The sequence below is a fragment of the Oenanthe melanoleuca genome, chromosome 15, assembly GCF_029582105.1.
Source record: "Oenanthe melanoleuca isolate GR-GAL-2019-014 chromosome 15, OMel1.0, whole genome shotgun sequence".
NCBI lineage: Eukaryota > Metazoa > Chordata > Aves > Passeriformes > Muscicapidae > Oenanthe > Oenanthe melanoleuca.
In genome coordinates this window covers 9,509,948-9,580,006 of record NC_079349.1, presented here as the reverse complement: position 1 = coordinate 9,580,006, position 70,059 = coordinate 9,509,948, and the positions used below count along the sequence as shown (strand labels likewise).

General features: G+C 52.6%; 1 protein-coding gene across 3 annotated transcripts; it reads right to left on the bottom strand.

Annotated features, from left to right (window-relative positions):
* Positions 1-17,220: 17,220 nt before the first annotated feature.
* On the bottom strand, positions 17,221-67,828 carry RBM19 (RNA binding motif protein 19). 3 transcript variants are annotated; one of them, XM_056504451.1, is made up of 25 exons: positions 67,703-67,828; positions 67,049-67,231; positions 66,491-66,622; positions 66,273-66,311; positions 65,576-65,783; positions 64,355-64,614; positions 63,820-63,894; positions 63,497-63,575; positions 62,776-62,847; positions 61,688-61,888; positions 61,014-61,144; positions 60,539-60,660; positions 59,784-59,880; positions 59,237-59,347; positions 58,603-58,803; positions 57,961-58,078; positions 57,602-57,741; positions 56,579-56,639; positions 55,327-55,406; positions 54,937-54,992; positions 53,520-53,636; positions 35,907-36,012; positions 30,349-30,469; positions 24,089-24,202; positions 17,221-17,569 (listed from the first exon to the last, which is right to left on the bottom strand). In XM_056504451.1, exons 1-24 carry the CDS (start codon positions 67,736-67,738, stop codon positions 24,111-24,113), a joined length of 2,838 nt encoding a protein of 945 aa, XP_056360426.1. In that variant the 5' UTR covers positions 67,739-67,828; the 3' UTR covers positions 17,221-17,569; positions 24,089-24,110. The 3 variants fall into 3 exon arrangements, with proteins under 3 accessions (XP_056360426.1, XP_056360427.1, XP_056360425.1); XM_056504452.1 differs by having other exon boundaries at positions 24,085-24,202; positions 67,703-67,805; XM_056504450.1 differs by having other exon boundaries at positions 24,094-24,202; positions 67,703-67,805.
* Between the last annotated feature and the right edge of the window lie 2,231 nt (positions 67,829-70,059).

The window sequence follows — 70,059 nt, the reverse complement described above, 5'->3', positions numbered from 1 at the left end:
TTTTGTCCGCGTGGGTTTGGGATGCAGCGGTTGAGGGAGGATTTCTGGAGGCAGGATTGTCCCAGCTCTCCTCTTCCCTCATGGATTCTCCCCGAAATAAAGCATCTATGGGCTCTTCAACACTTTGCTGTTGTCCACCCCACAAATCACACCCTGGTTTTGACTGTTCCCACCCACTCCCCAGCTCAGGACCCCCATCCCAGAACAAAGGCCGTCCCTCCCTCCCCGTGCAGCCCCGTGAGGTCGCCGGCAGCGCTGGGAACCGACACCTTTCTGTTCCGCTTTAAATTAATCAAACCCGGAGTCCCTATATTAATACTGTGGTGGGAATTAAAATCATGCAACGCATTAAAGATGTAATTTAAAATTAATAACTCATAATTATTTATCATGGCGTATCAGCTGGGCTATGAATTTTCTCTTCTCACCCAGCATTCATTTCCTTCCCTTCCCTCCTTCCCGCGCCTCTAATAGCTGCCGGACCATTATGGATATCTGTGAGGGATTTTTGGGGAGATGCTGAGCTTAAGATATAACAATCCCAATTTTTTATTTATTTTTTTCTTCCCCCCTCCCTGGTATTCCTTGGGCTGATGGGAGAAGCTTCGCTGTGGTGAAGAGGAGGAGGATGCTGAGCCTGAGGGTGCTGCCTCCCAAATGAGGGTCCAGGTTTGGGCACGTGCTGATGACTTTGGAGGAGCCAGCTGTGCTTGGCTGTGGCATCCATGAAAAGCCTTGGAATGGCCTTGGAATGGTCGGTGAGCAGTTTCCATCTCCAGGAGCTTCCCCATCGCTTCTCCAGGGGGAAGTGTGGCCGTGAAGAGCAAGATGGATCCATCCCTGTGGCCATCCTCCACCCTGCTCCTGCTCCCTCAGCACCCAAGAGGGACAACTCAGCCATTTTCTGGGGAAAACGTGGGAACAGCAGCGGTGAAATCAAGGTGGGAGGAGGAGAGTGAAGCCCAGCATCCCTGCAGGTCCTGCACTCCCCTGCCTCCCTCAGCGAGCTGAGCCTGAACCAAATCCCAAAGTGCGGCTGCTGAAAACTCACAGGAGGAAAAAAAAAAAAAAAAAAAAAAGAAAAATCGGCAGGAGCAGCTCTGTCTCTTTAAAAATAAATAAATAGATAAAGACTAAAAAAATGCAATAAGTATATGCAAATGTGTTGAGCCGAACATCGCTGTCTGTGAAACAGATGAGGGAGAAAGTGCTTGAAGCTAGAGAGGAATGAGGCAGCCAGCGCTGACCTCGGGGTTAATAATTTTTACTTCTCCATCTCATTCCGTCCATAAAAAAAAATACGAGGGGGGAAGGAGGGAGGGAGGGAGGGAGGAGGCGGCGAGGGAGGGAGGGAAGGGCTGGGAGCCGGAGGCTGAGGGGAGCCAGCGGCACCCGGAGCTCGTCCCGCCCCGTGGGAGCCGCGGGGGCTGCGGAGGGGCTGGGGCCGCTCCTTTGGAGCTCCCCACCAGGCACTGAAAGCATCGGAGATCCAGGCTCCAGCTCTGCTGCTGGTGAGGATGGTCACTGGGAACGAAACAGCGCAGTAAATACCCCAAATGTGACCTTCCCCCGTGCCTGGTGTGGGGCAGCTCTTGTGAGGATCCTGCGGGGTGATGGTGGAGGGGAAATGCTGCTGCTTCACCCAACACGGCGTCTCCACAGGCTGGCAACACCTCTGCTTTTCCTCACATCCTTTGGATGGAAAAAACCCATCCAAAGCCACAATTCCAGCAGCAGCAGCTGCATCCCACAGCACTGCTGGACTCCCCCCGCTGCACCCAAGGGTGGCTCCAAACTGGGTGCCCCAAAGAGGAGAAAACTTCAATGTATTCATGCGTGTGAATATTTCCCATCCCCTCTGGTATTCCGTCAGACACTTTGGCTGTTCTCTAAACCAAGCCCTACGTTTTTAGGATGCCTGGAAAGATGCAGCCCCAGCCAGTGCCTGGCACTGTGTTCCCACTTTGCTGATCTGCAGCTGACTCAGAGGATTAACCTGATCAACATTTCTGGTTCCTTTCCAACCCAGGCTACAAAAATCCTAAAATCTCTCCCTGGGTGATGGAACTTCCCAGGTGTGCCCACTGATTCCCACATTCCCAGGTGTTTGGAAGCACACACTCGTTTTTCCTGCTTTTCCCCTGTATGACCCTACTCCTCAAACACTGAATTAAAGGAAAAGCCATACCATACTCCAAATAACCCCAATGCATCCCTGCCTGCAACCCTACCTGCATTCCTCCCTGCATCCCTGCCTGCATCTCTCCCTGCATCCTTTCCTGCATCTCTGCCTGCATTCCTCTCTACATCCCTGTTTTCATCTTTCCACGCATCCTTCCCTGCATTCCTCCTTGTACAAGCCTGCATCCTTCCCTTGTGCAAGCCTGCATCCTTCCCTTCATCTCTGCCTGCATCCTTCCCTGCATCCTTTCCTGCATCCTTCCTTTTATCTCTGCCTGCATCCTTCCCTGCATCCCTCCTTGTGCAAGCCTGCATCCTTCCCTGCATCCCTGCCTGAATCCCTTCCTGCATCCTACCCTGCATCCCTTCTTTTGCAATCCTGCATCACTTCCTGCATCCCTGCCTGCATCCTTTCCTGCATCCTTCCTTTCATCTCTACTTGCATCCTTCCCTGCATCCCTCCCTGCATCCCTGCCTGCATCCTTCCCTGTATCCTTCCCTGCATCATTTCCTACATCCTTCCCTGCATCCCTGCCTGAATCCCTTCCTGCATCCTACCCTGCATCCCTTCTTTTGCAATCCTGCATCACTTCCTGCATCCCTCCCTGCATCCTTTCCTGCATCCTTCCTTTCATCTCTACCTGCATCCTTTCCTGCATCCTTCCCTGCATGCCTGCCTGCATCCCTGCCTGCATCCTTCCCTGCATCCCTTCTTTTGCAATCCTGCATCCCTCCCTGCATCCTTCCCTGCATCTCTCCCTGCCTCTGCCCCATCTCTCCCAAGCCATCCTGAGCATCCCCTCCCCAGGAGCGCCTCCCCCGCCGTTTCTCACCCTCCCAAACCTCCCCCCGAGCCAGCCCAGCACCCCCGGAGCGCCCCCCGGCCCCGTCCCCGTCCTGCTGGCCGAGCCCGTGACCCTGTGACCGTCACCGCGGCGTCGCTGCCGAGGCCACGCCGGGGAAGCGCCTCCTCCCCCCCCACGCTCGGGCGCTAAATGGAAGCGGCAGATCGATCCCGAGTGTGCCAAACTGACACGGAGCCTCATTAGGGGTTAGTTTTCATCCTCCTGCTCCCTGGCAGCCTTCACATTATCCCATAAAATTTATTTACTATTTCATGAATACATAAGCAGCAGGCAAACGCCGGCTTTTTATATATTTACACTGTATATATTTCACGGGAGAGTTATGTGTGTCTCTGAGGCAGAGTGGAGGGAGCGAGAGGGGAGCAGGAGCAGAAGGAGAAAGCAGCTGTGAGGGAAGAAGCAGGAAAGCAGAGCGGTGGGGGAGGATGGGGATGGAGCACGCCCAGCCAGGGCGGGAGAGGCGGCCCGAGGGCTGGGGATGGATGGGGGCTGGGGATGGAGGGGGGCTGGGGATGGAGGGGGGCTGGGGATGGAGGGGGGCTGGGGTGCAGGGGCTGGGCTGGGGGACGCGGGGACCGTGAGCTCGAGCTGCTGGGAACACCCCAGCACCATCCCGATGTGCCCCAAATCCCACTGAGGGCAGCAGCAGAGTGGGATTTTCCCTGTCCCTGCTGGGCAGCATCACCCCACAGCGATTCCCACCCCAGCCCTGGGCTCTGAGGGGTTCCACTGCCTGGGATCCCGTGGAATCCTGCAGCTGCCACTGTGGAAATGACCCCAAGCCCTGGCACTCCCACCTCTCCCTGAACACAGCCTGCACTCAGGATCACTTCATTCTGAGTGTGTTAAAGTCCTGCAGCTGTGGAGTCTCTCACAGTTTGGGAGAAGGAAGGAACAACAGCAAGGGGACTTCATTCACAAAGCTTTGGCCTGGCAGTGTCATCTGTTTCCTTCAAATCCAGCAGAGATGTTTCTATTAACCCCATAAATTACAAGGGGCTTGTTTGCAATCCCATTTTTTTCCCCTTCATTCAGCCTGGTTTGAGGAGGAAGATCCCTCACCCTCCTCACCAGGTTTGGATGCCGCACTTGCTGGTTGCCATCACCAGAGAAAATTAGTTCAGAGAGGGGAAACCGACATTTTTTTGGGGTCTGAAGTTGGCCTGAACTTCTGAGCAATAAACTTGGAGCAGCCAAGCTGGCAAAGCAGAACCCCAGCCTGGCTCCCATCGCTCACAGCAGCACACCAGCTCCATCCCAGCAGGGTGGGATGTAGAGAAAAGCCAGGAAAACACCGGGAGCAACAAGCAGTAGGAGGGGTCCACACAACCCCTTCCCTCGGGCTGAAAATCCTCTTGGATTCCCTGTTCTGCACGAGAATTCTTCTCTCTGCAGGAGGAGAGGGGACCAGGCCCCACTCTGCTCCTCCAGCTCCATTTGGTGATTATCAAAGGATCTGCTCCCTCCAGGCACCAGCCTGGATCCCAAAGCACAGCCTGGATCCCAAAGCACGGCCTGGCCTCCATCCCAAAGCACGGCCTCCATCCCAAAGCACAGCCTCTATCCCAAAGCACAGCCTCCATCCCAAAGCACAGCCTCCATCCCAAAGCACGGCCTCCATCCCAAAGCACAGCCTGGATCCCAAAGCACAGCCTGGATCCCAAAGCACGGCCTCCATCCCAAAGCACGGCCTCCATCCCAAAGCACAGCCTCCATCCCAAAGCACAGCCTCCATCCCAAAGCACGGCCTCCATCCCAAAGCACAGCCTGGATCCCAAAGCACAGCCTGGATCCCAAAGCACGGCCTCCATCCCAAAGCACGGCCTCCATCCCAAAGCACAGCCTCCATCCCAAAGCACGGCCTCCATCCCACACCAAAGCACCAGCCTCCATCCCAAAGCACGGCCTCCATCCCAAAGCACGGCCTCCATCCCAATGCACGGCCTCCATCCCAAAGCACGGCCTCCATCCCAAAGCACCAGCCTCCATCCCAAAGCACGGCCTCCATCCCAAAGCACGGCCTCCATCCCAAAGCACCAGCCTCCATCCCAAAGCACGGCATCCATCCCAAAGCACGGCCTCCATCCCAAAGCACGGCCTCCATCCCAAAGCACAGCCTCCATCCCAAAGCATGGCCTCCATCCCAAAGCACAGCCTGGATCCCAAAGCACGGCCTCTATCCCAAAGCACGGCCTCCATCCCAAAGCACAGCCTCTATCCCAAAGCACGGCCTCCATCGCAAAGCATAGCCTCCATCCCAAATCACAGCCTCTATCCCAAAGCACGGCCTCCATCCCAAAGCACGGCCTCCATCCCAAAGCACGGCCTCCATCCCAAAGCACAGCCTCCATCCCAAAGCACGGCCTCCATCCCAAAGCACAGCCTCCATCCCAAAGCACAGCCTCCATCCCAAAGCACGGCCTCCATCCCAAAGCACGGCCTCCATCCCAAAGCACGGCCTCCATCCCAAAGCACAGCTTCCATCCCAAAGCATGGCCTCCATCCCAAAGCACGGCCTCTATCCCAAATCACGGCCTCTATCCCAAAGCACACACATTTGCAGGCCCGTGCATTCCTGACCCCCTGGCATTCCGGGGCTCCGCTGCCGCTCTCTCCAGGGGCACAGAAGGACGGGACAGGCCCGGCCCCTGGGGAACCCGGCCGGAGCAGAGCAGAGCTCCCCATTTCCCGGGCGGACGCACAGGAAGGAGGAGAGGGGAGCCCTTCGTGATGTGCTCATTTTAATGTTCGGCCACTTGTAGGCTGATGCCATTAGAGGCAATAAATGGGTGAGAGGCACTCGAGTGAGGAGATGGGAACAGGGACAAAACAAGGGCTGGAGACAGCAGGAAGCACAGAGGAGAATGGAGGGGCTGGAGCAGGGCTGCCTTCCCCAGCCCCGCCCGCCTGGCAGCGATTCCTGACAAAGCCCCTCCAAACGCTGCGTGGGAGGCAGCCCGTGCCCACCCTGTGCCACTGTGACACCTTGTGCCACTGTGACACCCTGTGTTAGTGTGCCACCCTGTGACACTGTGCCACCCCTGTGTTAGTGTGACACCCTGTGCCACTGTGCCACCCTGTGCCACTGTGACACTCTGTGCCACTGTGCCACCCTGTGTTAGTGTGACACCCTGTGCCACTGTGCCACTTCTGTGTTAGTGTGACACCCTGTGCCACTGTGCCACCCTGTGTTAGTGTGCCACCCTGTGCCACTGTGCCCACCCTGTGCCACTGTGCCACCCCTGTGTTAGTGTGACACCCTGTGCCACTGTGCCACATCTGTGTTAGTGTGCCACCCTGTGACACTGTGCCACATCTGTGTTAGTGTGCCACTGTGCCACCTCTGTGCCACTGTGCCACCTCTGTGTTACTGTGCCCACCATGTGCCACTGTGCACCCTGTGCCACTGTGCCATAACTGTGGCACAGGGTGGGCACAGTGGCACAGAGTGGCACAGTATCACAGTGACACAGAGTGCCACAGTGGCACACGGTGTGACAGTATCACAGTGGCACAGAGTTGCACAGTGGCACAGGGATGGCACAGTGGCACAGGGTGTCACAGTATCACAGTGGCACAGAGTGGCACAGTGGCACAGGGGTGGCACAGTATCACAGTGACACAGTGGCACAGAGTGACACAGTGGCACAGGGATGGCACAGTGGCACAGGATGTCACAGTATCACAGTGGCACAGGGTGGCACAGTGGCGCAGTGGCACAGGGTGGCACAGATCCTGCGGATCCTGCTTCCCCCGGAGCATCCGCGGTGCCGGTGCTCGCTGTCCCCGGGCGGTGACGGGCGGGCGGAGCTGGCCCCGCTCCATCCCCATTCCCACCCCGGGATGGATGCCGCCATCAAGGGGAGCTGCCGCGGCTGCTGCCCGCTCTCCGTGAGCAGGGACGGGTGTAAATTTGGCAGAACAGCTTCACTAAGCTCTGCTTGTTTATTCTCGGGGCGCTGCCGCATCCCCAGCGCCGTGCGCGGGTGGGGGATGCTGAGGGACCTTCCTCACGGCCCAGCAGCAAAGCGGGGCTATCCATCACTCCTCGCCTCCAGCGGGGTTTTTGGGATGTCTCCTCTCACCCCGAGCAGGCTGAATCCCCACCCCGTGCCCCCTTCCCGGTCCCCATCCCCCCTGGCGGCACCCCGAGAATGGATCCGGGCCTTGGTGCCACCTCCTCCAAACCTCCCCAAACCCCCTCCCCTCGCGCACGGCCTCAGCAGGGCCCGGCACGGCTCCATCCCCCGATTTCCCGCGGAGAAATGAAGGGATTTCTGCTCTGCAGCTGCGAGACAATCGCAGAAATGCGTTTGCTTCGCCAGACCCCACGTTCTTCTCCCTTCCCACTGTGCATCACCTTCCACCCCCACCGGGATGCTGGGGGGCTCTTCCAGCACCACCAGCCCGACCCTGGGCTCCCGGTGTCCCCCTGTCCCTCCTCCCCGTGTCCCCCTGTCCCTCCTCCCGCTGTCTGTCCCGCTGTCCCTCCTCCCTGGCAGCCTGCAGAGCTGCCGATGCCATTTGCCTCTGCCCCGGAGGCGTTTTGGGGGTGGAAGACGCCTGCATTAGCACGAGGGGAAGCGGCAAATGTCTAGAGATAAAGAAAAAAAAGTTATATAAAAAAGAAGATAAAAATCAGGCGGGTTCAGGAGGTGGGTCCTACAGTGGTGGGGGTGTGGGAAGGGTTAAGCACAGGCTTGCTTTGGGAAATGCACACCTGGAATGGAGACACCGGGAGCAGAAGAGCTTCAGTGAGTGAGGGGAGCTGGGATGTGCCACCCCCTCCCTCACTCTGCCACCAGCCACAGCCAGGCTGTGACAAAGGGGAGGATGGCTCTTCCTCCTCTGGACATGTCCTGGGCACAGGGAGGTCAAGGCTGTGGTGCTTCACACAGAGGTGCTGCCAGCCCTGGCCCCAGCAGCAGCTCCTGGCTCTGTGCTTTGCTCAAAGCCTTCCCAGAAGCTGAGCTGGGGCCTCTCATCTCTGCCAGGGATGTTTGCAGATTTGGGGCTCAGAAATCAGGGCATGGTTTGGGTTGGAAGGGACTTTCAAGCTCATCCCATTCCATCCTGCCATGGGACACCTTCCACTGTCCCAGGGTGCTCCCAACCCCAATGTCCAGCCTGGCCTTGGACATTCCAGGGATCCAGGGGCAGCCACAGCTGCTCTGGGCGCCTGTGCCAGGGCCTGCCCACCCTCACAGTGAGGAATTCCTTCCCAATATCCAACCTAACCCCATCTTCTGTCAGTTTAAGGCCATTCCCCCTTGTCCTGTCACTCCAGACCTTTATCACCAGCTCCTCTACAGGTTTCTCCAGCAAACCAGTGTTTGCACCATCCCTCAACCAACCATGACCCTTCCCAAGGACCAGCCATGACCCTTCCCAAGGATCAGCTTTTCCCAAGGCCACCACACCCAGAATCCCCCCTTCCCATTGCCAGGAGGTTTGTGATAAAAACAAAGGCACTGGCCATCCCAGCTCCCTGTACAAGTATTTTCCCAGTGGGAAAACCCTCTCCACACCCAGCCAGGTGCTGCAGACCTCAGCTGAGGTGCAAACAGCTTTTCCCCACACTTCAGGCAGGGAAAAGGGAGCAGCCAGTGCCAGGGAGGTGACAAGGGCTGCCTCCCCCTGTCCTTGTCCCCAGCCCTGGATTCCTTTCCCACAGAGGGTTGCACCAGTCCTGGGTGGGTGTTTCAAACACCACACTGAAAAGCTGAAAGGAAATAAAGAGATGTTCCCAGCAGTGGCTGCTGTGCTACTCCTGCTGGAACATTAATATTTGCCAAAAATAATTTGTCTTTAATCAGACACAGCCATCTATTGAGTTTTATGTCCATTCTGGATCAGTCTTTATTACCTTGGGCCACTTCAGCTCCTTAATGAGCTGCCAGGGATCAGCAGCCAGGAGGATGCAGGAGCTGGTGCAGGTGGCACCAGAAGTGTCCCCAAGGCCTGTGAGAGCAGGGTGAGCCCCAAAATCAGAGTGCTGCTAGGGAACAACCACAACAAGCAGTTCTGCATTTCTGTGAAGCGGCACAAAGCTTGGAGGTGGATCAGGTGGAGGTCCTGTTTCATTCCTTTCTGATCTGGAACAAAACCCATTGCTTTTTCATCCTGAAGTGACAAGTTCTGTCCCTGCTGAGCTGCAGGACACCTTCCCAGGCGATGACAAGCCCGTTCCTGCCCAGGCTCAGCACTTGCAGCTGGTGCCAATTAAGGAGGTGTCACTGCCAGTGCCACAGTGGGGCTCTGAGCTGGCTCTGCACGGCCCCTCTGCCCACACCTCACCCCCCTGCAGGGCTCTCTCCCCAGACTGGGGGTGCCCAAATCCCAAAGCATGGAAAATCCAGCCCCCAAACCCCCTCTGGCTCCACTGCCCAAAAGAGAGGCCCCAGAGCTGAGCTGCTCCCTGAAGGAAGAGCTCACACCACTCCAAATACAACATCTGTCAAAAAAAGTCAAAGAATTAATGTCAATAAATCCCAGTGCAGCACCCCAGACCTGGCTGGAGACACCACAGATGTTCCCCAGGGATTTTATGGTCGTGGAGATTCCCACCAAAACCACCCAGAGGTGTCCAGGAGCCCCCAAGCCCAGCCCTGTGCATCCCTCACCCCAAAACACGTGCACATCCAGAACCTGCATCACCCAAAGCTTCTCCTCCCACCCAGCTCATCCTGCAGGCACTCAGAGAGTGCATTTGAAGTAAAATACCAGCAGCAGTAAAATACCATTCTACAGCAAAGCTCAGAGCCTGCAGACAGGGCTGGATGGACTTGGAGCAACCTGCTCTGGGCTAAGGTGTCACAGGAGGTGGGATGGGATGGGATGAGCTTCCAGGACCCTCCCAACACAAACCATTCAATGATTTTAAGATCCAGGCTACCCTTGGTTGAATCCCTTCCCCAAAGCTACTGTTGAATGTGCAAGGTGGTCACAAAACTCACAAAATATTCACGACCCAGGCTCCTGCCCAAAGCAGTCAGGGAAGGTTTGTTGAATACATTCACATAATTAATACATATGAGAACATTGCAATTCCCCTCTTTGCTGGTCCACAAACAGAAAGAAGCTAAATTCATTAGATTAATATTTGTTGAGACTTATTAGTTTAGCTCTAATTTCACGATCAGATGGCATTTTTGGGGAGTTGAAAAGCAAGCTCTAAAGATTCATTGGATCTAAATCATGGTATTAAAGAGCAAGGAATTTTAAAATTTTCCAGGAAAAGAGCCTGTGCCCAGTTGCTGGTTTGCTTCTAACACTGTTCTCCCATCAGCTGGGGGATCAGGCACTCGTGTTCCTCACTCAGTCTCAGCCAGGGCCTGGGCTGGCTGATACTAAAGCAAAGAAACAGCTTCTCAAAGCTTCCCAAAATGGGCTCTGATGGTGCCACCACCCATGAGATCCCAGGGGAAGGTCCAGATGCCTTTGAGTCACCTGGGTGGTGGCAGCTGGGCTGGCTGGGGTGCATCCCCATGACCCCAAGGGAGGCTGCCCTGCTCTCATTGGCCATGGCAGGAGCACCCACCACTGCTGATCCTGATGGGTGATATCCTCCCAGCCCCCGGAGCCCGGGGATATATTTCATCCCAGGGAAGGCTTTGTACAGCAAAAGAGGGTTTCACTGCGTGCTCAAGGGAGCTGGGAAGAGCAAGAAATGCTCAGGGGATTGTTGTCCAGAAAATTCGTGTCCCCAAGCCGCTCTGGATGCTGGAGAATTTCCCAGGCTGGGGAAAGCCGGGACGCATCCCCGGAGCCAGCCTGGGGAAGGACACTCCCTGGAGGTGACACCAAGCTGCATGCCCTGCGCCTGAAGGAAACTTTCAGGGACGCAGAATTCATTCTGAAGTGTCATTATCTCAATCAGAGCAGAGAAACGCCAAGGCTCTCAGCTGGCAGAGTTTTGGTGGCTTTGCCCCAGCTGGGGAGAAACCCAAGCTCAGGCGGCACTGCCCAGATGATGCCAGGTCCGTTCGCAGGGCTCAGAGGCTCCTCCCGAGCCGTGTTTGTCGTGACCAGCAGCTGCCTCTGGTCCCTGGGGGGGTCAGCAGCCCGGCAGGGCAGGATCCATCCCGGGGTGACCCCGGCCGGGTGAGGATCCATCCCGGGGCGTGCGGGTCAGGATCCATCCCGGGGTGTGCGGGCAGGATCCATCCCGGGGTGACCCCGGCAGGGTCAGGATCCATCCCGGGGTGTGCGGGCAGGATCCATCCCGGGGTGACCCCGGTTCGATCAGGATCCATCCCGGGGTGACCCTTACCCGGTCAGGATCCATCCCGGGGTGACCCCGGTTCGATCAGGATCCATCCCGGGGTGACCCCGGTTCGATCTGGATCCATCCCGGGGTGACCCTTACCCGGTCAGGATCCATCCCGGGGTGACCCCGGTTCGATCAGGATCCATCCCGGGGTGACCCCGGTCCCCACGCTGGCAGCTGCTGGGGGGTGACCCCCGCGGGTCCCCGCGCTGACAAAAGGCCTATCTTCTCTCCGCCTAAATGATTTAAATTCTAATCAAACATCATTTATAGCACATCTCGGAGCCGTCTCCCGGGAGCTGGTCCCACGTGAGCCGTTGCCAGGGCAACCGGGGGGTCTCATTTCAGAAATGTCAGATTGCATTATTGTCTTCACACTTCTCTGATAACCCGGTGTCTCTCCCTCTCCTGCCGCCACCCCCCTCCCCGGCAGCCAACCCCCACCGCCGTCCCTGCCCCGCTCCCCGGAGGAAATCACCGGCTCGGCTTCATCCCTGCCCTGCCAGCACCACCTGGCCAGGCAGGAGGATGGAAGGGAGCAGGAGGGCTGGCTTTGTGCTGGGATGGAGGGGATGCTCCTGTTCCTCAGGATGGAAGGGAACAGGAGGGCTGGCTTTGTGCTGGGATGGAGGGGATGCTCCCATTCCTCGGGATGGAAGGGAGCAGGAGGGCTGGCTCTGTGCTGGGATGGAGGGGATGCTCCCATTCCCTGGGATGGAAGGGAACAGGAGGGCTGGCTCTGTGCTGGGATGGAGGGGATGCTCCCATTCCTCAGGATGGAAGGGAACAGGAGGGCTGGCTCTGTGCTGGGATGGAGGGGATGCTCCCATTCCTCAGGATGGATGGGAACAGGAGGGCTGGCTCTGTGCTGGGATGGAGGGGATGCTCCCATTCCTCAGGATGGAAGGGAACAGGAGGGCTGGCTCTGTGCTGGGATGGAGAGGATGCTCCCATTCCCTGGGATGGAAGGGAACAGGAGGGCTGGCTCTGTGCTGGGATGGAGGGGATGCTCCTGTTCCTCAGGATGGAAGGGAACAGGAGGGCTGGCTCTGTGCTGGGATGGAGGGGATGCTCCCGTTCCTTGGGATGGAAGGGAACAGGAGGGCTGGCTTTGTGCTGGGATGGAGGGGATGCTCCCATTCCCTGGGATGGAAGGGAACAGGAGGGCTGGCTTTGTGCTGGGATGGAGGGGATGCTCCCATTCCCTGGGATGGAAGGGAACAGGAGGGCTGGCTCTGTGCTGGGATGGAGGGGATGCTCCCATTCCTCAGGATGGAAGGGAACAGGAGGGCTGGCTTTGTGCTGGGATGGAGGGGATGCTCCCATTCCCTGGGATGGAAGGGAACAGGAGGGCTGGCTCTGTGCTGGGATGGAGGGGATGCTCCCATTCCTCAGGATGGAAGGGAACAGGAGGGCTGGCTCTGTGCTGGGATGGAGGGGATGCTCCTGTTCCTCAGGATGGAAGGGAACAGGAGGGCTGGCTTTGTGCTGGGATGGAGGGGATGCTCCCATTCCCTGGGATGGAAGGGAACAGGAGGGCTGGCTTTGTGCTGGGATGGAGGGGATGCTCCCATTCCTCAGGATGGAAGGGAACAGGAGGGCTGGCTTTGTGCTGGGATGGAGGGGATGCTCCCATTCCTCAGGATGGAAGGGAACAGGAGGGCTGGCTCTGTGCTGGGATGGAGGGGATGCTCCTGTTCCTCAGGATGGAAGGGAACAGGAGGGCTGGCTCTGTGCTGGGATGGAGGGGATGCTCCCATTCCCTAGGATGGATGGGAACAGGAGGGCTGGCTTTGTGCTGGGATGGAGGGGATGGTCCCATTCCCTGGGATGGAAGGGAGCAGGAGGGCTGGCTCTGTGCTGGGATGGAGGGGATGGTCCCATTCCCTGGGATGGAAGGGAGCAGGAGGGCTGGCTTTGTGCTGGGATGGAGGGGATGCTCCCATCACCCCCTCTCTGTTCCCTGCCATGCATGAGGAATGCACTGCTTGCTGCCTCCCAAAAAATGAAGGGGAGAAGGGTGGGCAGAGCTCAGAGCAATATTTTGGTCTGCTCCTCTCTCCTGCAGCTTTCAGAGGGCATCTCCCAGCACATCCAGGGCAGGACCCAGCTGTGAGGGGACACTGCAGCTCCTCCTGCCAGGGTTTCCCCTCTGCCCCTGGCAAGAAGAGCACAAGGACCTGGCAGGTGAGGGATTGACACCTTCTGGAGCATGGCTGCTCCTCTGCTCCATGGTTTTCCCTTCTCCTTTCTAGGGGAAGGTGTCTCTGCTCATGGCAGGGGGTGGAACCCCCTGGTCTTCAAGGTCCCTTCCAACCCAAACAGAAACTCCAGCTTCTCCTCATTCCCATCTCCTGGAGCCACCCCCACTGACTGCAGCCATCTGAGCTGCTCTGGCCCCTCCGTGACTCCAAGGACCCCCAGAGATCCTGTTCCCAGGTCCCAAAGGCCAGCCTGGAGCAGTGACACCACAGATGAACCTTCAGAGAGGTCTCACCCAGCCCTGAGATGTCAAAACCCAGCAGAGCTGGGTCTGGCACAGCCGTGCTCCTCAAACACTGCTGGGAATATTATCCTGGGGGAAAACAGTCCTGGCAAGGGTTTGGCCAGGAACCAAGGACCCCAGGGGAAAACAGAGGTGCTTTCATGATTATTCTGCCACAACTCAGGGCAGCTGGGTGCATGAACTGTGCCTGGTGTTGTTTCAGGCAGTTCCTGCATTCCCTGCTCCTCTCCCACACCATCCCAACAGCTCCAATTCCCCCATTTTTAACCCTGTGCTCTGCTGGAAGGTGACAGGGCAGTGCTGGTGTCATCCCCCCAGTCCCCAGGCGCTGTCACAAGGCCACATGAGCTGTCCCACATCCCTCCATCCCTCCATCCATCCATCTGCCTGATAAACCCCTAATGAACCTCCCAACTCTGCCTCTTCCCAAAGAACAAACCAGCCCTGGCCCAGGCGGTTAATATTTAACTGAATAAGGGCCATAAATATGGAAAATGGGACTTTTAATTAAATAAGCAGCTTTTAAAAGGGCCCTTGGGCCGAAGAGGCTTTTGTTTAAATATGATTGATTTGACACGTCCTTCCCTCCCGCTCTCTCCCTCTCCTGCTCGGTGCAGGGGTGGGAAGCAGCCTGCAGCACAGTCCTGCTGCAGGGCCCTCTGCCTGCCTGTGCCCCAAAACCTGCCTGTGCCCCAAAATCCTGCCCACAGCCTCGGGCACCAGCTCTGGGAGTGTGGGAGCTGTTGGGTGGGCACCCAAGCAAGGGCAGCTCAGTGCAGCTGATAGGAGCTGTGAATGGGAGCAGAAGGTTTTCCCTGGCTGCTGGAACAGGGATCCTGGGAGCACCTTGCACCCCCCTGGCCCCCCATCACATAACCCTGTGATTTTCCCCATCAGGATGTGGTGGGTCCCCAACAGAGGGGATGGAAGGGAAACTGAGGCAGGCAGTAGATGGGCAGCACAGCCAGGGGAAGGGATTTTCCTGGTGCTTTGGGGCTGTGCTCACCCCCCACATTTCCTCCTCCACACACACACAGACTCTGGGAGCAAACACAGAGTAAAACCAGGTCTCAAGAACTTTTTAATTTTTTTTCCCCTGACATTTGGGCATTGCCTGCTGGAGCAAGCAGCACTAATTGCTTCCTCCTCAGCCAGGCAGGACTGGAGCAGGGGGTTCATGGAGTGCTGGGGCACTGGGGTGTTCCAGCCTGGGGGGATCCTGGGGAGTTGGGGGTTCATGGGGTGCTAGGGCACTGGGGTGTTCCAGCCTGGGGGGATCCTGGGGAGTTGTTGGGGTTCATGGGGTGCTAGGGCACTGGGGTGTTCCCAGCCTGGGGGACCCTGGGGAGCTGTTGGGGTGTGGGTGGCCCTGCCCAGAGCAGCAGGGTCACCCCGGGGCAGGCTGGGCTGATGGACCCCCCGTGCTCCCCCAGCTGCCCAGGGCAGTGTCAGGGCTGGCTCTGCAAGGAACAGGAGCCTGAGGGGCAGCAGTCCTTGGGAAAAGATGGGAAAGGAGCAGGGGATAGAGCAGAGCAGCACTCAGACGGGCAGGGGATGTTGCAGTGCCATGCCTGGCTCTGCTGGGGCACAGAGAAGCTGGGAAAGGCACAAAGGATGTGCCCAGAACTGAGAGGGTCACTCCTAGCTGGCTCCTCCTCTGTTTTCCACCCTGGTTCTCCCCATGGATGGCACAGGGCTGCCATGGCAGGTTCCAGCTGAGAACACACACTTAATTATCTCCACAAACAACTCAGGGCAAGCAAAGCCTTCCCTGGGCCCAGACCTGTTGCTTTGATGGGATTTCATGAGCGAAGTGAAAATGGGGGGAAAAAGGGAAAATTTGGAAAAGAGCAGGTAAGGACTCACATCACTACATCACTTCTGGGCATCCTTGGGTGTGGAAGTGCCCAGCACAAGGTGCCCAGAGCCAGGCTGTGCTGCTGACCCCACAGGAATGTCAGTGAAATCCCTCAGGCTGGGTGGATCCAGGGCTGGAGCTTCTCCCTGGGTCTGAGCTGCTCGGTGGTGACAGCTCAGAACATCCAAAGTCTGCTCAGAGCTGGGGTCCCCTGGGGGCTCTGGGAGCAGCCAGGTGTCCATCAGGGAGAGCTGCTGGCACTGCTGGGCACTCCCAGGCACCCTGGGGTGACTCCAGGTCCTAACCCTTCAAACCCATCACTAAACCTACTGTGCTTCCCCTTTAAAGCAGCCAGTCTCCTCCAAGCCCCCCTCTGGCACCCCCACCTTTGGGTGCCCATTCCAAGGCACTGCAGTGTCCTCATTTTTCTCCCTCTGAAACCTGGGCACGTCTCAGCCCTGGTGTGCAGCTTCTGAGCTGTGAGACATCCCTGCATCCTGGTGCTCCCTGCATCCCTGGTGCTCAACCCCACCTCCTGCCAGCCCTTCCCTCCGGGTGCCAGGGCTGCTGGGAGGGCAAGGGCTGATTTTTGGAAGGGGCAGCTCAGGAGACAGAGCCAGGGGACAAACATGGGCAGGGGTTTCTCAGCTCTGCTCAACTCTGCTGGTGCCACCTGAGGGTTTTAAGGTTTTCAATGCCTGATTTGAAAATCAAATTGTAAACCTATCCCAGCTTGCATCCAGCTGGAGATGGGAGAAACCCTTGGCCCATGGGAGGGGGTGTCCTGGATGTCCCTGAGCTGCTGAGTTGATCAAATGTGGGTCCCTGCTGTGGAGGTCAGTGTGACACTGGGAGCTTGGCCCCCAGCAACACAGGGACATCACTCTGAGTCCCCCAGGGATGCTGTGGGTGCAGCATTCCTGGTCCTAAAATCTCCCACCCCAAGCCCCGAGCCAGCCCATCTGAAGTGCTCAGCCCTGATGGAATCAGTGACATTTTCATGGATTCAGGCTCAAATTAACCTCAGTGAGCAAACCAATCTGGCCAGAGGCACCAGGCAGGGATCTGGAGCCACCAGCAGATCCCAACACGGGGCTGCTCCTGGGGGCTCGAGGCAAAAAGCTCCTCCTGGCACTGCAGAGATAGAGATTTATTAAAAAAAAAAAAAAATAGGAGTGGGGGGAGGGGGGCAAAAAAAGGCCCTGTGTTTGCAGCCAACACGTGTAATCTGTTGCAGCCCTTGTCAGACAAAACAGTTTTGCCGTGAGACAGCGATTCCCAGAGGGGAAAGGGGCGAAGGGAAAATACTTTATCAGCTGCCTACATATGTAAAGCAGTCCCCTGGTTGAAAAGCAAAGCCTCTTTCCCTTTGAAAGCTGGGAAGGGAGAGAGGGGAGGTGCTGCCTGGGAGCAGGGACAGCAATGACACGGGCACAAAGCCCAGAGTGCCAAAGCCAGGCCTCCCCCCAAAATCTCCCCATCAGCCCCAAAAAACCACCTGGCTGTGGAGAGGAAACAAAGCCAAACAAAACCCAGCCTGGGAAACTAAAAATATGGTTTTTAATGTACAGAATGTGGTTTTTAATGTACAGGGATTATTTAATTCAGACATTAGGGGCAGGTTTTGTCAGAGTCCCCAGGTCCATTGCTCCAGGTTCTTCTTCCCTCAGGCTGGGCTGAGATGAAGGGAATCACACCCTGCCTGGATTTAAGGTGATGCTCAGGGGCTGCCAGCAGACAAGGAATTCAAAGTCTCTTTCAAAGGCTGGGAATTCCAGGACACACAGCATAAATCAGCCCCTGGGCTCACAGGATGAGTGGACTCTGCTGGCAACAAGTGGGCTGGCTCCTCATGGAGGCTTCTCCTGCTCCATCCATCAGCCAGAGACCTGAAAAGGTGGGAAAAAAACCATCAATTCCATGTAGCAGCTCCCTCAGCTGGACAGCTGGGCTGAGGGGGCACTGAGCTCCAGGACACTGAGATCCCAGGCACTGCCATGGATAGGGATGCACAGAGGCAGGAGGGAAGGGGAGCAAGGAAAGGAGGGAAGCAGGAGGAGAAAGGGGGGAGAGGGAAGGAGCCTTCGTGTGCCCATCTGGGCCATGCATCACATTGAAATTGTCCTGCATTAAAAATTCACCAGCCAGTGAATTTTCAAGGGATTTGTAGTAATTAGATGACAAAATGCTGGCAAATCTCAGGCTTGCCAAAGATGTTACTCAGGGGTCAAAGACTCGACACTTTTGGCTGGGTAATTTGTAAGTGTCAATCACACTCAGCCATCAGAGGGAAAGGAGAGATCCAAGGGCTGAATCCTAACAAGTGCAAGGCTCCTGCCTGCTGTGGCTCCTCCTGCTGCCACCCAGGCCTGCAGACCCCAGCTGAAACCACCCTGGGCTGACTTGGCTTCTCATTTGTCAAATGAAGAGAAGGAACTTGCCAGCTTTTGTTTTTCAGCAGGAGGAGCTCCTCCCCGGGCTGGTGTGCCTCTCTGTTTATCTTGCTGGGGGCAGAATGGGCTGTGACCCCCTGGCTGATGTCTCTGCAGCCCTGCACTGGCTCTTCTGCCATCTGCTCCTGGGACAGCCCACCCTGCTGTTTCCTGGGCTGAGTTGGGCTGAAAATGGAATTAAAGAAGCTCCTGCCTCCCCACTGGGTCTCACAGAGAGTTTGGGGGCACCAAAGCAGCCCCATGGCTTGTCCCTGCCTGTCTCTGCTGAAAGCCCAGGTTAAATCAGATCCAGCAGGACACTCCCAGCCCTGGGCTGAAGGGGGGGTCTTACCTCAGGCTGAGCCCATGGCAGCAGCTCATCTCACACACCCACCCAGAGCCTGGGGGAGAAATTTCAAAGTTTTCTATCTCAGCAGCTTAAAACCAGACTACAAAATGCAAAAACGAATGCTTTGCCCAAAACACCAGGAGAGATCCCTGGCCCAGCCAGGTGTGAAGCTCCAGTGTGGGCTCAGCCTTGCTGAGGCTGAGGTTGAGCCTGGGCTTTGCTGTTAGGTTTTGGGGACAGAGGATGGCTCTGAGGGGATGGCTGCCCAGGCCCACATCTCTCCTGGAGAGATTTTTTTTTTTTGCCTTTTGTGGTCTGGTTTCTAAGCTGATGAAGAAGAAGAGTCCTGGATTTCTCAGCCTCATCAGCACCAGGGGGATGGCTGCTAACAGGGGCTACTCTTAACTCCAAAAAGATTTGGGGTCACCAAGGGTGGGAGAGGCAGGAGCTTGCTTTTCTCCCCACCCCTCATGGTTTATAAAGCTGTGCTTGTTACCCCTGCTAAACCCCACCTCCAGTTTTGGGCTGTGAGGGATGGCTGAAGCTGTAGGGAAGGCATGGGGAGGTGCTGAGGCATCCAACAGCACCCATCACAGCCCAAGCAAAAGCAATCATCCCAAACCCCCTTCCACTTCAACAAGCCCCAGAGGAGAGGAAGCTAAAGGAGGTTTGTTTGCTCCATCCCTCCCAGTGTGCTGAATTTCCTGAGTGTTTTTAACCCAGTGGTGTGGGGAGGGGAGAGCTGGAGAAAGGGAAGGGAAGGAAAAGGAAAAGGAAAGAGGGGCCTGTGGACAGAGCTGCTGTGGTTTGGCTGAGTGCAGAGCCATTCCTTGCTGCAGGCCAGCAGGGCTGGGAGAGCTGCAAAAGCAGGCAGCAGCAGAGTGGTGCTGCCCAGCCCTGTGCTGGGGAGCTGAGGGCACTGGGAATGTGGCTGGAGGCTCCTCCTCAATTGCAAAAGTCATTTAGCAGCTGCAAAACACCTCAGCCCTCCTCCAGTTCCTCAGCAGCTGCACTTCCAGCTCCTACTCCATTTAAATAGCCCAAATCACAAGCTGAGGGGTTTTTCCATGGTTTTATCTTCACTTGATCCAACAGTGCCTTCAGATGCTGCTGGGAGAATATTTGTTGGGAAGCAGCAGGGAAGGACTCTGCCTGTCCCTGTGCTGGGCACTTGGGAGCCATTCCCTGCTCACAGGGGTGTCCATGGGATGTTCCCTCCCTGTCAGAGCCTGCTGCTGGCAGAAGCCCCCAGCCCCACCCCTGAACCTGAACACAGCTCCTGAACACACTGCACCTGAACACAGCTCCTACCACTGCACCTGAACACCACCCCCAGCTCCTACCACATCCCCACTCACTCTTGCAGCAGAAAATTAACCAGAAAATGCCAAATTTTAGTTGAGAGAACACAAAGAAAATCTTTTCTTCCCCCAGATCACCTCTCCTGACACACACCACAGCCCTTAGTGCCCTCCCAGTCTGTGCCTGCAGCTTTGCTAAACCCTGGGGATGATGTCACTGTGGGGACGTGGTGATGCTGGCTCTGTACACACCTGGTCCTGGGGCTGGACCAGAGACACAAACCTAATGACATGGCGCTAATTATGGCCTGGGGAGGGTAGGGACTGTGCTCCTGCAGCTCCCAGGGGAGGAGAGACACTCCCTTCTCTAGGATCCTTCCCACCTCCCAGCTCCTGGGCTGGCACCACTTCCATTTGTCACCGATTCAGGTCACACCCAGCTCCAGTTTGGGGTGAAAGCCTCCCTGATTAGCCAATTTGGATCCCTATTTACTGTGAATTACTGAGCCTGATTATTATTCATGGCTGGTGAAGGCTGAGATCTCAAGCCCGGCCATGCATTTCTCTTCCTCTCCAGTGCATATATTTAGGGAAAACAGGAGGCAGAGTGCCTCAGCCAGGGAAGCTGCACACTGCCTCCTCCTCCTGCTGCTGTATTTCCTGCTGAGGAAGGTGCTGGTGGAAGCTGGAGTGTGGTGCCAAACACTGGTGGTGCTGTGACTCAGGGCAAAGTCCAGACTGCTGGAATATTGGTCCCTTCCAACTCAGCTTCTCCTGGGATTCTGTGATCAAGGAGAAGCTCCCCAGATCTCCCAGCAGCATTCAAGTCAACTCTTCCAATCTACATTTGCAATTTCTTCCTGAACCTCTCTCTGGAGATTCCAGAGCTCCTGGAGTCAGCAGCTGGAAAGCAGCAGGCAGGACACAGGGGATGCAAGATCTTCCTGGCAAAGGGTGGGTGAGCAGGATTTCCAGTGCTTGCCTGGCCCTTAAGGGCTTCCCAGACCTCATTTCATGGGATGAACTTGGGAGGAACCAAGCAAGATGGGACTGAAGGGGTAAGAGCTGGAATTCCTGAACTGTGGGCAGGAGCAGTGCAGTGGTGATGAAACCACCAAGAGTTAACAGATGCTGCCTGCCTGTCCCTGCCTTCTGCTGTGGGACAGGCAGGAAAACTCAGGTGGTGGTCAGGAGTTTTCCAGGGGGATGGGTCACTTTGGGCACCCACAGGGCACAGCAGAGCAGTGCCCAGCAAGCCCAGGCTCCCTGCAGATGCTCTGTGCCTTGCCTTGCTTTGCTGGCTGTCCCCATGAGGACACAAAAGCTCACATGGGCCTCTGGCAACAGGCAGGAATGAGGGAGAGCTGTTTCTACATCCAAACCCCTATAACCCTCCCATTCAGCAAAAAAGCTGCATTTGAATAAAATCCTAATCCAATTGCAGAGCTGGCCCTGGGGAGGGGGATCTGCAGCTGCAGCAGCTCCTGCTCTTGTCCAGCTCGCTGGGGTCTCACCCTGGATGAAGCTGTCACAGAAACCCAGCAGCCAGGGCAGTGATTTCACCCAGGGCCCCTGCAGTGTGTCCCAGCAGGCAGAAGTGGGTGCAGAGCACTGGCCTGGGCTCTCTGCTGGGCACAGCCAGAGCCCCAGAGCCCATCGGGGGTGGCTGCACCCCAGCCCTCACCTGCACAGCCAGGCCTGGTGGTAACTCTGGCTCATCCCCTCTGCCACCAGCACAGCCTGGCTACAGCACCCACAGCCCAGAAAGGACACTGAGCTCAGCATCACACCCTCCCTGTGCCCAGCTGTGCCCTGGGAGCACAGGGGTGACAGGCACACACGGTGACACCACCCCTGGCGTGTCAAGAGGGGACAGGGCTGCAGCTCATCCCAGTTACAGCCATGTGTGCAGTCATTTGGGACAGACAAAACCTTCCTGAATAACAGAAAAGAAACAATTCCCCCTCCCAAAGCAAACTAGAGCACTGCAGCAGCACTGCTGAGGTGAAGGACCAGGAGAGGCTGCTCCCTGCTTCAGCTCCATGGACAGAGAGTTGGCATTATTTTATCATTAGGATTGCTTCAGATCAGGGGGAAAAAATAGACAACAGTCAGTGGGGAGTGCTGAATTTCTGCAGACCTACTTAAGTGATCATTTTAGTTCAGGTGTGTGCTCGTTTTTAGAAAATTCCTGCTGTAATTTTAGGGGTGCAAAGGGTGGGATTCTCAATATGTAACAGAGAAGTGGAGCAGGAATTAACTCCAACTGTTCTCTAGAGCTGTGATCAGCACTTCCATAATTAATGTCCAGGCACATATATATCTGTGTACACATACACAGCCCCCCCCTGCTCACATCAAACAGATTTCCTTGATACCAAATTGCCTGAAAAATTAACCAATGTCAAACTGCTCCACAAGATAAGTATCATTAAGGGAAAAAGAAAATCTTCATTATGTTTGAAGGTACAGGAGGAAAAAAAAAACCCTCATGAATGTTTTCCAGCCTGTTCCCAGCTTGGGAAATAACATGTTTTAAAACATATCAAAGGGTTAAATTAATTTTCATTAAAATTTAAATTTGAGAAGGCTCCCTCTCTTCTTTCCTCCCTCCTCCCCCTTTGAACATTTGACTGGCAACCATTTCATATTTCAATCTCAGCAGAACAAATTGAATTAGATGTTGAAACCAAACTCTGCTCTGTTCTCTAAAGCCTACATGCTCTGCTTGTGCTAATCCTTTTCGTCGCTGCTGCAGACCTCAGAGACACTCAGCAAGAAACCTGCCCTGCCACAAAAGACAATGGAGGGAAAGAGGAAAAAAGGAAAAAAAAAAAAAAAAAAAAAAGGAAAAAAAAAACAACCTCACAGGAAAATCCAAGCCCAACCTGCAAGGCTGTAGAGAAATCATGTGCTGGGTGATGCACGTGCCTGTGCTGGACATGGGCTGCCCCTGCACAGCCAGCATGGCCAAACATCCCTGCTGGGCTGAAGTGTCCCTGCAGTGACCCCTGCTCAGTCTGTGCCACTGGTGGGGCAACTGGTGAGGCAGTGGGGAACAGGGACAGGAATGCCACTCACCAGTGCCAAGCTTGTCACCCCTTCAGGTGACACTGCCACCCCCTCTGACAGTGCTGCTTCCACACCTGGGCCTCAGTTTCCCCACAGGAAGAGGGTTTTACACCCCAGCCCTGAGACTCCCAAAGGGGTATCCCTGAATTTTGGTCTGTTCCCTGAGCCAGCACTCCCAGTGCTGGCAGGAGTGGCTGCTGCTGGGTTTGGGCAGCCCAGTTTGTGGGACCAGCAGGGGCTGTGACACCTGTGGGCCCTGAGCAGGAGCTCAGCCTGGGACTGCAGCCTCAGAGCTGAGCCCTGCTCTGGGCAATTCTGCAGAACAGCTGGGACAGGACCAGTCTGGAAGCACAGGGCTGTGTGTCCTGTGCCTCCAGGGCTGCTCCACCCTGGACAGCAGCTCACAGCACACATACCTGGAGGATCCCCAGAGCACGGCTGGACAGATGTTACCCCAAAGCCCTGGCATGGGGCAGGCAGTGCTGCTTTAACCCAGCTCAGATGCTGTGAACAGGGCTCCCAGCAGATCCCCAGGGCTTCCACTGGCCACAAACACACACAGAGGACACCAGGAGCCCATCTCACCTCTCCTGAACCCACACAGGGTGAGATGAGCTCAGGGGTCTCATAAAGGTGACAAGGCTGACAGGACTGCAGGATTGGACCTCAGGGAGCTGTTTCATCCTGGCTCCCTCTTGCCATCCCATATTTTCCAGCCTTGAGATGCTCCCCAAAACACAGCAAGGAGGAGTGATGGCAGCCAGGACTCACAGACCTCGGGGTGTGGTGCTTTTGGAGGGAGAGAAGCTGTGGAGTTTTTGGTACTGGCAGGGAAAAGTCCTTTACCAAATTACCTGTGACATGGTGGCAGCTGCAGGTTGGTGTCCAACCAAGATTTTTTGGCAGCCCATTGTTCTCCTCCATCCACAGAGAAAATTCAAACAGAAATGCTGCTGCCTTCTCCTGGGGGATGCCAACAGCCAGGGGAGCACACAGAACACACCCAGGGCATGCACTCACTTCAGCACAGGGCCCAAACTGAGCCCAAATCTGGGCTGTAACCCCTGGGACACAGCCAGGAGCCTCTGGGGTCACAGGGGAGAGGCAAAGGGTGGGATCCTTGCTTGGAGGCTGCTGAGCCTTTGGAATTTCCACTTTCTCTTGCCCCTGGTGCTACTAACCCTGCAGCAAGCCAGGACACTGTGACCTTTAGGGCCAGCTGTGCCCACCCCAGCCCCACTGCCCCATACCCACCTCACCAGACCCCAGGCAGCTGTTAGATGTCCTCATCTTTGTTATTCTCCTCCTCTTCCAGGTGCTCCATGATTTCATTCAAGATCTCTGATCGTTTTTTCTTCTTTGGGGAATCTGGAGCAAAGGGGGAAAGAAGAAAAATGACAACCTGGACCCACCCTGGGAGGGGCTGGAGGTAGCAGGATAACCTTCCAGGTGAAGGTCAAGTACCATCTATTTTCCTCCCCAGGCAGGAGCTGGGATTCCAGCACCTCCCACCTGTGCTTCAGTTCACTGGCAGAGAGCAAACTGCATCCAAACAGGTGATGGTGATGCCAACCCTTCCTGCTGACCCCAGTTCACCCTGGAATTCACCATTTCCCCATGGAAAAGTGGCTGCCAGCCTAACCAGGGGTTCATCAGGACACAGCCCCACCCCAGCAGCACATCCCTGACCTCATCCCTGCTTTGTCCCCTGGGACACAGCACCATGCTGCCAGCACCTGGGGGACCATCCCCAGCCCAGCAGCTGAGGTGACAAAGCCATTTGGCCCTGATCTGAGGCTGCCATGCTGCTTTGTGCTGGATGGCTGTGGCACAGCCCCCTCTCCCCCCCTGGCTCCCCAGCTCGCTCACAGCACATGGAGAACAGCTGTTTAAATCCTGCTTTCAGACATCAAAAGCCTCGCTGGGTTTCTCAAACAAACAAACATACCATAGGACTAAAGAAAAGGTGTAAAATAAATAAATGGAACAAGCTGTGCATTTTCTTTTAGTATTACAGCTGCTGCGGGAGATAAACAACAAGTAAATGTCACAAAACATCAATACAGAAGAAATTAACCTGACAAAAGCTCACATCCCCCCCCTCTCCACCTCCCCCCAAGCTCCCAACAATTTTGCATTTCTGGAGTTCCCATCTAATGATTTTATTTTTCAATTAATTCCTTGACAGAGAGCCAGACCTGCCTCTCCCTTCCCTGGGGGCTGTGGGGACAGGAGAGGGATGAGGGTGCTCAGGGGGGCACAGGGGGCACAAGGTGCCACCCCAGACCCTTCAGCAGCTCCTCCCAGCTCCATCACCCACAGGCACAGGGGATAAGCCACCCTGGAGGAAGGTGCCAGCTCAGCAGCTCTCCCTCTCCTTTACTCTGCTCCCAGCTCTCCTGCTTTGGAATGGCATCAAACGTGGACTCATGTCCCAAATCCAGTGTGTGCTGTACCTGCCCCCCCCCGGCAGACCCTGCACAGCAGAGAGGCTGGGGATGGGTGCACAGGGAGCATCCCTCAGCAGAGCATGGCACAGGCAGGGACATTCCCCTGCTGCACCCCACATTCACCACAGCATCCTCCTCTGCTCTAAGGAGGGGAAAATAAAAACTCAGGAGGGTGGGGAAGTGATTGGTTCCACTTCCTTCCGTTCTGCTGCTCCAAGCTGGTTAAGGTTTGCCTGCTAACGATCCCATTTGCTTCCTTTAAACAATGGGCAGAGCCAGCCCAGGGGGTGGGCTGGGAGGGGGATTACCACGGGATTAGAACGTGGCAGGGTTGTGGATGCCACGCTAATCCTGCAGGGTTTTACTCCCTGGCTCCAGCATGTGTTTGCATTAGTTACAGATGCTCTCAAAAAAAAAAAAAAAAATTAAAAAAAGAAATAGGAAAGGACAAAGGAGATGAAAAGGGAGCCCAGCAGTTGGGAGGTGAGGGGAAAGGAAAGCTGGGGGTCTGTGGTCAAAGGAGAGAGCTGGCAGAGGTGATGGAGCAGGAGCAAACTGGGAAAGGTGATGGAGGCAGGGAGACTTTCCCACCCTGCCAGCAGGATCAGGACCTTCCTTCCCTGCAGCCCCCTGCTTCCAGCAACAACTGTAGATAACCAGGGATGAGCCACAGCAGGGCTTGGCTGCTTCCCACCCCCACAGCCCCTCAGAGCTGAACCCCTCCTCACACACCTCCTCATCCACCCCCCACGAGCCATGGTGAAATTCCCCATCTGTCAGTTTAATTCTTTGATGGATGGGAAGGAGCAGGAGCAGCAGCCCAGCACAGCTGGCTGCCCAAGCCAGCCTGGCAGGAGAGCAGCCCTGCACTGAGCACCAGCCTCTGGCATTCCGTGGGACTGGGAGCCAGCAGGGCATGGCCAGTGCTCACCAACCTTCCCCCAGCCCCATTCTCAGGATGGAGTGGGGAGGAAAGGGGATGGAGCTGCTCCAGCCCTTTGGGGAGCTGTGATTCCCTGATCTGGGCATGCACTCCTCCTGCACAGGGCACAGCTGCCCCTTGCCTCAGAGCTGGCAAATTCACCTGCTGGGCAGCAGGAGCCCTTGGTCCCAGAGCCTGCAGAGCCACCCTGCTGGTTTCCAAAGCATCAGTGATCCCTGTTCTCCAAAGGGAGGCTCTCCCTGCCCAAGCTGGGACTGAGATGCTGCTGCTGGCAGGGTTTGTCACCTGTCCCTGCCCTGCTGTGGCATTTCTCACAACCCTGCACTAGAGGTTCCAGGGACAGCTGTTGGCCAAGCTTTCCCTGGTTTCTCCTTCCCACATTAAGAGTCACTAAGTTTATCCACAGCAGCACAAAGCCTGTCCCTGCCAAGCCCTCCAGCCACCTTGCAGCAGTGGGTCCCCCAAATTAAAAGTGGGGTGCAAACAAAACTCAAGGTGTCTCTTTTTTTTTCCTAATGTAAGAACCTCCTGGCCCAGGATGAAGAGCTGATACTCTCAGGAATGAGCAAAAAGCCTTAAACCTCTCCCAGACTGTGCTGGGAGCCAGACTGGGGTGCAGGGCTGAGGTGCCAGGCCTCAGGGCTGGGCTGTGGCTTCACTCCTGACAGAATTACTGAAAGCACCCCTGGCAGTCAGTGACCACTCCTGGGCTCCTCACTTTCTCCTGGAACATTACAAAGCCTCAGAACAAGCCATAAAGAATGACCTGAAAACTACACAAAATGGGAAGGAAGCCTATTCCATTTTATTGCATCTATTAGACCTATTGAAAAGACAGCTCAGAAGTGCCTTGATTGCCATGACAAATGCCTGCATGGAGAAAAGATTTGGGAGACCAGACCTCTCCTTCACAAATAACAGCAGAGACCTGGATCTGGAAGCCCAATCTCTCTAAATGGTCTCTAGAAATGAGGAGTGTAATTGTAGCAGAGAGCAGTCAGTGGTAGGACACATCTGCCACAGCCCAGGTCAGGACTTGGAAATACTGAGACAAAGATGATGGGGCTGATATTGGAGCTGGGGACACCACAGACCTTGGTCTTGGTTGTTTCTTGAGGCTTGAAGGGCCAAAATTAGCTTTTCTTTCCCTTTCCCAGCTTGGGATAGGGACCTGGCCACTGCAGCTGTGGGAATTCACCCAGCTGTGCTGGGAGAGGAGAACTCATGGGACATTCATAAACAGCACAGTGATGTCTGAGCTGCTCCTGTGCCCTGTGGGGAGAGGAGGAGACTTGGGGACCAGTAGGAAAAAGCCTGGTTTCTGGTCTGTACCACCAGTGAGAAGAGATTCACTGTGTCAGCCTGGCTGGTGGGTGCTGTGTGTGCTCTCCATCCCTGCTCCATGTGGGAAAAGCAGCCTCTAGCCATCCCAGGGAGAAAAGCTGAAGGAGTATTCTCCTTCCAGAGGCTGCAGGCAGAGGGCTGGCAGCCTTTTCCCCCTCTTTATCACTGTCACCCTCTGCACACCCACAGAAGGGACAGGATGCAGCTCCTGCCTCACCTCAGAGCCCTTGGCACCCCATGGTGCCTTGAAATCAGGAGCAGATACTTCCCAAGGGAATAAAATCCCACCTGTGACCGTCCAGCCTGCCTGCATGGCACAGAGGCTGAGACCTGCTCCCAGCACCAGCCAGATCCTGGTGCCCACAGCCAGCCCCAGCCTGGCTTTGCCAGCACAGAGCCCCTCCTGGCACATCCCCTCTGCTGCAGAAATAGCCACTGGCAGCTCTGCCAGGAGTCACTGGATGCTCCTGAGACAGGCTGGAGCACAGCAGGGATGGTGCTTCCACCTATTCCCCATCCCTAAAGATGGGCAGTGGGAGCCTTGCTCCCTTTTCTCAGCTGAGACCCAGAGGCACTTCAGCTGCAAGGCTGCATTCCTGCTGGGATGTGGAAATGTTCTTCCTGCTGCCCAAGCCAGGGCCCAGCTCGCTGAGGAGAGCCCAGACAAGGAGGCTGGAGCAAAGGCAGGCAAAAATGAGGAATAAGCAGAGCCTGGGGGAGGTGGCAGAGCTCACAGCCACATCTGTGAGAGCCTACAAGGACCCTAAAGCCAAGACTGTTTATTTCCCCCTACACTGAGCAGAGTGGAAAGGGGGGAAGGAGGTCCTGGAGATAAAACTGGGTGATTGAAACATCTCACTTGCTGTTTTCTCCACCCAGGTGGAGCTTCACTTCACAATGTGTCCCCACTCCAGTGCTGGGCTCTGGGTGGGCACCACCAAGCTGCAGCTCCCTCAGGCTGGAATTCCCAGCCCTGCCAGTATTCCAGGGGATCACTGGATCATGCAGGATCACTCCATAACTGAGATGTGCTGCTCTTCCCTCAGCAGGGATGTGCAGCCCTACAACTGCTGCCCAACCCCTGGGCCACAGGCACGTGGTGATGGGGAGGGGATGCAGGAGGAGCATTGATCTCCAGCTTAGCCCTGCAGCCCAGGGGAGCCCTTCCTACATAAATATTTGCCAAGCAATGCATTTGTGCCTGTCGATGGCTGTCAATAGGAGCCTGCAGTGCTGTCACCTGCAGAGCTGTCACTCCCAGCAGCCTGAGCCAAGCATCCAGCCCATCCCCACACAGCAGCTCCTTGGAAATCCCAGTGCTGCCTGCACAGAGCCTGTCCCCAGCCCGGGAGCAGCCAGCACAGGGGCTGTGGCTGGCAGGTGGCACAGCAGAGCTAAGGGCTCACAGCAGAGCTGTCAAAGCCTGGCCTGGATGCCTCCTGCTTGCTGGAAGGCTGAACAGGGTCTGGACCCCAGTGAACATGTCTGTACAAATTTAGGCCTAAAATCTAGCCAAAATCTGTATTTAGTTGCTATGTTTTGCTGTTCAGTTGTTTCTGCACATTTCATTCTCATGTCTCTTTCACAAGCTGGCTGTTTTTGTGTATTTCTTAGTTTAGACCAGTGTTTACAACAGGTGCACAGCATGAGAAAATTTTGGGAGTTTTTCAGTAACTTGTTTGAAACCCTCCAAGGCTGCTGGAACATCAACTATGCTAAACTGGGAGAGAAGTTGAAAACATCAAATACCAAGATCAGAAGATTCCAGATAGCAGGGGGCAGCAAGGATTTTGAAGACCACCAATTACAGACTTTTGGGGGGTTGAAAGGGTGGATCAATATCTTAAAATTACCAATTGTAAAGTATGTTCCCACGTGGGTGATGGTTCTAGAAATGTATAATTTGGGTGAATTGTAAACAACTGTGTTGGGCTGATGTGGCCAGAAATGTGTATTCTGTCACCATCTGCTGCAGCCAGGTGGGGCAGTGACCCTGATCTCCTGGCACATATTATCTGCTAATGGCCATCTTTAAACCAGCTGGGGCAATCATCTTTATCTTTCCCACAGCCCATCCTCCCTCCAGGAAGATATCATCTGCTGCTGGCCCACTGAGTCCCACTGCATGACTGATAAAATTCCATCATCCCACTGGGAGATGCTCCAGCCAGGGGAGGAGCCAAGCCTTTCCTACCTAGATAAAAACTGAGATTTTGGACAGCAAGGCACCTTCTTTCCACTGGATTCCAGAGGAAAACCAGACCTTTCCACATCATCCCTGGACCTTCAGAGGAAACTGCACCTTCTCCAGGAGCAGTGCTCCAGCTGAACCACATCTGCCCCTGCAGGAGGATGCAGCCACCATTGAATGGGACTGTGCCAACACCCTGACTGACTGACGGGTGTCAGCTTGGATTCTGACTCTGGCAGGGTTGGGATTGTTCTGTGTAATACTGCATTTCTATTTTAATTTCCTCAGTAAAGAGCTGTTATTCCTAATTCCCATATCTTTGCCTGAGAGCCCCTTAATTTCAAATTTCTAATAATTTGGAGGGAGGGGGTTTACATTCTCCACTTCGTTTAAGAGAAGCTTCTGCCTTTATTGGCAGACACCCGTCCTTCCAACCAGGACAACAATAAATCGGCTTCTACAAAATCACATTGATCTGCTGCTCTGAAGTCCAGTTTGTTCCTGCAGCTGCTGCCTGCTCAGCCCCCAGCTGTGCCAGGGGCAGTGCCAGGGCAGTGCCAGGGGCAGGGCTGGTTTCCTGCCTTACCATGGAAGTGCTGGGCGGTTTTGCGGCGCAGAGCCTCCAGCGTCTCCTCCGTGTCCGCCCACTCCAGCACCAGCCTGCGGCCGTACAGGTGAGTGCTGTGGCACAGGGCATTGAAGGCTTTCTGCAGGAATGGATGAGAGAAAAAACAAATTAAAGGAGAAAATAACAACAGGCTGACAGGAGGGAAGGGAAAACGTCCCTGCCTCTGCCCTGGAGGAAAGGCCACTGGAGAACATGGTGCTGGGGGGCTTTGTTCTGATGGGGCAGGATCCATCCCCATCAGAGGCTCTGACTCAGCTATTTATCTTCTCTGCTCCTGCAGCACAGCACATTCCCATCACCACTGCTGCTGGCTGCTGCTCTGGTGGGAATCCAGCACAGGATGGCACCCTGAGCTGGGACTGCTGCAGCCTCTGGAGCTCTGGGTCAGCCCTGGGTGGCACCCTGTGACTCCCCAGCATCCTGTTCTCTGCTGAAAGCACACCTCAGATGTGAGAGAGAAGTTCCTTTCTCCTGCCAACCATTTGGTGATTTGGCCATGCTGGCAGCAAATGTGGCAGAGCAGAAGCCAGCACAGCAGACCTCTGCTCTTTGTGCCTGTGGTGGATTGCTCCACTCCAGAAATCCAGAGGTTTCCTGGGGTTAGATCCTGTTCAGTAACATCCACACAGCTGTAATCTCGTGGTGATGTTGAACACAAATGTGCCAGCCAGCCCAGAGCTCAGGTGGCTTTCTCTGTCTGTAGGCAACCAGCAGAGACACCCAGAAAACACTGCCTCAGGCCAGGGAGATTTGATTTTGTCTTTATTTCCTACATAATTTCAGGGGAACTCAGGACTGAGCAGGACTGGGCCTCCAATGCAAATGCACAAACACACTGGCCAAGTATTTTTATCCCCAGAGGCCCACAAAGTGTTCCACAGTAAAGGCTGAGAGAAATGCCCCAAATGCTTTTATAAAAACTCCAGCTAAGGCTGGGATTAGCTCAGGTTTTGAGCTCTGCAAACTCACATCCCTGGAACAAAATGGCAACTCCAGGATCAGACACACATCCTGCTGTCCAACAGGGAGCTGTGCTCCACCTGGAGGTCCCCAAACTGTCCTGTAGAAACCCCATCTCTCCTCTGAGCCACCTGCTAAAAGCAGCTTTGGCTGTCTGCAGCTGTCCCCAAATGCCACATCTCTGGGCAGAGGGGCTTGTCCTGCTGCTCCTCAGAAGCCCCCTTGAGCTGCTGGGTTATGAAACTCATAATAAAACCCCATTTTCAGTAAGCAGCACCCAGTCAGCTGAGTTTCCCTCTCTTTCCAAAGTCCTTTCACCCATCTAACCCTCATGTGCTATCAGACAGCAATGAGGAGCACCAGCTCCACCTGCTCCATGGGTGAAATTCCCATTATCCCAGCACCCCCAGCTCCTTGGGGTGATCCCAGCAGGGCAGAGTGCTCCCTTTTCCAGGGGCACATTCCTCCTGGAAGAGCTGCAAGCTCCAGCTGTTTTGATTTCTGCTGCTGTGTTTTCAAGGCCTGTCTCCCAATTAGCAGAGCAATGTGTTGGCTTAAACAAACACTCGGGGGGAGCAGTGGGAGGGAGCTGTGAGGGCTGTTTACATTGGCACCAGGAGCCTTTTCCAAAGCCTGGCACACAACCCACAGCTCTAAACACTGCATTTCCTTTGCTAATTCCTGGTTTTGGATTTCTCCTTCCTACAGCACGAGGAAGAGGAAGGTTGGTAACAGCACACAGCCCATCTGTGCTCCACAGGTCAGGGAGGAGGGCAGACCATGATGAACATGGCACTTTGCTGGGCTCTGCTCCCACCTCCTCCTCCTCCTCACAGGACTGCCATCCTCTAGTTTTGCTGGCAGCCCTGGGAAAGGTCATGGAGAACAGAGAAGGCAGGTGCTGCCATCAAGTTGTGTTATGTGCAAGAAACCCGCTGGGTGAGACACACCTGCCACCAGCCTGGTGACACTGGCCCTTCCTGGCCCAACACATCCCCAAAATGAGTTGGTTTGCACCCACAGTGAAGGAAAGCTCCAGCCTGTACTGGGTTCCCTGCTCCCTGTCTTCTAGATGGGCTCCAGGAGCTGGGAATGCAGAAGAGAAGCTGCACATTTCAGGTGCCAAACACATGGATGTCACTTCTTTGGAAATGAGCTAAATGACAAAAGCTGCTCATTGCTCTGAGAGGAATTAAGACTTTTTCAGGGGGGGGGATAAAAAAAAAAAAAAAAAAAAAGAAAAAGAAAAAGCACTGATGATTTAAAAGACAAAGGGATGAAGGGGAGAAATGCCATCCCCATACAGCCACAGTACTGGAAATCTTCCAGGGAGAGGAAGAAATCTGCCACTATTCCATATGAAAAGACAGGTAGGGAAAAATATATTTTAATTAGATGACAAGTATGAAATGAGGAGAAGCAGGCTGGCTGTCACAGAAAGCAGGAGCTATTTTTGGGGTGCAGCTCCTCTATGTGAGCATCTGCCTTCCCAGGACACCTCTTTGGAAAAACAAAGAAGGGCCAGAGGTTTGTGGAGCTGTGTCCAAATGAGGGATAACAGGAGGTGTGGTGTTTGCTCACCTAAGAGAGACACTCACCACAAAAACCCTCCAATTTCCAGGGCTTCATATCTTCCTACACCTTTAAAGGAAGCCTTTGCCACAAAAAGCTCTTTCTGAAATGCCCAAATCTGATTCTGATAAAGCTGATGTATTTGGTGACACACCCTCACCCCAAAGCCTGGAGATCCCTGGCAATCCTTCTCCCAGGCCTCATTTGATATCCAGATGCTTTAGGGGTTGCATGAAGACCCTACAGACTTCTCCTCCTTGAGAACAGGATGTGGGCATGCTTAAAAATGCCATTTCTGAGCATTTTTTTGCCAAGTTTGGTTCAAGCTTAACGTTAAGGCTCAACATGGTGAGAAAAAGAGGGGAGAGGCTGAAACAGCAGCTTAAAAACATCAGTGGGATTCAGAAAGAGAATTTGCAAGTGAAGAGGTAGCTGCCAAAGCCCCAGGAAGGCCAGGCTGTGGGGATGAGGCAGCCAGAGCTGTGCAGCAGAGCCTGCTGTGCTGGCAGGGCCGGGAGCAGCGTCTGTCACCCCGGGTGTGACAGTGCCAGCCCTGACTGCTGCACTCATTTGGAGGACAGTGCTGCTCTGCCTCCACATTCCCCCCTGCCCTATTAAACACTCAAGCCAAAGAGCCTCCAGGCTGGAATCATTAGAGGGACAAAGGGTCAACAACATTAGGAGATTGATAAATATCCCTCCCCTGGTCCCAACTGAGGACGCTCTCTGCCATGCCAGCTGCACACAAGGATTTTTCCTTTCGTGTGCCTGCATTTTGAAAGCACTGGCTGTCTCTCCCAAATGGGCAATTTCTATTTGGAGACCAGATGTATTTTTATATCAACAGGGGAGAAAAGTGGGAACTTGGCTTCCCAGTCAATAGTTCAAAAATAAAAACAATTCTGCACCAATTCTGCGCAGGGAACGTCAGGAAATGGTTAGTGCTTCCCTAAGAGGAGTTAATTTGGTATTGGGGGTGCATCAGGGTTCTAGGGGAGGCTGAGGAGACCCAGCCAAGCCTGGTGGGGCAGATCTGCAGGCACAGCATGGGGGAGCTGGCAGGGGAGCCCCCATCTCCGTGCTGGCTTTGGAAAATCTCCACGTGCGCTCCCACAGCAGCCGTGGCTGCTCAGAGAAAAAGACAAACACGGGAGGTCACAGGCTTTAAATGCCCAACAAAGGCAGCCTAACTATTCTATTACAAACCCATCATGTTTTATAAGATGCTTATAAGCAATTTCCAGATTACCACTCTGAGCAAAAGCGTCACTGACAGTCAGAGCTATTCAGCTCAGAGGTCTCCAGGCCCACTCCCCTCCTCTCTCATTTCACTCAGCAATAAACTCTAAGCCAATTATGAGCGTGTTTACAATATTCAGGATCCTATTCATCAATACACCGTGCATCCTTTTCCAGACGGCCAATGGAGTGTACTTGATGTGCCACTTGTGAGACAATTAAATCCCTCAAAGAGATGAGGGTGGAAAAAAAATATGAAGAAGGAAGAAGAGCTGCTTTGCTGGGAAAGAAGAAAACCCTGCTGAGAGCTCTTCCACAGGGCAGCTCTCTCCCTGCATGCTCCCCTCCATGGGCTTAGGGAGCAGTGCCCTGGGCCAGAGCCCTGCCTGGCTCTCTCCTCTGTCACTGAGATCCCATTTGTCCAGTGCAGCTGGAACCAGTCCCTGAGGGGATGAAAAGGGATGGGAGGCAAACACTGAGCCTGTGCCTGCTTCCCCCAGAGAGCAGCCTGAAAGCAGGTGCTGCCTCACACCCCCCTAAACTGAGCAGCAGTAAAGAAGCAGTCAGATCCCTCTGTGTACCTTTCCATCCAAAAGCCAAAGTTTCCATGGGAAAAGATTAATTCAAACCCCAGGAACTAAGCCTGAATGACTGTGGAGTGAAGCAGAGGTGAAAGCAAAGCTGGTTTGAGCAGAGCCACAGGCACAGCTCAGGGTGCAGGGAGAGCAACCAGCTCCTGGGGGGATCCCTGCACCCCCAGCTGACCCCCAAGGGGAGGGGGGAAGCTGAGCAGAGGGAAGTTTGAGTTAGGATCAATACAAGACTAACAAAGAAACTCCATGTACTGTGTTATACAGGAGGTCAGGCTGGAAGGGATGATCTAATAGTCCCTTGTGATCCTGGATCAATGAATGCTGTCTAAAAACATAAACACAGGCTCTGCCTGGCTCCCCCCTCCTCTCTCCTTCATCTCTGCTCACAGTCTGGAAAAATCTGGAGTTGTGGGGGCTCATGTGGTCCCTTCCCCCTGCAATAACATCCAGTGGGTTGTGCTTACAGCCACTCCCTTCCAGACCCTGCACAAATCACCAGGAATCAGCAGCAGGATGAAATCCACCCTGCTCCAGAACCTCTGGCAAAGGACAAGAGCAGGATACCATCAGACAGGCTTGCAATCCCCTTGTTTCTGCTAAAAACATGGAATTTAAAGGTATAGGGAGGCTTTCAAAAATAAATTAACTAGGCCAAGTCATAACTACTGATGCTCTGGCACAGCCAGAGCTGGGAATGCAGGAGGAGAAGGCTGCTCACAAGGGGCTCTCAAAACACACACAAGAACTGGTGAACACAAGTCTTGCACAGGTTACAAATCAGGGAACTGCCTCAATATCCAAAACTGCCCTAAAATCAAGGCAGTGGTGGAGGTGGGATGTGTGCAGAGGTTTCCTGATGTGTTAGTGTTGGGTCAAAACCATCCAGTCTCACCTTGCTGCTGACAAACCTGAAAAATAAGCTCCCTTCCTTCTGTATTACAAGAATTTTGAGTTATTTTTTTAATCAGTTGCACCAAAATTATCCCCATTAGGGTTTGGGTTGTGGGTTTTGTTGCTGCATGTGGGAGTGCAGCTTTCCTGGGGAATGCCACCAGCCTGCCCCAAACCTGGGCTAAGCCTCAGAGGGGCAGAGCCCCCAGCTCCCCTCCCAGCTGGGGCAGTGCCAGAAGGGCAGGGAGGAGCACAGCCCACCTTGGCATCCTGCTTGGTGACGAAATCCACAAAGCCAAAGCCCCGGTGGGATCCTGTCCCTGCCATTTTCTTGGGCAGCCGCACGGTCTTGAGCTCTCCAAAGGTGCTGTGAATGCAAGGAAAAGCAGTGAGAGGAAGGGAGGGGTCACCCCTGTCCCACAGACCCTGCCAGTGCCAGCTGCTGAGGGGGTCACTCACATCAGATGAGTCTTGCTCTGCCACTCTGCTTCCCTGCAAGCCCCATTTCCAAAGCAAATACAACCAGCCAAAAACTCAGCTTGGATTTCAAGGATTGTTCTGGATATAAAACTTAACAATACAGAAAAGCTCTTTAATGGAACTGCTTTGCTCTCCCTTCCCTCAGGAAATCCAGCCAGAATGCCATGCCCTGCTCAGGGTGGGCAAAGCATCTCCAGGAAACCAGGGCTGCTCCAGATCCCACCAAAAGAGATTTATTTGCACCTTTAAAGAGGGGCTGGAGTGCACAGGATACAGGCAGGAGACAGAGCATGGCCCCACAGGGAATTATTCTGTTTCCAGAATAGCCCCTCCATCCCCAGGTGTCATCCCTCCAACTCCAGGGATCCTGGGCATTTTTTCTGATAGGATTTCCTCACTCTAACCCTTCAGCCTCTCCCATCCTGCAGCTTCTGTGCTGGAATAAACTGCTTTATGGATGTAGAAAGGGAAATAGGGGAATCCAGCAGACCACAACAGCCTCCATATCCAACAGCATTTCAGACAAGTTTTGCAGTGACAATGGAAAGCCAAGAATGGGGAGATATGGGGGTTCCTGTGCCACAGAAAGAACTTGTGGGTTGAGCACCAAAGCATGCCACACCACTTTGTGCAAACCCCCTAAAACCAGCCCCAAAGGCAGCCACCCCTCTCAGTGCCACCCCCTGGAGAAATTCCAGGACAAAGCCCACGCTTTCCCTGCTGCCAAGCTCCCGCTTCCCCTTCTCCTCCCCTCGCACCCATTTATCAAACACATATGCACAAACTGCAGGCAATAAATATTTAATGTGGCCCAGGTCTGAAGAGATGTGTTATTTTATTTGAAAATCTCCACACAGGCGTGCATACACAAAAGGAGCCTGGGATACAGCAGTGCCAAAGAGCACCTGGGAATAAACACAGTAAAGGCCATAAACGCTCTTGTGAAATGATATAAGCTAAATCCTGGGAGTTAACCTGCTGCACTGGCAGCATGACCAGGCATTCATCCACCCAATTTCCTTAGGCAACGTGGTGTGTAAATGCACCATTATGAAGCTTCAAAATGAATCCGCACGTCTCCCGCTCGGTGCTTTCCCTCCCTGCCTCCCTCCTGCCCCCTCCGAGCTGGAGCTACAAAAACAAACAAACAAACCCAGCACAGGAGAGGGAGCAGCCTCAGCTGCTGGGAGTGCTCCCAGCCTGGGGGTTCTAGAGGTACTCCTGCAAGGCTTGGGGGTGACAGGGATCCCTGGAGCATCTCAAACGCTGTGGCTGGGTGAAGGGAGAGAGCTCCTGAGCCATGGAGATGCCCATCTAGGAAAAATGAGCCATGGCCATGCTCCAGTCTTTCTCTCCATGAAAATTATCAAGGACATTGCCTAGGGGCAGCAGAATATTTGCTGAAGGAACAGGAGCAGAGTGCTTGCTCAGAGTGACACCACTGAAACACCAACGTGTCCTTCTGGCACCAGCAGCCAGGATGGGCCAGGAGGTACCACAGCAGCAGCATGGCTCTGGACTCAGGCTCCCAGGGAAGCTGTGCTGACCCTCATCAGCCTGGGCAGAGCTGGAGGAACTGGCTGTTCCCTCCTCCCCAGCTCAGAGCAGAGGTGGAGAGGTGTGGGGGCAGGAGACCTGATCCATCCCCAGAGCAGGGCTGGCCATGGGCTCCTCCTGGAGGCTGGGGAAGCCAGGGGACAGGCTGAGGGGACAGGCTGAGGGGACAGGCTGAGCCCAGGGGCCGCGCAGGGGCCAGGGCCCCCCCACTGCGGCGCTAATTAACAGCGCAGCACAGCAATTACCAGCGCGGGAGCTGCGAATGCAGCGCCCAGCCCCGGCCTTTCATGTTCTCCTGGCGGTGCCAGGCACTGACTCACACCTCTCCCTTCCAATTATTCCTCCTGCCTTTGGGGGAGAGAGAGGCAGAGGGAACCAAATTACCCCCCCAGTGGGTAATTCCATACCCAGGGAAGGCAGAGGGAAGCTGGGCTGACAGCTCTGCTCCCACGCCAGCTGCAGCCAGGCTCCAGGATGGCCATGCATGGATGGTGCTGTGGGGATGGGAGGAGGAAAAGCATGGAGCACATCCCCCAGTGACTCCACAGAGTAATGGCAAGGGAGGGAAGAAAGCAGCTTTTCCATCAGATCTCGTGGAGCTGTTTGGAAATGTGCTCCCAGGGACTGGGCTGTGGAGGCAGGGAGGTCACAGCAAGACCTGATGGCACTGCCAGCTCCTTCCCCTTCCAGCACAGATGGAGCCAAAAAACCCACAGGCAGCCCAGGGTGGGGGCTCCTCTGGGTGCTGGTGCTTCTCTCCTCTCCAAGTGGACAGAGAGCAGTAATCCTGCTGCCAGCACAGAGCACAGCACCAGGCCAGGCTCCTTCCCTTGAGCAGGATGGTTTATAGGGAAGTTTCCAGCATCAGTGAGTGTGAAACCAGAGTGGTTTCTGGATTCATACTCACCCACACTTGCCTTCTCCAAGTGCTCCTGAGCCCCTGCAGCAGGACTGAAGGACCTGCTGGTGGTGGGAGCAAAGCCCTTTCAGGCTTGAGACAGATTTATTTGTTTGCAGTCAGCTTGGCTTAACTTTGCACAAGACTTGAACCTGAGTCCTGATGAGCCCACCAGACCCCTGTGCCTGACCTGGAGCTGCATTTCTGGCAGGACAGCTCCTGGTGGCACCACACTGGGATGGGATTTCAGGGTGGACAAGGTGTGCAGCCCCCATGGAGTGCTCACAATTAGTACAGGAAGGTTTGGGGGTACCAAATGCAAAGGGTTTTCTGCAGAGGCAGCAGGATGATAGAGCCCCTGGTGATTGCCATACACAGCTGCCCCAGCTCCTCTTGCCTTCCTTCCTGCAGATCCATGGAAAACAGAGCCCAACAGCTCTTCTCTGAACTCCCAGGTGCAATCAGGACCAGGAGGGGAGGGCAGAGGTGCAGAGGACGTGGCTGTGCCTGGGCTCCCTGTCCCTGCAGGCCCTGCCAGCCAGGCTGGCAGATCTGTCCTCGCTCTCCCAGGCTTGGCAGTTTTCCTGCTGTTGGCTGGGAGGGATGACAGCCTCTACAAACACTGCAACTCCTATTTCCTAAATGAGAACCTTTGTTTTGAGCCCATCCAGATTTGCTGGGAAACCAGAAACAGCCTGTGCTGGCCCTGGCTGAGCCACAATCCACAGGGCTGCAGAATAGAGACAGCCACGTGCTCTCCTTTGACAAGCCACCCACTCCCAGCTCAGCAGAAACACAGGGTGCATCCCAGAGATGCCAGCAGGGACATCCCCTCCCTCCCACCCACAAGAGATGCAGCATTTCTCCACAGCAGTGCTGGCTATCAGCTGCTCTCCAGCTGCCATCCTGCTTCCCTGGCTGAGCACAGGAAGAAAAGGAGATTTCTGCTCCTCCTCACTGCAAGCTGGCTGCAGGTCAGAGGAACATCACTCCTTGGGATTGTAATTATATCCTTCTGGCACAGGCCAGCTGGGAGGCAAGTCCTTTGCCTGCTAATTATAGGACATTATATTGCTATTAAACAGCACATTCCAGCTCAGGAGACAACCCACAGAGACTTGGCTTTGCCTGGTCACCAGAAGGAGCCTGCACATCCTTCACCAACACAGCCATGGGACAGAGGAGAACGGGCACACAGGTGGGCTCCAGAAAAGCTCTTCCTCCTTTTCCTTCCTCCCTGGTCTCCAGAAACCCCCCAGCTTCAGGCAGCTGTGAAGGCAGCTGGTTCATGGGACAGGTACCTCCAGATCAGGGTAAATGTACAGTCAGAGTGGTTGGGTTGGAAGAAATCTTAAAGCCCATCTATTTCCACTTCCTACCATGGCCACCAAGGGACACCTTCCACTATCCCAGGCTGCTCCAAGCCCTGTCCAGCCTGGCCTGGGACACTGCCAGGGATGCAGGGGCCTCCCACCCTCACAGGGAACAGCTTCTTCCAAAGAATTTCTTCCTAAAAAATTGCAAACATCTCTCCAGCTGGGAAGTGCTCCCTCCATTTCAACCCCTTCCCTGTCTCAAAGAGCAGCATTTGAAGTGCAAAATCCTTGGGACAGGCCAGACCTGTCCATCCCTGATGGGTATTTTCAAGTCCCAACACAGATGTGTTCATCTGACTTGACCATGCTGCACCCCAAGCACATCTTGGGCTGCCATGTTCAGAGGGGGAAAGCACAACTAACACCACCAATCTGTCCACTGCCAAAAGCTCAGAACATCTTGGAAAACAACCACAAAAACCATCCTGAGTGTTCTGCACACGTGTACAGAGGTCCCACTGCACAGAGCAATCCTAAATCCCCTTCTCTGGTTTATATTCCTTCAAGAAAAACAAAACAGCAAAACCACGTTGAAAAACTGAATACAAAAACCTTTATCAAGGCTGCCAACCTTCTCCTGGGTTGCCATCTACTGCCACCATCTCCTGCTCCTCTCCTCTTGCTGCCTTGCTATGCCATCCCTGCCCAAATGCCCCAGGCTGGAGCTCAGGAGGATGAGCCAGGCAGTGACCGTGACCGCTCATCCCAAATGGCTCAGGGCAGGGATGAGAGTCCAGAAGGGACACAGGTCCTTCCCTCCCCTCCCTGCACAGCCTCAGCCCCAGCAGCAGGCTGCAGCCACACACAATTCTCTCAATCCCTTTGCAATGCTCTTCCTTTTATTCTTTTTTCCTCCAAATAGGACCTTCCCCCCTCAGAAAATGATGGCCCTGCCAGGCTCTGCCTCTGCACCCATTTGCTGATTAAAAGGGGGATGAAAAAAAAAAAAAATACAGTAATGGTCCTTTTTTTCTTTCTTTCTCCTTGAGGAAGGCAGGACCCTGGCAAATGGTTTTGCCCCTGGGCTGAGCCATGGCCAGTTCCACCCCCTGCATGAGGGAGTTAATGGAATACTCAGCAGAAGGGCCCTCCTGCCTCCCTCCAGGACTTCAGCTGACTCCAGGATGGCTAATCCCATTACAAGAAAATAACGTGGATAATTCAAGCTAATGAAATCGTTACAAGAATGTGGACAGCCAGGGGTGGACATTCAGAGCCAATTTAACACTCCTTGGTGTTGTTATCCCCAGCACAGGAAATATCTGAAAAGGAGGAAGGGAAAGGGAAGGAGGGAAGAAAAAAGCCTTCCTCTCTTGTTAGCTTAAATCCTGTTAGAGAGTTCAGGAATTATCTGGCACCCATCTCCCCTATTACCATTATCAGCAGCAGCATCAATAATGTCTCCTTCACCTCTGCAAATCAGCAAATGAAGGCACAGAAAGACAAGGTGGGAGGGAGAGCTGTGGATCCCGGAGCCAAGTCAAAGCGTGGCTCCCTCCAGCTCTGGTGGAAGGATCTGGCAGCAGAGCAGGGGTCCCAGTGCCCCCCTGACCCAGATGAAGTGACAGCAGCACTGATCCTTCACTCCTGTGCTGGCCAGTCCTGCTGGATAACCAAAGCACCTGCAAATCTGTGTGAAAAGCCAGCAGGACACGGGACAGCCACATCTGTGCCTCCTTCTCTCCTCCATGGCTCAGCAGTTTTTCCAGCTCCCTCTCCTCTTTGCCCAGGAGCATTGTCTGTGTTTGTAGGCCCCTTGATCTGCTGCTGCAGCACAGCTGGGCTTGGCTTTATGGGATTCCTTTTTCCCTTGTGCTGCTGCCTTGGATCCCTTCCCAAGCCCAGTTTTCTGGGAAGACCTGGCTGTGCTGCCAGAGCCAGGCTGCCCTCACTGCAGCATCTCACACACTCCCTGAATAACACTGGGCTCAGCTCTGCCCTCCCTCCTCATGGAGGAATGAGATCCACTGGAAAACAGCCCTGGGGAAGCTGCCCTCACTCCCTCAGTGCCTGTGGAAAACTCCAAGTTTGGTTCCTCCTGGATTTATCAAATTTGGACACAGATCTTCAAAGATTATTTAGATGCCCAACACTACAATACTCAAGAGCCAGGGATGATGTGGACATGGATGTGCTTCTTCCAAGGAGCTGGGAATTGACCCAAAGATCCCATTTTTAGGGGACAGTGGTGGCAGCCTCCCTTGGAGCTGTGGCAAAGCAGGATCAGGAACACCACAGCTTTGGCCCCAGAGCAGGAGGCAGCCAGGGGATCTTCCCTCTCCTCAAGATGCAGTGGCTGCTTCCCATGGCTTAACTGGCTTGTTTAAAAACACAGCAAAACATTTTATCCCTTCTCGATTTATTTTTCCTTAACAGTTGCTTATGAGGGACCTTATCAAAAGCGTTCTGAAATTCCAAGTAAATTAGTCATTAGGCAGGTTTTCAGAACAGTAATTAGGCCACTCCATGCCCCTGATGTATTATTTACCTGAGAAGATCTACATAATTAGGGCTCTTCTTTATAACTGGTATTACACACACTAAATTCTACTCCAGTCTATCGTGTAATTACACAATTAGGCTGCACACTAAACAGAAACCAATCCTGAAAACCAAGCAGAAAGGAAAAAAAAAAAAACCACAAAAAACCCACAACAGTAATTATTATTTTTTAAAATCCTCCATCAGCAGCACAGCAGCAAGTCTTAAAATTTTAATATCCCTCCACTTAAGTCATTTCTAAACAGGTGCTTGCAACCAGGTTTGGTTTCTTAATTTTGCTGTGTTTAATCTGACTTTGGGATGTTTTAACTTGGGAGAGAAGGATTTAAAGGCTGGTGGGAAAAGGGGCCTTTCCCTGGCCTGGATTTGCTGTGTTTGCAGCTCCTCCCAGTCCATGCAGATTTTCCCAGCTCCAGTTGTTATGGTGTGACCATCATTTCACCCTCCAGAGCTGGCTCCCAGGCTGGAATTTGAGTGTGGAAGAAAGGGATGGGAGCCCTGGAACCCAGCAGCCTCACACACCTTTAGGACAGAGGGATGGACTGGTCACCTCCTGATTTGTTCCCATCTTTTTTCTTGCAAAGATCCCAGGAATGGTTTTTCCCACCTGTGCCTGCCTGTGGGGTATTGCACAGCTCCTGCTTTGTTTCCTGCTCCCTGCTGATGGAAGAGCCTGCACCACTGGGGTGGGAAGTCTTTTTTAAATTCACTTCTTGCCATAAATCTATTTTAGACTTGGTAACATCAAGGAAAAGCAGGCAGGACTCACTGACACCTCCTGGAGAAAACACCTGCCCATTCTCCACATTTATTTCCATGCTTTAAAGATGATGATTCACTGTTTAATGAAAGCAGGAACAGATTTCCTCCTGAAATTTTACACCTCAGTGCCTACAATTTCCAGTTCCTAAGGGACAGGGGAAAAGCTTTAGGAACCCTAGGTTTAAGCAGCACTGCTGAACTTGAACCTGACATGAGTTTGGGAGTTCAAAGCCACCCCAAAGAATCTGAGCTGGTGGCTCAGAGGATTTAAAGTTAACTGGTGGATGTGTGATGGAAGAGGTCACCCCAAAAACCTGGATGGAGGGGGAAAATCCCACTTTCATATTATTTAGGTTTTGTTGTTGCTTTTTTTCTCTTGGGCAGTTTATAAAGCTTTGAGCTGGTTCTGGTCACAGCAGGGCTCTTGTCTCTCTGCTGTCATGGGCCAGCCACTCTCTTAATTCCCTTATTTTACCTATCCAACATCTTCCTTCTTAATCCTACTAGTAATACTAGTTACTCCTAATAGTAATTACTATTTTTTTTTTGCTGGGGGAGACAAAAGACATTCAAGCCTGGTGGAGAACAGCTTTATCAGGACATCTTGCCCCTGGAGCACAGCAGGACCAACCCCTGCTCCCCTGGCAGCTGTCCCTGAGATGCACAAATGCAGCAGCCACGACCCCTAGACCCCAACCCTCATGAAATCTCAATCCTCCAACAAGAGCCTGCCATGCCTGCAAAGCCTTTCTCAGAGCTCACACTCCTAAGGCACAATTCTCCCAGCAAGCAGCACCTTGCAGGACCAGGGCTTAGGAGCCACCAAGTCACTGCCCTAATCACCAGAGGGTCAGGATTTCAAAGGAACCTGCAGCTCCTACAGCGCTGAGATTTGGGGATTTATCTCTCCTGGGCTCCTTTGAAAAGCCTGATCAGAGTGCAGCTCTGGTCAAAAAAATAAGTTATGCTAAAAATAGTGCTCACAGGAGGGTCTGGTGCAAATCTCTGCTCCTGGAGGACTCTTCTGAGTCAGCTCCTTTCAAAGACAAGAGGAAATTTGTACAACTAGGAAACACAGAAGGAACCCAAAGGTGTAGCCAGGGCATCCTTTGGAGAAGGCAGCCTTGCTGTTAAGATACCAGCTGCAGCAACAATCAAAAAAAATAAAAATATATCTCATATTCAACTGTGGAACCTCCTGCACTGAGCAGAGAATAAATATAGAAGCAATGAGATATTTATAGGCACACAGCTATTTTAACACAGCTCTGCTTTAAAGAGAACCCTTATTTAAGTCTTGTCCCTGTAAAGCTGCAGGATGACTTAGAAAAATAACCTGATTAATTATTTTCATCAGGAGAACAGAGGAACACAGAGGGAAGATCAAACGCACGCAAGTGCAGCAGGGAGCTGTGCTGGTGACTCAAACTCTGCTGAGCTCAGGCTTGTCCCCAAGAGCCCAGCTGGCCACAGGTGACATCTGCCAGGCTCAGAACATTGGAAGCAGGCACAGAGCAGCTCCTTGGTGAGGCAGGCTGGGAGCCACCACGCTCCACAGACACAGCATCCCATTTTCTGCTCATGCTGTTTCCAAATTTGTCCATCCTGCGCCCAAAACTGGAGGTGTGGCTGCTGCCACCTGCCATGACCACAGCAAAGCTCAGAAGGCACTTTGCACAGTGGGATTTGTGTCTCCAGGTCACCTGGAAAGGTCCCAAAAACAGGACAGGGAGTGACTGGTGCCCGGGATTCAGTGATGATGTTCCCTCTCCATTCCATGGAAAGCTCATTGCTTTCCACCCATCTCAGAAATGGATGAAGAGGACAGGGATTTCACAGGATCACTGGTTTAGGATGGAGATCATCTAGATCATCAACCCCCTGCCAAGAGCTCCAAGAAGTGTGGCCACAATGAGAGAAAAGGGGATCATCCTTCTAGCCACAACCCACAAAAAATGCAAGCACACACCTGGAAAAAAGGTGAGATGGGCTCTAGGGTAAGAACAATAAAAATAGCAGGGAAGAGCAGAATGCCTGCCATGGGGAGTGAGCTTCAGGCAGGATGGGCTCAGCAGTGCTGAGCCTGTGTGGGAGCTGTCAGAGGCCCAGCTGATGGCAGTGAGTCCCTGCAGAGGTGACAGCTCTGGCAGATGCAGTGAGCAACCAGCAGGAAAGGGGGAGAAATCAGACAGGAGGCAAAGGCAGCTCCATCTTCACAGGCAGAGCTGGGCTGTGCTTGCTGGCATTCAAAAAGGGAGGCAAGTGGTTAAAAAGCAACTTTTTTCCTTGCTGAGCACAGGTAGGGCAGGGCAGGCTGGCAGCTCCCCTGCCTCCCTCCTTCCTTCCCCTGAGCTCCCTGCTGCAGCACACCCAATTTCATGGGGCTTGTGCACAGGCAGCAGGGTGGAAAATGATCATGGGGGAGGCAACACACGGATCCCCTGCAAGGTGAGCAGCCCCAGCCCCACCTGGGTGGGGAGAGGCCCCAGTGAGACCCCAAATGGCAGCAGGGGGATGAGGGGCAGCCAGGCTCCCCAGCCCTGCCACCCTCCCGCTGCTGACAGCAGACAGCGCAGCCCTGCATGACAGCCTGAAATTAATATGATTTTGGGGGAAGCTGGCAGTGAGTAATGAGCAGCTCAAACACCTCCTCCCCACCCCCTCACCCCCCCCAGACTCTTTTAACCCCTCAGCTGCTGGCATGGGGATCAAAGAGTGGGAAGAGCAAGAGCTGGGTTAAAGAGAAGCAGCAAAGGGCCCTGCAGCCCTCCTGGAATGGGATTTACAGGGTGAATTTTGGCACAAATCTCAGTGGTGCTGCTTGTGAGCAGCTCCAGCCTGTTGAGATGCTGAGATTGGCATTCTTGGGCTTGGAAAAGTCAACACTGCTGCTTTTCCAAGTGAGATTTCACAAAAAAAAAAAAAAAAAAAAAAAAAAGAAGAATATGAGGGGCTGGAGGAGGTGCAGACCTGTCCTGCAAACACCCCAGAGCCCAGCCATGAGGGGACAGCCTGATGTGCTGCATGGGCAGCAGAACAAAAAGTGGTTTTCTGGCTTCCCTGGTACACTAATAAATGGGAATGTGGGCAGACAAAACATCCCATCTTCATGGGCAGCTGATGTGAACCCCTGGGGGCCAGGAAGGGTCAGTCCCACAACAGCACCTTCCTGAGAGGACAAGGCTCAGCAGCTTCCTCCTGTGCTTAATTGCAGCAAATTTAAGATCTCCTGTCCTCTGCCAGATGCCTGGAAGTGCTCAGGATACTGCTGGGGGAGGAGGAAAGAGGTGAGAAGACAGATGGTCATCCTGCTCTGCCTTAACTTGATTTCTTCAGGAAAAACAAGGCTCAGCCAGAAATGCTGCTGGTGCCAGCAGCTGCAGAAGGCAGCACAGTTCAAAGGCCTTGGGCACAGGGACTGCCTCAGGGGAGCTGAGAGACTCTGCAAGGGAAGGGCTTTAATTGCAATCACACCCCAAGGCTGAAAATCTCCTGCACTGGGAGAGGGAGAGAGGCTGCAGCAGGCATGAGGTTAAAAAAATAATGATGCAAACAGAGATGCAAATAAAGGACACGATGTCACCGTGAGGAGAAAGCTGTGATTCATTAGAGGCTTGTTCAGGACCTTCTCGTGAAGTGAGACTGAAAAATACCCACACAAGTGAAAGATGGGGGGTGGATGGATCAACATCACCAGGAAAGAGCTGCAGTTAAGAAATCCAACAGACAGAGGAATTTTTAAGAGCAAGGAAATAATCATCTTGACTGTACCTTGATGAAAGGCTGAGACACAAGCTCAAAAGTTAGTCCAGTGTAATTTCAACTATACAGATTGTGCAATGCCCCAGCTGCCAGCCTCCAAAGGGCCAGTTCTGAGAATGAACAAGAACTGGCCACAATATAGGGCAAAAAAAAAATAAAAATCACGTTTTTCCTTTCTTAGACACACACATACTCTTCTTAATTGAGACAAAAAGAGACCTTCTAACCCTAAGAACCCTGAGTGGGTTATTTCCAGGAGCCAGCACAAGCAGGCTTTGCTTTTCCTCCCCATGGAGAACCACCTGCCCACATCTGAATTTTTTTTTGAGCTGAAAAAACAGCAAAAAAACCCCAAAGCTGCATTTGAACAAGACATTCCCCACCTGACTCCACCTCCCTGAGCCCCTCCATGCTGCTGAGCAGTGGAATTTGTGTGGAAAACTAATTAAAGTTCCCTCGGGAAGCTTGGCTGGATGCCCTGGAGAGAGAGTCAGGAAAGCAGCCCAGCAATTCCCTTCATTTGCACAGGAGAAATCCAGGTTTTGGGTGGGCAGAAAAGAGTATGTGGAGAGCAGAAAATGGAAAAAAAAAAAAAAAAAATCTAAAAATCGAGTATGTAATGAATATTCAAACCCAGGAAAGGGATGTGCTGGGAAAAAAAAAAAAAAAAAAATCTTCCTTCTGCTCTTGGGAAGAGCCACCTTTTAAAGCAACTTTGCTAAGATAACACAGAGTTAAACATTTCCTTATCTATGTTAAACACCTTTATGATTCAAACTGAAAACAGCACTGCAAACCCATTTCCCTCTCCCCCACCCCATGGCTCGCTTTGGAGAGTGGCCAAATTAAAGTGGCCAGTTCCATTTCTGGGCTCTGACTATCAACCCAATTCTGCTGTGTTTGGGTTTCCAGTACACAAGGAGAAGATTTGAAGAGGGGAATGAAATAAAATGAGTTTAATTTATGCTGTTTGAAAAAGTAAGAGAAATAAAGCAGCCCAGCAGATCCCTGTATTCCCACAAGCTGCTTCCCAAAAAGCTCCTGCACCCTGCATTTTCCTGTGCAACATTCCCTGGCACTGCAGTTTGGGCATGGAAAAGTCAGGATTGGTAAAAGGCTGCAAGGAACCAGCTGGGACCAGCTGTGCAGCAGATCCAGGGCACACAGTGCAAAGTGTGGAAGGGCACAGAGCATGGGGGGTTCAGGAGTGTGCCAGGGGTTCTGGCACATTTTGGGAATTCCTTCCCAAAATCCCATCCCTCCCTGCCCTCTGGCAGTGAAGCCATTCCCTGTGTCCTGTCCCTCCATCCCTTGTCCCCAGTTCCTCTCCAGCTCTCCTGGAGCCCCTTTAGGCTGCAAGGGGCTCTGAGCTCTCCCTGGAGCTTTCTGTCCTGCATCTCCCAGCCTGGCTCCAGCCCTTCCACCAACTCTGTGGTCCCCTCTGGACTCCAACAGCCCCACATCTGTCTTGTGCTCCCCTTGCAAACCAAAGACACACTAGAAGCAAACAGTGGGGCCAAGCTCTGCAGCCAGGACTGAGGGAGCCACCAACCAGGCAGCTTCCTTTCTCCCAAAAACCAAACTCAGCACATCCAGAGGTGCAATTCTTGTGTGAACCTTGAAACAGCATGGCTGGGACCCCACAGCCAATGGGGACAGGGACAGAGGCATGCCAGGGTGGAAAACCTCAATCCAGAGGAGCATCCTGCAGCCCCCAGAGCCAGGCAGGCGGCTCCTCAGACACTGAGCAGCCCAGCACAGCCCCTGAATTCCAGTGAGGAGCTGGACCTGGTGTTAATGCAGGCACCACCTCCCCTGTGCCAGCACCAGAGCCCCCTGGGAATGCAGCCCTGAAATGCTGTTATCCCAAAGGAAAGGCCACAGCAGGGCTGGGGATGCAGCCCTGTGCTGGGAGCACCAGAGCACACCCACCCAGTGCTGGCATGGCAGCCACCACCTGGAGCAGCAGCCAGGGGAGGGTTTTGGAGAGCTCATGGCCCCACCTGTCCCTGGAGAAGGTGATGTGTGATCCCACTCACCAGCACACCCAGCTCAGAGCTGTCCCTGCACAGCTGAGCACTGAGCACAGGGCTGTGTGTGACAGGATGCACTGAGCTGTGCCTCCAGGCAAGGGGCACATCCCAGAGTCCTCAGAGGAGGCCAGGAAGGTGGGATCCAAGCCCTGGTGGCTGGCTGCAGGCTGCCCAGCTGCTTCCCCAAGACTCATTTTTGGGTTCTCCCTCCTTGCAAACAGAGGTGCCAGCACTGCAGGATTGTTCAGTGATTCCCCTGCTCCACATCAGCAGCTCTGTCCTGCCTCACATGGCTCCTCCTGGCTTCTCCCAAATGTCACCCACCCCTGTGCTACCCCAGCAGTCCCTCACAGCCCAGGGACATGCTGGGCCACTTGACTGCAGGGGGACAGCATGGAGACAAAATTCAAACAGCTAAGAAGCAGCAGCAATTGCTGCTAGCACAACATCAAAGGTTTTAAAAGTGAAACCCAGTAATCCTGCCAGCACTGGACATTCTGTTTGCATGGAATGCTCTAATTAACTTTGTCCAGCACTTGCTTAGCAAACTCACATGTATTTCCTCAATTTTTTTTTTTTCTCCTCCTGTGTCTTTCACCAGCACAGATTTTCCACATCTTCAACAGGGGAAGGAGAAATTGTCTCCAGTCATGTAGACTCCATTACTGGGAGAAAGGTGTGAACAGCAAGCATGTCTGGCAGACGGATTCATTATCCCACCGTGTCCTTTATAATGGGAAATGAAAAGCCCATTCTGGTAACTACACTTTATTATAATAGGTCAGAAGAAGTGAAAGGCATCATCTTATAAAATTAACTTCATAAAGACTGCCTTAAAAAAAAAAAAAAAAAATCCTCTGCCAGTTTATCCACTGCATCTCCCTGCAGAGATTTTTTTCCTTCTCCCAGAAGGGGCTGACTCTCAAGTCTTGTCCCACTTCAGTTCTTCCCTCCATCAGAGGGAATAGTTCTTTTTCCTCCTAATCAGGCCCAGACACTTGCTTTGCCAGATGCAATAAATGCCATGTCTTTGTCAAGACAGAAAACAGTCAGCAAAGGAGTTAAAATTAAAAGAGACACCCACCCCCAAAGGTCTTTGCAAGAAGCAGTGGTACTTTCTCTGTAGGAAAGTCAGACTGTGGAGATTAATGCACCTGATAACCTGTTCTTTGCTCTGCAATACCTTTCCATTGCTTTTCTGCTCACTGCTTCTTTAGTCAAACTAAAGTCCAGTCCCCCAGCTGATAATAATTTGTGATTTGACAGCATTGTGCAATGTGTTTGACTGCAGCTCCTACAGGTGCAAGGCAAGGGATGGCCAGAGGGACAATAAAACACCTTCCACACTGAGTCCTGATCTCCCTCTGGACTCTGTCTCCCACAGCTAACTGGCAGGTCAGGGCTGGAACTAACAATTGCTGCAAATTCCACAGAAATCGAAGACAAAACCAAAATGATAAATTCTCAGACATTCTGCACAGAAAAGAAGGAACAACTTCATTCCCCAAACACACAACTCAAATAACTGCATCCTTTGGTGGGATGAGCAGCAAGAAGTGCTTCTCTGAATTTCTAGAACTTTAGAAAAACACTTCTTAATGTTAACATTCCCTTTTTGAGGAAAATGAAACCCCCATCTCCTCAAAATATTATAAACCACTTGCAAAACAGCCTGCTTGCCAATCTTCATGGAGTTGGTACAGCAGAGGGAAGGAGGGTGGAAGGGATGCTCTGAAACAAAGAGTTAATTGGAACTCCCAATGAAGGCTGCATGGATCTCATGTGATAGATTCTTAAAGGAGCCCAATTTTCAGAAATTGCCAGGGCTCCAATCTGTGAAAATGTGGCCTTTCACAGACCTCCAATTCAGCTTGCCACATCTAGAGTTCCTTTTGGAAAAAAAAAAAAAAAAAAGTCTTGCCATAAAAGCCCCACAATTTGGTAGCAAAAATTAGCAGCCTTCATGGGATAGCAATCCCTTTGTCTCTCCTCCCCTAACTGTGGCTCTTTGCAAAGAACTAAGCACCATTTACCTTTTGTCATTTTTCCAGGTAGTAAAGAGAAGAGTAGGATCTAATCAAGAACAAAAATGGGTGAAAAAAACACACCCACAAAAGCTAAATCTTCACACCTCACCCAAAAGCAGCCCCTATAATTGAACAGCATTTCTCCCTCTGAAGAAGATAACACCTATCAAAAAAAAAAAAAAAAAAAAAAAAAAAAAAGATAAATAAATCCCTTGAGGGTGCAAGAGAGGCCAGAACCTCCAGGAGAACGTGGCAGGACATTCTCTGAACCAGTGTCACACCCCAGCAAAGCCCCTGGGGCTGGGGTGGGAGGAGGGAGCACCTGAGCCTTGTGGAGCTGCTAAAAGAGGATTATTGTGCAGGCAGAGGACCTGAGCTGTTATCAGAGCATTCCTGACTCCCCTCAAACACTTCAGTTAACCACCACCTTCCTCCAGTCCAAGAAACAGAAGCTGGTATCCCCAAATTCCAAAATTTGAAGTTCCTGCAGGCTGTTGTAGGAACACAGGAATGGTGCTGAGCATTCCAGTGATGGATCCAGAAACAAGATCCCAAAGTGCAAAAGCAGCCAGGGCAGGGATCCCTGAGCTGCCAGTGCTGAGCAGCTCCAGCAGCTTGAAAAATCCACCCCTCAGAGCACCCAGCTCCCAGATTTGCTGTCCCAGTGTCACCAACTCCTTCTGTGGGGCCATTTGAGAAGGGGCACTGAGTTCCTTGACAAAGCTCAAAACATGGAAATGTTTGTTTGGGAAGAAAAAATAAATATATCTACACACATATAATGAGTTATAGACTTTTTTAACAATATTGGCATAATCTTTGTATTTTTCCGGGGTAATATATACATATATATATAGATTGTGTGTGGATGTTTATAATATGTGTGTGTACATAAAATAAATACACACACATATAAATTAATATTTATTTCTAAATGAGTATTCTTTATGCTTAAATTAATTTTTCTTTATTTTTCTCCTGCTGCAGAGCTGGAAGGTGGCTCTGGAGCAGGTGAAACAATAGGGAAGATGTAAAACCTGGGGCTGTCCCCCTGTGTGGCAATGCCTGGCTGAGTGGCCTGGTGCTCCCCAGGCTGGCTGTCCCTTGCTGTCCCCAGGCTGGCTGTCCTGGGCAGGCTAAGAGTGCCCCCTGCAGCCCTGCCAGCCCTTCCACTGCCAAAGGACTGCTTGCCATTCCCAATCAATCCCTAACAAAAGACAAACCAAGACAGTTCCTAAAGGCAGAGCAAGCCCAGAGCTGCAGGCAAAGGCAGCTGATGTAAAGGCACAAGGCAGCCCAGGAGGGTGAGGTGCTGGCCAGGGCTCTGCTTTTGGCTGCTCCAGGGGAAAGGAGGGGGGCAGGACTGAAAGGAATGTGTCCCCCAAGCTGCTGGTGTTTGTTTTGAGGATAAACCCCCAGCTCTGAATATGAGGTAAATGAAAGGGATGCTCTGAGAGCTGTCACCAGCTGGAAGCTGCACATTCCCTGCAACATTCATCAGATGTTCCCCTGCCCCTCCCCTCCACAGCTCTGAGGTGCTAGACAAGACAGGAGGGAAAAAATCCACACCAAAAACCCCCCACAGGCTCTGTGCTTGTGATGTACAAACCCTCTCAGCACCTCCAACTTCACCTTAGTCCTGGCTTTGCTGGCTCCAGCTTTGTGAGGGTCACACCTGCAGCTCAGTGCTGGGATTTAAATTAGCAGAGCTCCACGTGCTGGGGAAACTCAGCATGGGGACTGAGCCCAGGGGCTCTGCCTGGATCCCTCAGGGTAGAACTGAGGCAAAAGCATCCCAGCTGCCCAGCACAAGGAAAAGCTTCTGCTCTTCTTCTTCTTCTGTTGTGACCAGCATCACACCCCTGTCCAAAAGCCAAGTCATGCTTTGCCTTTGGGGAAATCCCTGGAATTCATCCCAAATCAGTGTGGTAAAACAGAGCTTTCCTCCCAGCCACAGGAACCACATCTCCACACAAATAAAGGAGCTGGAATCCCATGAACACAGGGAAACACAAATCAATGCCAGGGGATTTGCACTGCATGGCCTGAGGAGGTTTTAAAGGGTAAAACAAGACCTGACATTTCCCCTTTGGAAAGAAATGCTCCAGATGTGACAAAAGCACCCAAGTTCTGCTAGGACAGGCCCACAGAGGCCACCTGCCAACACAGCACCTGTGGATGGGAGCTGGAGAAAAATCCCTCCTGCAAACCAACAGCAGAGCAGGGACCACAGCCTGAGCAAAACATTCCTGTCCTGGGAGCAGCACAGATGGTTTTGCTTTCACAAAGCCTCACTTATTTTTCAGGATGGAACAAGGCTTAAATCCCAGCACAAAAGAACACAGAGGTGATCCCAAAATCCCTGTGCTCTTCCACAAAGACAACAAAAAAATCCCCAATATTTACAATCTGAGAAAGACCTTGTATGCAAATCCCAGCAGCTGCACCCAGAGTAACCCAACAAAGCATTTTCCTACCTGAAGAGCTCCCTGATCTCCCTGACAGTGGCCTGGAAGGGGATGTTTCGCACCAGGATCTTGGAAGTTTTCTGTTTCTTGGCAGTCTGCTTCTTTCTGGCTGATTTCACAGCAGGCCTGCAAGCCAACAGCAATGGTCAAGACCATAAAGCAGCAAAGCCCCTCTGAACTGCAGCTCCCTCAGGATTTGGGATGTGGAAAACTGAGGCACCAGCTCACACTGGCATCCTTGGTTGTGACAGTGGCAATGCCACACAGGACAGCAAGAAGGATCAAATTCCAAACACCCTTAAATCCTTCATCTGAAAAGAAATAGCCAATCTTGCTCCAGTTGAGGTCCTCATCTCACATTTGCCACCAACTCGTGTTTTGTCACCAAATCTTGCCCTTTAATTGTCAGGAGAATGCATTAATGAATAGATTTTAAAAAATTAACTTAATGTAAGCTAATTTTGATTTTTATGGCTTATAAAACAGTAAATGAAATGTTGTAAGAGAGTATTAATTTTTTTTTTTTTACCTCTGGAATTGTATTGCATTTAGACAAGGTCAGAATTTACCTAACACAAAAGACAGCAGCTTATTCCATAAAGCAAAGCACTTCTCATTGTGGCCTGGATACCTGCTGAAGGGATTTTCAAAATCAAACTGGATAAAAACAGTTCATGAAAGAATTAAAATACAAAGTGCAGACACAGGGAGCTGTCATAACTGCCTGTGGTCCCCAGGAACCAGATTTTCAAACAAATTTTGACATTTAACAGATATCACTTCCAGTAGGGTTTCCAGAGTGTCTGAGGGACAGTGTTTAGGTGCCAACATAAAAATATCTGGATTAATTTGCAACTTTACAGTTAGAATATTCTGTGCTGAGTAAGAACTAGGAAGGAATCCCTAAAAACCAAGTAATTCCAAGTAAATTCACCCACAAGTAACCATCTCCTCTGTGCCTGATTGCCCAGACAAAAGGAGGTAAATCCAAACTTTTTCATCAAGCAAGAAACCTGTTTTGTCTTGATCTGATCAGAATATTATTCCTGAGCTCCTGTTCTCTCAGATGAGAGGTAAAGGACTTCATTACCCAGAGAAGATTTCTCTCCAAAAATTTTTCAAACCCCTGGGAACTAACAGTGCTACCTGAACTGTCACCAAAGCAGAGGATTTTTCCTTGAGCAGGGAAGAAAATTCTGCCTGGTTCTCACTTTGGGTTCACTTTTGGGGCCCCACTTTAGCTCATTCATCTTTTTTTTTTTTCTTTGCCTTTCAAGAAAAACTGACTCAGAGCAAAGGCTGATGTGTTCAACAGCTGGAGCACTCCTGGTCACATCCCTCAGGATGCAGATGCTGGGCAAGAAGGGAAGAAGCTCCCAAGGATGACTGGAGCTGAAATGTTGATGAGGTGAGAGGTGAGCCTTACCTGACAGCTCTCTCTGAGAGCTTCACTTCCAGCTTATGCTCATCCACAGTGCAGCCCTGGGAGTTAAAAAAAAACATATAGTTAATAGAAATGAATATATAAAAGCATTAGAAGTCAAGGCAGCACTAAATTAACATTAATCAGTATTTGTCCTGTGAGGGGATGTCTGGGGATTTTCAGAAATCCTAGAATTGGATCAGCACTGAGAAACTTTTCCACGGTTCTGTCCTTTTACAAAATCTGTCCTCTTCCCTCAAAATCCTGGCCCACTTTAGAGTTTCTCCAGCTGTGCAACCCCCAGGACTGACACCCCCAGCCCCACTTGGAGCTGCCAGGGTGAGCCCAGTTTCTGGAAGAGTCCCAGCCTGGCAGGCTTGGGCTCAGGCTCACCTGCAGCTGGCGCAGAGCCTTCTGGGCACTCTCTGGCTTCTTGTACTCCACAAACCCAAAGCCCATGGAAAGCAAAGTGCCTGTCAGGACAGAAAGGGGACTTGCTAAGAAAGCAGTCATAATATAAGATGTAAAAACAAACCAGGAGCATTGATGGCCAAACCTGGGGGGACAAAAGCTTAATGTCCCATGAAAAGGGCCAGCCTGTCCATGGCTGGATTGGGATGAGCACCCCTGGCTGAGGTTTTTGAGCAAGGCACTGCTCTGGATCAGCTGGTTCTGATGTGAAGAGGGGATGAACAGATGTTGCACACAAACTGATGTTTTCAGTGCAACTTCTCTAAAGTAAACACTGCAAAGCAGCTGCTGGTCACAGTCAGGGAAGTGATCCCCTTGTGGGCACTGCCACTTCCACAACAGAGACATCTCCTCCCCCTGCACTGCAAAGGTTTGCACCACCTGCAGTCACACCACACCCCTGAGGAACTCACTGCCTAATACAGGGGCCATAATTAAGGGACAGTTGATAATGAGGGGAAAAAACACCACCCCATTTTCAACTTCAGAACCTTCAGTGGCAGAGTACTCAGGTGACCCCAGTGCCAGAAGGGATCAGGTGCTACAAGATCAGCCCAGTCAGCACTGAAGAATTCACTGTATTTCTTTATCTCCCAGGGAATGTGAGTTTTCAGATATCCCACGACAGGGAAGCTCTGTCAAGGGGAAATGCCACAAAGCTGTGCACTCCCAGAGAGAAGGCACAGCCCCTCCAGCCAGCTCTATGGCAAGCCAGAGCAGCCAACAGCAGGCACAGCCACTCATCCCTGCAGCCTGGGGGGCTCAGGGCTGGCAGGGAGAAGGCAAACCAAGCCCACTCAGCACAGCTCTCAGCCAGGCATCCTTGAGGATCTGGCATTTCCAGGATAATGCAGGCTTTAATCATCATGGGGCACTGGCTCCTGTCAGCCTGCACCCCACTCTGTCATCCTGAAGGAGTTGTGGCTTTCTCTTGAGATCTTGAGATGGGAGCAGCCAGTCTCCACAAACCCCACAATGGATTTAAGCTTCTACACTGAACCCTGGGGAAGGTTTGGGTGCTGCCTGCAGCCATTTCAATGGGAACACTTCTGGCAGCACTGAGGATTTTGCCAGCAGAACACAAATGCTCAGCCAGATAAAGCTGAAGCAATGCCACACCTGAGCCCTCAGCAACCAGCTGAGGGAAGGAATTGAACAGCAGCATCTAGAGTACCTGCTTTGTCCTTCTTCTTGGATATTGTGCAGCTCTTCAGGGCTCCCACTTTGGAAAACGTCTGCAAGGAATTTGGACACGTGATTCAGCTCCCTTTGTCACAGGCTGGCAGCTCAACTGCCAGCATGGCCTCTCCCACAGGCCCAGCTCCCCCAGCACACACCTGCCAGGCACTGCAGCTGAGCCTCTCATCCCATTATTCTGTGCAAATATACACACACAGAGTTTTAAAGGTATTTTAAAGATATGCTGTCCCAGAAATCCTCCACCACGCCTCAGAAACAGTGCAGAGATGGGAGATGGCTCTGGAGGAACACCCTGCATTACAAGATGTCCTCAGCCAGGTAGAGGCCTTAAGGGTGGGTGGTGCCTGTGATGTCTCTAGAACATAGAGACAGCAAACTAGAGGGTAGCAAACTATTTATTTGACTCCCTTATAAAGCAGAAAAAGAAGAGGGGACAAGTGCCAGCCCTCCTCTGGATGCTTGTCCACAGCTGGACCAGAGTCTGTCCACAGTCTCACAGGTCCAGCATTCTTGGGCCATGGAATGTGGCATTTTACATGGCTATAAGTAAGAGATGGGAAATTCAAGCTGCCTTTCCTCATTCTGTATTAACACCCCACAGAACTTCAGGAATGCCAGGCTCTCTCCCAGGTGCTTTGTTGAAGTGAAGCAGCACAATGTCAGCAGAAGCTGAGAGGAAAAGCACATCCAGAAATCATCATTTATTTATTCACTGCTTCTCACACACAAAGCAGTGGCAGAGCTGCAGCAGTGCCTGTCCCAAGGAGGAGCATTACAGAAAACATGGGAAATCAGCAATGTTAGAAGATTTCCTACTGCCTCCACCTGTCTCTAGGTGGAATTAAACCCCACCAAAACAGTTTCAGATGCATTTATCTTCACTGACACCTGGAGTGATGTTCCCCATCCCAGTAGAACCCAGTGCTCTCTCATCTCCCCCACTAGGTCACACTATCTGCAGCTGAAATCCTTTAAACACCGTGTCCTTATTGCTCACCTCCCTCAGCCTGTCTTCTGTGGTGGCAAAGTTCAGGTTTTTGATGAATAATGTACACCCAGGAATGTTTTCCTCTTCCTCCTCCTCTTCCTCTTCTTCTTCCTGTGCTGCAGCTTCCTCTGAGTCTTTTATAGCTTCACCTGAAACAAGAAGAATGAACCCAACTTTGTAAGATGCAACAAAGCCAAATTTTGGGGGAGTTGCCCACCAAACAGTGGGGATGGGGAGAAAGGTGGTGTATTTAGGGAGGGAAGATCAGCCTCCAGAGTGGGGAAGTCACCCAGACCACACATATCCTGGGGCTTGACAGGACAGCAGAGAAACACAGAGACCCCCAGCAAGTCAGGCTAAGTTCTCACCTGGTACCAGCCCTGCTTCATCCTCCTTTCCTGGAGCCCCAGCTTTTTTTTTCTGAGGGGTTGGGCTGAGGAAAACCCCCATTGGAGCCCACTCCAGATACAAGGGCACAGAATGAAACTGTGAAGAGAAGTCAGGAGAGAAATGAGGAGTGAAGGGAAAGGCCTGAAGGAAAAATTCTGCTCTCAGCTTCATTTTCACCTTGCTCTGCAATGGAAAACAGCAGAGGAAAAGCTGAGTAATGTTTTCAAGTGGCTAAATTGTGTCACAAAAGGATCCAGCCTTACAGGAGCACAGCCTAAACTCTGACACAAAAGGATCCAGCCCTACAGGAGCACAGCCTAAACCCTGTCACAAAAGGATCCAGCCTTTCAGGACCAGAGCCTGCCATGTGTCACTCTTATATTGCAGAAGGGAAAAAAAACCCTCCAGCTGTGTCCCAGCCCCCTTCTCCAGCATCCTCTGCAGGCTGAGCCCTGCTCTGCTGAACCAGGCACCTCCCTAAATCCACAGAACACAGGCTGGAACATCAGAGGCTGTGGGATAACACCCTTCCCACACTCCCTGTGCCCCACACACTCACACTGAGCCTTTCTGCAGCTTCCCAACTCCCCAGGATCCCACTGCCCAGGCAGTGCCCCCACCTTGGAGTAGGCCAGCCTGGTGAAGGCTTGCTTGGCCTCTGTGGGCTCCAGGAACTCCACGATGGCTGTGATGCCTCCCTCTGGCAGCAGCACCCTGCCCAGGCTGCCGTGTTTGCCAAAGAGCTCCTCCAGCTCCATGGTGCTCGTGCTGGCTGGCAGGTTCTTCACCAGGATCACTGTCTTGCTCCTCTCACCAGCAGCCTGACACAGCCAGCAGGGAGAGAAAGAATGTGGGATGTAAGAGAGAATCCAGCAATATTCTAATTGGAGAGTCCAGATCCAACAGGCTGTGCTCTCCCTCTCTTCGTGTCACTCCTTTCCTGGATCCAAAAGGATCAACAGTTGTGTGAAAACCCTCCCTGAAAACCCATCCCACTACAACCACATGTCACAGATGGAGGTTTCAGCTGCAGATCCACAGGGCTCCTTCCCTGCCTACAGCAAGCTGCCCACCATCCTAAAGCCATCATATTATGGATGTCACCCATCCCAAGCTGCATTTTCAAATGGATACATTCCCTAACTCATCAGGGAGGCTTCAATCCTGCAAGATGCCCAGGATTAAATTCCCAATTTCCAAGAGAGCTGAGAACACCAGGACTAGGAGGGGTGGATCCCTGTTGGTGCCTCTCACCTGGCTGAAGGAGTCCAGGCTGACTCCATTCTCCACGAGGAACCGGCGGATTTCCTGGACCAGCTCCGTTTCTCCCAGAGCCACTCTCACTGCCACGCTGTCCTTGCTCTCCTGCAGGCAAGAATTCAGTCACCTGCTGCTCTCAGAAGCACATGCAAAGGGAATGTGGCTGGCAGCTTGAGGGTAAAATGCTCCAGCTCCTCTGGAGCTGCTGCAAATTGTGCTGTTGGAATTCAAACACATCCCAAAGTAAAATGAAATTTTCAGGAAGGATCTGAGCTTTAAGGTGTAAATTCCCATCAACTTCTAGTTATGCAGAAATGTAAAATTCAGCCAGAGGAAAGCAGAGTGGGAAGGAAAGCTGTGGGGACCAAGGGATCAACAGCTTCATATCCCACAGAGGTGCTACAGCACCACAGGCCTCAGCTGTGTGGTGCCCATGGATGCACTGAGGCTGTTCCTGTACAAGGCCAGGAAGGCTCTGGCCACAAAGACACAGGCAGGAAAGTGATGTCCCACCCCAGTGATCCATCCCAACCCAACTCACAGCATCCAGCACTTGGCTTTTGGAAGCATTGTACTTCTGGGCCATGGCATCAGCCACAGCGTTTGTCCCCACAAACAGCGCGTTCCAGTTGTGGGAGCTGGCAAGAGAAAAAGCCAGGGTCAGTTATGGACCTCTAACCAATAATCCTGGGAAAAAGCAGCTCTGAGCACCACCATGAGCAGGCAGAGTGAAGAGAGAGAGGGAAATAAGGGTGGAAGATCCCTAGAGGAGGGACAGGATGGGGGAGAGGTGACTGAGAGCTCTGCTTCCCCAGACCTGACTGGTCACAGCTCTGCAGCTGAAGTTCAGGTACTGGCTCAGAGGAACACACATTTCCAACTGCTTTCCTCGACCCACAAACCCCATGCAAGCAAGGTTGCACCTTTTTCCCTTCAGTACAGAAAATATCAGGCACTTCTTGCAAACTGATCTGTCACCCAGCAGGAAAAGCTGCTACAAGCTTTAGAATTACAGGTAGCCAGGAGCAGAAAGGCCCAATTGATCTGAAATCACTCCCAGAAGAATTACCAACTCTTTTTAGAGAAGTAATTCATACCAAAGCCCTGCTGCTCTCAATTTCTGCTGCTCACTGAGCTACTGCAGCTACTTGGGCACAGGAGTCAGGCAGGCAAGAGAGAAAGGAAACAGAGCTGCACAGCAAATGCTTCATCAACTTTGGGAATGTCTTCACAGCCCCTGTGAAGATCCCACATGCATTCCTGCCACTGCCTGGAATCTGGCAGCTCGTGCTGTACCTGGCACTGTTGGCTTTGTCCTTGGCCTCTTTCCTCTTTTTGTAGGAGGAAGATTCTTCTGCATCTCCATCTTCTGTTTTGTCCTTTCTGATCGTGGAGGGTAAAAGATGCATCATTCTGCCCTGCAAGACAGGAAGAAGAGCAGCTCTGGAATAACTCACAGATGGAGAAAATTTCCTGGCACCTTTCTTAGTCAGACAGACTTGGTAGAAGGAGGGAATTTTCCTTCCCAAACGAGCCACATCTGCAAGTCAAAGTGGCTGCACAGCATGAGACAGACTCAGAGCTCCTTCCCCACCTCCAGCAGGATTTTGGTGTTTGCAAAGCTGCTCAAACCAAGCTTATCTACCAAAAGAACCTGCAGGAGAGCCTCAATCTTTTTAACAAAGCCCACAAGCAAACTCTCAGGCACATTCCCAACAAGCATTCCCACCAGCTGCAGCCCAGAGCACAGGAAAAGCATCAGCTGCTGTACCTGGAACACCTGCCCATCCAGCTCTGCCAGGGCCTTCACAGCATGCTCAGGGATCATGTAGGTGATGAAGGCAAATCCTTTGGGCTTCTTGGTGAGGCTGTCTATGGGGAAGTGGATCTCCGAGAGGGGTCCTGCAGGAGCAAGGCCTGGGGTCACACCTGTCCCTGCACAGCTCTGAACTGCCACCTCCCACACACAGTCAGGGATCAGGGGAGCAGCTCTGGATGTGTGGGAGCCAGGAGCTGCAGAGGGACAAGGCACAAGGATCCCAAGTCCAGGTGTGGCAGCTCATGGGCTCTCATGGTGACACAAACCAGCTCTGAGCAGCTGCCCTCACCTCCAGTCAGAGATAAAGACCTCCACAACTTCACCCTCTCTGCCCCAGGATGCCAAGATAACCTTAAATGTGTTGAATTTGGAATTGGAAAAGGGACACTTCAAACTTAACACCCCAGGTCTGGAATGACAAGTGGATTTCAAGGATTCACCTCTCACCTGCAGGAGGCCTGCTGCCCAGCAGGCTCACATTATCACATCAGAAAATGAACATGATGGCAGCTGGGCCATGTCCAGATGTGGGACACAGAGCTTTGTCCATTCCCACCCAGCAGGAAAACCTCTGGACAAAGCAAAAACATTGCCCTGCAAGTTCCAGCCCCGTGGCAAACACTCACCATACTTTGAAAAGATCTTCTCCAAGTCCTCCTCAGTGCTGGTGAAAGGCAGATTCCTGACAAAGAGTCTCCCTGACTCAGACAGGTCCTCTTCCTCCTCATCATCCCTCAGGCTCCTTTGCCAGGGCTGGTGCTCAGGTTTTGCTGGAGCAGTTTCTTTTGCAGTGTTCCTGCACCGGGACACCTCCACACAGCGCCCACCTGCCCCCCAAACAACACACAGGGACCTTGGACACCTCCAGTGCCACAGCAAACCACAGCCATGGGCAAATGCTGCCTGGAGAGGCTGCCTGAGCACAGGCTAGACACAGCTAAAGGAATAAAGGAGGGATTTTAAAAAGGCCTTCAAAGGTGACACCTTGGGCAGTGCAAGAGCCTGGCTGAGGCTAAACCCAACATGGATGATGGTCACAAGTTTTCACACTTTTATAAGTTTTGATCCATTTATATAATAGGGTTAATTGTTCAATTACATCTCCAGGTTATGAAGTCCCAGCTCCCAGACTGTTCTTCTCAACTTGCTGTTTATGTTTTTTGGGCCTGAACTGGAAAAGGATTGTTTTGTCTAACTGAGCTGTGAGGAGAACTTGCTAACCTTCTATGTGAAGTTTAGAGTTACACACAAATGCACTACAGAATCTGGATAATATGAAAGGTAAAACTGAAAGCATCACAAAGAGCCCAGGGTTAGACAATCACAGGCTCTGAGCAGGACTCACAACTAAGGGGGAGGTGGGGGCTGGAAGAGTCAGCCTTCATAAAAAACTTCCCTTTCAGAGAGTCCCTACACAATGTTTGCAAACAGCTCTTCAGAAGCTTCTCCAAGGGTTAGGCCAAGCCCAGGGCTCCAACCCAGCTGAACTCCAGCAGTGTTATTTTTATCCCAACAAGAACCACCTCAAGCACACAGCACAACACAAAAGGGCCCCAAAACCCCACTCCTGCCACAGCACCTGGTTTATCCCAAGGAACAAGGTTTATCCCCCATCTGCCAGGGAAAAACTCCAATGGCAGGAGCTACTTGTGCAGGGAACACTCGAGCAGCTGAGCTCCCACAGGCAGAACAAGGAGGAACAAACAGCCCTTACCCAGGAATTCTTTTTTCCGCTTCAAGGCCCTTTGCATTTCTGCTTCACTCTTCAAGTCAACAAAGATGTAACCTTGGAGGAAGGGAAGGTTCAACTGAGCATCATGTGGGGAACACACACAGCCACTAATTGGGTAATTAAGGGTGAATTGGGCTTGTTTTAATATAGATTCCTATAGATAGAGCATTCAGCTCTCATCAAAAGTTTCAATCCAGCCTGGAAATGGCCATGTCAGACTGGAAGGCTGCCTTTTCAATGCTTATTCTCTATATACAAATCAAAACTTGACTTAGCAGCTGGAGGAGGCTTTCACAGGTGCCTCTGAGAGCAAATAAAAGATGCATATTTGTTGGACTATTATGGGAAAAGAGCAGACAGCAAAGCTCCAAGGACCTGCTCCCACAACTCAGCAGTGCCCTGGGCTGCTGCAGCTATCCCAGAGGAACAGGCTTTTCCTTGGCATGGTTTGGGGTGCTTAGAAAAGTTCTGGATGCAGCTCAATAAAAGAAGAAAAAGGCTCCTGCTGCTACTCCTAAGGGAGCACAGCCAAGATTACTCTGCCCACGGCATCCTGTGGGCAGCAAGTAGGGCAGGAGAGCTGCAAAGTCACAGAAAGGTCTCAAAGAACCAGGCCACGAGCCAGGGATTTGGAAGTGCAGACTGGGAGAGAAGAGGGGTGACCAAGACTCACAGCCCACTCCCTTCCACACACAGCCCTTACCTGAATTCTTCCCCTGGGCCTTTTTTCCCATCCGGATTGCCACTGGCTTCAGAGGGAAGAAAAATTCCCGAATTTTTTGCTGCAGGAAGAATTAGAATTGTTTAAGTTCTCAGATAGAGGAAGCAGCAAGTTGCAGGCTTAGTTTTATACATATAAAAGTAACAGATCCACAAAGAAATCTCTGCACAAAGACAGCTCAGAAGTTCCCCTGATCACCCACACAACCCCCAGAAGAGTGAAAAGTGAGAAGTTTCTGCCCACCCCTTGCAGAGGTGCACTGGGGGATGCCCTGAGCCCCCTCCCCAGTGGGAAACCACACTTGCCTCAGTGATGTTCAAGGGGGCCCCACGGAGCTTCACTGTGAATGGAGTGCTGGCTTCCCCTGAGCTGCCCTGGCTCTGCACAGAGGAGGGGGAAGAAAAGTGAGAAAAAGCTGAAGGAAAGAACAAAAAAACACAGCACAACCAGCTGGGCTTGGCCAACAAACAGGAGGCTGAAATTGGGAGGGAATATCAGGAGATCCCCACAGCTGCAGCAGCCTGGGGCAGGAGGTGCCAGCTGAAGGGGCACTGCCACAGAAAAACTGAGTGCTGCTCTTTCCAGGACAGCATTTCCTGGAAGAAAACCTCTGACAAGGACACTAGCAGCACTTACCTGGAAGCCCCATCATTAGGAATTTAGTCAGCCCTGAGGAGATTCAACTGCATTTGTAAATGGGTCACACCAAGAATGCCAAGAAAGCTGCAAATGGGCCTTGCAGCCTTCCAGGCTGTCAGCTCATCCCTGCAGGGACTGGCAGACACCTGCTTTCCATGAAGCTGCTGCTGCAGAGAAGACAGAAATCTAATTCAGCTGTACCTCCAGCATGGATCCTTTTTCCTTCTTCCCCACTGGTGTGTTTTGCTCTGTTTGTTGGGCTTTTTGCTTCCCCCTTTTCAATGTGTGGGCTTCTGCAATGCCTGAATCCTCCTCAGTCTCACTTTCCTCCTCTTCCTCCTCAGTCTCTGTTTCTTCCTCTGTACTGGATGAGGAGGAAGAATCCTTCACCACTTTAGATTTCAGGTAATCCATATCTGAGAGGTCTTTGCTGGTAGCTGCCTTCTTCCCTTCTTTCTTTCCTGGCAGAGAGGAGAGAGCACAGTTTTTTTCATACAGATGATGATGATGCTCTCCCCCCAGGCCAGGAAAAAGCTGAGAACTGACACAATCATGACCATCACCTCTTTGTCCTCTAACTTTACCATGGGAAAGGCTTGGGAACAGCAGAGCAACTTCATCTCAGCACTGTCACACTGACAGCCTGGGTTTCAAAGCAACAGTTCATGTATAAAACATGTCAGACAGGGGTTTGAGGTACTCCAGAACAAAGTCACAATTTTAGCTGAATACCCCAAGCAGGCCTCAGAGAAGGGTTTGAAGTGTTTAGTTTTACAGAAAATCACACCTGTATTTGAGTTACAGGGCAAACACCACTCACTCCACAGAGCAGCCTGAGAAAATCCCATGGAGGGAGGGACAAAAGCTCTATACCCACCCCATCCCTGCTGCAGGGACACTGGATTCCAAAATGCACACACCAGACTGCAGCCCGGACTGGTGAGTGTTTAGAATGAACCCATAACTCCAGATTTCCTCTCAGGAGCCAAGACACTGAACCCAGTCCCTCCCCATCAACCCTGGCAGGCCCACTTTCCAGAAATGTGCATCAAAGGCAGAGCAGACAAGTTCACAGAGGTTCCTAAACCAACATCAACCACATCCAGCCCTGAAAATCCTGGAGATGAAGGGGCTGCAAGTAGGAAAGCACTTCAAGGAAAGCTGCAGATGTTTGCCCTGTTATTCCTCCTAATGGCACTGGGAAAGCACAAATGGCACCCCCAAATATCAGACTCTGCATTTGCCACATTTCCCCAACTATCAGACTCTGCATTTGCCATATTTCCCCAACTATCAGACTCTGCATTTGCCACATTTCCCCAAATTTGGGGGAACTACCAGACACTCCCAACACATAAAAAGGTGACACTGAGTCCAATCCTGTCACTGTGACAAGCAAAGGGTGACAACTCCCTTGGGTACCTTTAATCTCCTCCTCATCTTCAGAGGGTTCATCCCCAGCCTCACTCAGCTCCTCAGACTCATCTGAATCAAAGTTCAGGTAATCAGCTGCTGCTGCTGCTTTTCCCTTCAGAGGCTCCTCTGCCAAAGTGTCATTAGCCCAAGTGGCCACCTGGGACCGCTTCTGGTGAACCACCAAGAACTCCTGGAATGTTTTATCTTCCTCCAGCTGTGGGGAAAAAGAAAAAAAGAAAAAAAAAAAGCTGTAAAGAGAGACTCAGTGAATCTGAAATCCAAGGTGTCACCTCATTTCCAGCACTGTAGAACCAAAAATCCCTTCAGGGGAGCTCAATTTACAAGGGGATTAAAGTCTTCTCAAGGTGTCTCATTCCTACTCTTATTTTATAACTGGTGTTTAGAAAGTACTTTAAAGAGGAAAACATAACAATAAAAAGAGAAAAAAACAGACAAGTTAAATGTGACAAAACTCACACATGGATAAAGCCCAGAACTGGTGAAACAGAACTGACCTGGATGCAGTGAATGCTCACAGGAGTTGCTGATCATTAAAGAGTTGGAGCCCCATGTTGGGGCTGTTAAAATGATTTTTTACAATAGAACTGGACTGTCCCAGTCTGAATTAGCAGCATGGGAAGCAGGACAGAAAGGAACTATTCAGCAGCAAGAATGCAGGGATAGCAGTCCAACCTCAACTCACCTTCTTTAAGTTATCCACTGGATCTTTCTTCTTTTTATCCTTGGGGAAAAAAAAACCAGAAAGATTTATTAGAAGCACAGGCAATTCCAGAGAAGCCAAGAGCACAGGGAACAGAGATCCTGAGGCAGAAAACATCAGCATCTGGTGTCCCAGCTGCTCTGTCCCCTTCCCCACAGCCCAGGCCACCCTTCTCTGGCACTGACACACATCAGACTCACTTTCTTCGTGCCTGCAGGAGCTGCACTTGCCAAGGGCTCCTTGGGCTGCTTTTCTGAGGCAGGGGCCTTCTGAGAGTGCTTGCTCCAGGCTTTGGGTTTTGTAGGGTCACCAAAAGACTTGCACAGCTCCACCTGGAATGAGTCAGGTCTTTAATTAAACATGTGCTCCACAGCCTGGGTTGTAACTGCTGGGTAACTTCACTCAGGAATTACTGGAACCCTGATGGGATGTAGGGCATGTGCAGGGACAACTTTTTACAGAAGATTATTTTAAAAGAACAGAGCTACACATTCAGTCACCATGGGAAATTCAGGACTGGAAAGGCACAGGATCCCAGGATGGCTTGGACTGCAAGGGACCTTAAAGTGCCACCCCCTGCCATGGGCAGGGACAACTTCCACTGTCCCAGCTGCTCCCAGCCCCATCCCATGGCCTTGGACACTGCCAGGGATCCAGGGGCAGCCAGAGCTGCTCTGTGCCAGGGTCTCCCCACCTGCCTCTTCCTGAGATCCCATTCCCCAAGAAGCTCAGGGAGATGTCAGCAGAGACCAGCTCACCGTGACTCTGGAAGTGTCTATGAAGCTTTTGTTGAAGTGGTTCAGGGCTGTTTGAGCTTCATCCTCAGACTTGTAGCCAATGAAGCCGAACTTCCTGAACCTCCCATCCTTGGTGTACTTCAGGCAGCAATCAGTGAGGGTGCCAAAGGCACCAAAGAGCTTCCTGAAGCGCTCCTCCTTCATCTGGGAGGGAAATCAGCCACAGGGAGACTCTGGAACTATTCTGTCCCAAAGGTTTGTGAAGCAAATCCCCCCTTCAGCCACCAGAGCCGCTCATCCTCCCCAGGAACCCACAGACAGGGAACAGGGCGGGATCCTGCCGGCCACCGCAGCACCGGGGGCACTGCTCCCAGCTCCGGGGCAGCGAGGGGGGCACGGTGACCACAGCACAGCCCCTGCCCAGCCCGTGCCCCTCACGCTGCTTCCTGCAGCTTCCTGACTCCTCCAGGAGCGTCCCCATGTTCCCCATCCCAGCACTGATCGCAGCCCCTCCCCCCGGGATATCTCACCGTTCCCCCTCCAAAACCTCACCCTCCCGCCCCTTCAAACCTCTCCAGTGCCTTCCCTGCCCGGCACCCGCCTCCCCCCGCAGCGTCCCCTCAGACCCTTCCTCTACCCGGCACGCCCCCTGCAGCCCCGACACCGATCCCTCACCCCATTGGGGAGATTCTTCACGATAAGCCGCGACATGGCAGCGACAGACGCCAAGAAAACCGCTCAGCGCCGCGCACGCCGCCCCATGGGCGCCGCCATATTCCCCGCGTCACGTGGTCTGCGGGCGGCGGCGCGCATGCGCGGGGGCAGAACCCGGATGTTGGTCCTTAGCAACGGCCCCTTAGCAACGGGGCCTGCAGGGCATGGCGGGCAGGGAGGGGAGCGGGGCACCGTGAGGAGCGGTGACAGCCCCGGCTCACCCCGCAGAGCGCGGCTGTAGCTCCCGGCCCGGCCGCAGGAGGGAGCTCCGCGCCCGCCGCTCCCGCTCCGCCGGCCGTGAGCCTCCGGAGATGTGCAGTTTGCACTGGTGGCACGGCTTAAAGTCATGCGGGAGCCAGGGGGAAGGAGGGATATGTGTGATTTTGTGATATATGACAGAATGTAATTGGTGTCAAGTTGTACAATAATGTAGAACAAGCAATGTTTGTATGAATAAAATAATAAAGAAAACTCAGAAACCAAAAAGAGGACCACAGACTTGCTTCATCACATCATTGTAACGTCCAACAAAAGCAGGGCAGCCCGAATTAACAATTAAATAGACATAGGGCTGAGACGGCTCTTTCAGGAACTGTCCAGGGAACACCCAAACCATGAGAGCCCCACGATTAAGATAACCAGAGCCATCGGGAAAAATACACCTGAATGCCAGCTTCCCTAAACCCAAACCTGCAGGATACATCTCAATTCCAGCTTCCCTAAACCAAAACCTGCAAATTACATCTCAATTCCAGCTTCCCTAAACCAAAACCTGCAGGATACATCTCAATTCCAGCTTCCCTAAACCAAAACCTGCAGGATACATCTCAATTCCAGCTTCCCTAAACCAAAACCTGCAAATTACATCTCAATTCCATCTTCCCTAAACCCCAACCTGCCTTCCTCAGAATTCATCCTCAGAATATGGTTTTGTGGTTTTGTCCAGCCCAACACAGTGAAAAGAAAACCTCATGAATATGAAGACAAAACCTCCGCTCTGGGCTAAAAACCTGGATAAAAAGTGGGCTGACTAAGGGGTTTTGTGACCATTGGGGTTCTGATGTGATAGAGATCAGATCGCAGTGTGTTCACCCAGCGCTGTCCCTGTTTGATTGTGGCTATTGAGGACTGTATTTCAGTCACTAAATAAATATTGCTTATTTTGATCATATTTAATTCGCTTGGATCTCGTTTTTATCTGTAACAGTTTGGTCCAGGGAAACTCTGGATCCCTGGATGTATTCATGGTGCCAGGTTGGACATTGAGGCTTGGAGCAGCCTGGGGGGGGTGGAAGGTGTCCCTGCCCGTGGCAGGGGATGGAATGAGATGAATGGTAAGGTCCCTTCAATTCCAAACCCTTCTGTGATTCTATGAATAAAAACAGCTTCCCTCCAAGGAATGGTTAAATAATCCCACAGCCAGAGGGTGATGTGTTATGAGAGCTCCAAAGGATAAAAGAGAGCAAAAGTCACAGAATAAAAAAAACTCCTTGAGGGTTACTAAACACTGCAGGTCCTTTCCTACCTGAACATCCACCTCCAGCTTCCTCATGAGGGGCAGCTCCAATCTGCTGTCTCCCTGCTGTGCCAGGGGAAAATCAGCTTGGATATCAGGAAAAGGCTCTTCCTCCCAGAGAAGGACCAGGACTCTGAGATCCTTGTAGGTCCCTCCCCACTCAGGGCATTTTATCCTTCCATGAGCCATTGCTGAAGGCTGAGCATATCTGGGGGTTTTTCAAGTGCCTGCTCCTGCTTGCAGCCCCTCAGCCCTGCTCTGCCCACATCAGATGAACTGGCAATCTGATTTTACACTGTTATTCCTAGAGGAAAATGCCTGGGACAGTTCTGAGCTTCAGCACCAGCCCCCTCCCACTCTCTCCACAGTCTGGAGTTACCCCAGGGATAACTTGGAGCTCTTTACCATCTCCTAATGCCCCTTTGAGGCTGGTCCAGCTGGCTGAGCCCATCCCAAAGGCTGCAGGCAGCAGGGAGACAGGGCAGGAGCTGTCTGGGGGAGGCAACCCCAACCCAGGCACATCCCAGTGTCCTGGCAGGACTGGGGTGACAGCGAGGGGAATGCATTTTCCAGGTGGCAGGGCAGGACAGCAGGAGAGATGGGATGCTCTGAGAATGCCATCAGTGCCCTGCTCAGAGGGAAGGTGCACAGCACAAGCCCCTCTCACCCCTCAGTCCTGGCTGGGGAGCTGCTCCTCTGTCCCTTTACTCCGTGAGGTGTCACAGCACAGGGAGCCAGCTCCTCCCCCCGTGCTCCTGCCTGCTCCTTGGGCAGGCTGTCAGGGCTGTCACTGGGGATGAGG

What these genes read in the sequence shown, in the direction of transcription:
- RBM19 (XM_056504451.1), bottom strand. Translation starts at nt 67,738, where the DNA reads ATGTCGCGGCTTATCGTGAAGAATCTCCCCAATGGG. An exon ending in TAGACACTTCCAGAGTCACG is followed by an intron (nt 66,623 to 67,048) that starts GTGAGCTGGTCT and finishes GACTCATTCCAG; the next exon opens with GTGGAGCTGTGCAAGTCTTT. An exon ending in CAGTGGATAACTTAAAGAAG is followed by an intron (nt 65,784 to 66,272) that starts GTGAGTTGAGGT and finishes TTTTCCCCACAG; the next exon opens with CTGGAGGAAGATAAAACATT.